This window comes from Dermacentor silvarum, chromosome 3 (genome assembly GCF_013339745.2).
Source record: "Dermacentor silvarum isolate Dsil-2018 chromosome 3, BIME_Dsil_1.4, whole genome shotgun sequence".
Classification (NCBI taxonomy): domain Eukaryota; kingdom Metazoa; phylum Arthropoda; class Arachnida; order Ixodida; family Ixodidae; genus Dermacentor; species Dermacentor silvarum.
Window position 1 is genome coordinate 77,473,699 of NC_051156.1, and position 72,089 is coordinate 77,545,787.

The following is a 72,089-nucleotide window of genomic DNA, read 5'->3' on the forward strand; positions in this document are numbered from 1 at the left end:
TGTCAGACTTGAGCAAAAAAGTTCTGCTCGAAACACGAGGCCAACAAGTACCTAGACCCACGCCTGGAGGCTAGTCAATTAGCTTTCCTTCCGCTTAAAAACCGGCTTGTGGAATTTCGCTATGCCTTGGGTTGGTCGGTTCAAGCCGTAACCTTGGATAAGGCTGTGCGCAAGAATTCCGAAGAAGAAAGGAATACCAGGAAAAACACCGGCGCGGTACGTGTTCCTTCGCCCGCGTTTTTCGTCCAACCATTTCCAGAAGTGTAATTGCTAAATATTTGTTTAGATTTGCCGGCTTGTCACTTCCATTAATCAATGAATAAATCACTCAACAAATAACACGCCGATGAATTTATTCAACAAAAGAGGCCACACAAAAATGTTTACAACATTTGTCCAGTAGGCTACGGGTACAAATGAGTTATAATTATGGTTTGCTTATACCAGGCGTTGACGTTTAAACAGACTCTGTATTCCATGTATTCACTATGAACGGAAACGAAACAGCCCAACCTGCAGTACTTATGTAACTCAAAGGGAAAGCATGGGGAATTTTAACATCCCATCTATGCATACTCGACGATCCTGCGCATAGCTTCGACAACTAATCAGCTTGCAGTGCTCATTGTGGCAAGCGCAGCTGAAATTTCTCCTGGTGGCGGCAGGCATGTCGGTTTACCGAGCTTCGGCGAAGCCAATGCGGTCGTTCCCTCTGTCGAATATCGTGTAGAAGCGGCCGATGAACGTGTCGCCTAGAACCCACGGTGCTCCCTCATCGGATTCTATGAAGCCGCTCAGGCACACGATGCGGCCGTTCCGCTGCGGGACCTGCGCCAGCAAACGAGAGAGAGAGAGAGAATAAACATCTTTAATGTCTAAATGCAGCTTTGGAGAGGCGTCCTCATTCCAGAATGCCTTGAGCTCGGGCCGTGTCCTGGGCTCTCGCAATCAGCCGTTGCTGATCTTCGAGGTCGGAGCTGGCCAAGGCTCTCTCCCAAAGCTCGTTGGTGTGGTAAGGGTTCGGAGGATTGAGTGGTGCCTCTCTGCAGCCCCCTACTATGTGCCTGAGGGACCCGGGCTCTGCGCAGAAGCGGCATTGCGGAGAGAATTGTGTAGGGGCTATGAGCTGGTTTCTGGTTGGGTGGGGGAATGTGTTAACCTGTAGAGCTCGGAGGAATCGCTCCTGCTCTCTAGGTAGTGACTTGTGTGGGGGGCATATGTTCTGCGGGTTAGCTTGTAGTGTTGTGTGATGTCTTGGTATGAGACTAGAGGGTGCATACGCTCCGGTTCAGATTCCTCGGCGTCGGCTCGGTGGGTCAAATCTCGAGCCACGTGGTTGGCGACCTCGTTGCCAGGAATGCCGTGATGAGCTGGCGCCCAGATGGCTTTTGATTTATTATCTTGAGCGTAGTGGCATGAATTCTACTGCTAGCGAAGTTGCGGCACGCCTGTTGGGAGTCGGTAACTATGACTTCAACCTGTGTTTGGGAAGCACAACAACACCGGTAAGGAATTCGTCAAGTGATGAGCAGAAAGAGCAGATAATCACGTTTTATGGCGATAGTCATTATGCGGACATCCGAGGCGCGATCACACCGCCATGCCGTCTTGGTGCATGCGCGACCCGCTCGTGCTAGCCGTTACAAGGTTTGCAGAGATTCGAAGTGGCGTTTCGCTGTAAAAACTAGAGCAGCGTCTAGCCTTCCGCTGCTGGCAGGAGCGTTGTGCGCGAAAAGACTAGCATTCATGCGTTGCAGCTACGTGTGCGCACCGCCCGCAGTGGTACATGCAGCGTTGTGAGCGTGCAGTAAACTTGCAACTACGAACGACGGAGATTTTTTTGATCAAATGCATATCGTGCACCGTCGATGGGCGTCACTTCCAACGTCACACTGGCGGCTCTGCTCATCACACTAGCTTTGCGAGAGGCCTGGTAGCTGTCAGGGCGCCATTACTGCCGCTGAGGCAGCGGTTACCTCGGGTACTGCGTCTCGCCAAAATGTCGCCCGGGGTATCGTTGCCAACCAGTTGGACCGCACCGCTAAAAGCTGCTATCGCTCTCAAGCGACGCTGGCAATTTCATTCGAGGATCTTGGTTGTACCGTCGTTTTAATGTTTTAGCATTATGTACGTCAAAGTGGCAAAAACGTATGCATCTGAAGTGTGGGAAGCCGATCACCTGGTAGAGGTAGATTCATATAGATAGTGCAACTGACGGTGGTGTGCACCGGAACAGCGTCTGTTGCACTTCGCTCCTCGAAGACTCAGGTCTGTCGAGTGTGCTCTGGAACAACATTTTCCAATGTGGTGAACGCGGTTTAAATCCTAGATCCAAGACCTCCATGAGATGCGAGGTAATGGTAACGCATTTCTCTCGCACTTGCGGCTAAATCGCAACTGATTTTTTATACATTGTTGTAATGCATCCTGAAACAGTCACGGTCGCAGGTTCTATCTAAACAACAGGCCTTGAATGTCTGCTCGGCAAGCTTCAGCTTCTAGCGAAAGCTTCCAGCCGTTTGTCGAAAGCGGGGCTTGGGCACATGTATGGTTAGTGGTTACCTATTTTGTGACCAGTGAGTACAAGCATCCGCATGGATAATAATAATTTGTTCTCGCATCCAGCGTCTGGACTCTTGCGCCAACGCTCTGCCATAACAATGGCAAGAACAGCGGTGAAACTGCGAGATTTTCTAAAATACATATACAGCAGCTAAAGAAAGCGAGATGGCTTTAAATACAAGGACCTTTTTTTTGGCGTCTTCCACTGGTATATTTTTGAGAACTCCGGTTACTTTCAGCCTAACGATATTTCGAGTAACAGGAAAGTAAAAAATATGGCTATGGTAGTTCGCCGTGGCGTTGAAGGTCTACAAGCACCGACTTCGATAGAACATGCATTGATGACATTGCACATGACCTCAACATAATATTGTTCAGACCTTCAAGATAAGACGTATTTGGAGCTACCTTTTGTTTTTCGCCTTCTTCTGGCGAAGAAATTTGGCCAGAGACGTAAATATCCAAATGAAACTTAATTCTAACATACGGGATGCTGAAACCCAGCGCGTAATATTTTTCTGCAGTTTCCTATTTTAACCAAGTATTCCTCTATGTTCTCGCCGTTTCCGCATGCATAATGCCATTATGCAGAATGAAAAAAACTGCTATTTTTAATTATTGAAACAAACTTGCTACTTGATCCTGCTCCAAAAAAGCCAGCATGAATCTTACCTAAATTTGATTTCGACGTAGGCGCGTTCCGCTATTCCGCTGCGTTCAGTGACGTGCGTCTCGACATAATGAAAAGTGCGTAAACAGAAATTTGACATGCATATCATACGCCAGAGTTAGGGGCCCCAGCAAGAAACAAATGTGCAGAATATTTGACCTGCGGACTCATGAACTGGGACGCTCAAACACTATGAATTAGTTTGCGGAGCAGATTCGCAAAGTATACCTCTTTTTTGTCCGTTGTCCTTTTGTTTATATGACAGTTGACGCTTATATGACCGTTGCCTATGACAGCTGAAGGTACGAGCCACCGAAGAAAAAGCGCAGAGTAAAAAAGTGCTGCGATTGTCCGTAATTGTGATAGCTAACGTGATATTGTGATAGGTGCATTGGGAAAAGGGACACATATGTTATCAATGACGTTCAGCTTAGACGATGTAGTGAAGGCCTTGTTATCTTACACGGGTATCATGAATCTTACCGAGAAATGGCAACCTCACTGCAACTTTAGCCTTTTGATTCAGCAGGCCATTTTTGTGGGCAGGGCGCATATCGGTACACGTGGCGCATTTGTGGCACGCCGTGTACAACCTACGTTTTGCATTGTTTGTGGCGCTCCATTGCGGACAGCATAACAAACAAAATGACTAACACGTGGTCTCCGAGATCGCAAAGGCGCAAGATGCGCCGTTGAGATCTTGAAAGCCATCACCGGCGGGCAGACCTGCAGTGTTGCATGAAGGGAGCTGGAATGTGTTTGTGTGCCTATCAGCCCTTTTAGGCATCTTGGTTTAATATTCAAGGACGTTTCCTAGGAAACGCACCGACGAGGAAAACTATGCCGGTGCGGTATACGACCACACAATTCATCGTATTGTGGTTGGCAAATGATGTCAAAGACTCCGACAAAACCGGACTATCGACCGTCATTCGACCAGTGTCCTTGCGATCGCACCCTGAGCGAAAGCATCACTCCGGTGACGTAGTTGTCGCGAAACCTGTACTTCTGTTTAATAGTTGTGATCAAAATTCATTGAAAGAGGTTGTGAAAGCACAAGTGGGGGCGTGAACTTCAGGGCTCGATAACTACCCGATTAAAGTTAGAGCCGATGTCTATCACGTTCAAGGGAGCATGAGCTTCGCGCAGCCGTCAAATGCGTGCATCTATCTACCCCCGATGAACCTCAAGTTAAGGCTCAGTAATCAGGACGAATAAAACAGTTTTTTTACCAAACGTCAAGTTTGGCGATTTGAAATAACCTATTCTTTACCATGTTGTCCTAGCCTGACCGCGCCTTAAATGCCGTTTTAGCAGCCATGATTTGTCCCGACACGCTAGCGCAACTGGCGCGCTGTCCACGTCACTTTGAGTATACTATACGGCTGGTTACCCGAGTGTAACCTTTTCAGCGACCCCCTGACAAAAAAACGACGGAAGCATTCGCTGCTAATATACGGCGCATGCGCACTCCGGTCATGTGAAATACGTATTGGCGTGGCTATGCACTACCTCCGGGATCGGCCCAGGAACGAGGTTCGAAACCTACCGGATACGGAAAAGTGGTAGTGAAGTTGGTAAGAAAGACGTTGGCTTTAATTATAAACATGAATGAAATTATTCCATGACAGGATTCAGACAGAGGACCCCTAGCACAACAGCTCGTTTTTACTTAGTCACCTTAAGTTAACTTCAATTCATACTGCCACACGAGCTGCGATTCTTACGGTTCGTGTAATATTCTAACATGCTGCTATCGTATTCATTGCTTCGCCCTTCTGGCGAAAGTGTGATTTTTTTATTCTGTGCGAAAAATTCCGCGGAACGCCATCGCAGCGCGATGCGCGCTGTCTCCATCAATATACACCTTTGTAGCATACCCCACCGACTACTTCCCGATTTTTGATCTGCAATCGTGCATTACCTGACGGCACAGTTGCCGCCATAATCTAGTTCCACGTCAAAGTCAAACTATATAAGGGTGATGTCAGCTTCTCTTGCTGAGGCAAAAATAGCTCGAAAGTACGGTAGCAAATCCGCTTACTTCGATAGGCCTGCACAGCATTTTCTCGACTACTGGAGTTTCATTGTTCCGTACGTGAACTTGAGTTCTATTTCATCCACATGCATTTTGTGGCCCTACCCACGTTTCAATTCCTTTTTGTCCAATAAGATGAATTTCATTCATTTGAAATTATGAGCGTCAAACAATAGCGTCAGCAGCCAACAAACAATTGCTGGCAGCTGTGGCGTTTGAACCGCAGTGTTCAAAAAATGGGTGGTGGGTTTATAGCATTGCATGGTGTATCCGTCTGTATGGTTTGACAATGCTCCGTTCATGACAAAAGTGGCATATCTGTTATTCTTACAGGGGCACGTGACTTATTCAGGTCAATTTATTTTTGCGCTTTCAGCTAGCTTTTAATAAATGCATCTCCGAGTTAGCGGGAAGGAACCGGTGTGCAAAATTGTACGTACCCTCATGATGTAGTCTTTAGCTTCCAGCACGAAATCACGCTTGCCTATGCTGAAAGTAACCTTCGGCAAGGTTTCCAGAGTGTCGCAACTCACAGAATACTGAAATAAACGAAGGGGGGTGGGGGAGCAGAGGAGAAGAGATGAGGAGAGAGAGTTATATTTTCTAGTCACAATCACGTTGATATCATCACTTATAACGGGCTTGTTAGCCGAAGTTGATAGACCACCATTGGATGAATAGAATGCCAGAATACGTAAAAAAACTGCAACAAAAAATATTTGGCTACTGCAATGTTAGTTACAGCAATAGGTCTGCACACGGGAGTCAAGTCACAATCAAAGGGTGAGTTAATAGATGTTGCTTAGTAGCTGTAAACTATTAGATATAATTAAAAAGTGTAGGGCATGCTAGAAACTTGAAGACATGTATGTAAGCTGCAGTTCAAAAGAATATATACGCGGGCCTAATAAGGCGTTTGGGAATGAGTTGGTTCATTATACGTAATAGAGCGCGGAAAAAAGCCACGCCCAAAGCAGGCAATAACGCAGGCGTTCAGCACATGAAGCAGCAGTCCAGTGACCTCTCCGGGCCTCTTATCGCGATTTTTTGGAATGCCTCCGTGAGCTTATGTGACGTGCTTGAATAAAAATTGGGAATTATTGTCGAGAGGAATCTATACCCTTCGATCGTGGCGTATCGGAAATGAAAGAGCGAAAGTCACAACTAATTGAATCTGGCTGACAACTTTCTTCTAGAACAAAAATGCGGTTCCACTCAACGTGAAAGCTGGGGAAATGCGGAACAGGGATTCGCCGGTATTTCCCTTGTGTTTATCTTGCTTATCTTGTGTTTAGCAATCCATCATCCGTTTTTATACCTGTGCTAAGGCACAACTGGTTGGAAATCGCCACGCACATGGAGCCATAGCCTTTGCTGATGATAAAAGCGATTTTGTCCAATTTCTGTTAATTAATGCGCTTAATGCTTGAATAATCATGTCTTTTAAATTATTCCCAATTACGTTAGTTTATTTTCAAGTAGTTTTGATCAATTCTCCACGTTTTGACTCTGTTTTGCGCACTTGTTCTTGAGCGTGATCACGCGACAGATGCCGACAGCCCGGTCCCCTAAAATGCTTCGCACTTAAAAGGCACCGGCAACTGAAGTCATGCGTGCGTCTTGACGCCCGCCCGCTTGTTCATTTGTTAATGTCTTTTTTCTCCATGCACACCACTTTGTGCACTTCTGTGACGCATATCCTTTCGAACTCTAGCCAACAGTTCTACTGCTTCCGCCTGCGTTTCTGCGAACACTAACCCTCGTATTCTCAAACTATTCTCGGCTCGAAACACTTCCTCCATTCCGTCGAGTCAACTGCAGCGCCGCCCATCGGCGGAAGAAGACGCTACGCTTCTCAAGAATTCCCCTGAATTGTCGATGTAGCGCAGTCACCGTTTATGCCAAGCGGCCGCGCTGTCATCACATTTCTTCAGTCGAGGTGTATTGTTGAGTGGAAGAACGTTCTAGAGTATGGGACTACCAAATTTGATTTCAGGAGGCCACACTCTGATGTAGCCGGGACGCAAAAATGGTCGGTTGCCGTACTTTGGGTTCACAAGAAAGAACCCCAGCCAAGTGGGCAAAAATTATTCTGGAGCTCTCCACCACAGGTACTTCTTCGTTGTCTAGTTTGGAGACGCTAAGCCCCAGAATTTAAAAACGTGTCTGTGATGGCTGTTCTGATGTACACTAACGATCCTGCTTGCAGACGTCTTTGGAAAGCTTTTCAAGCTAGGTTTTCTTTATATTGGGTAAGTACGAGTGTGGGGATTCGCGCCTTGAACATATTTTTAATGACCGCTCATCACTTTAACTTGTACGTAGAAAATGAGAGAACGACAATGCTATGCAACAAGAAGCGAACCTGAGCAATTTCTCTATTGATTCTACATGCGTGTAATTTTTAATAGATCTTCTAATTCCACCTAATAGTGTTGTCCCCTGCAGCGTGATAGACTCTACGGTCGATTATGGCAGGTCATATTCTCTTCTAGCTTTATTGTTGGCTTGTTTCTATTGTACTGATGTTAGTCAGCAGAAGAAAAAAATGCCACACAGTAGATTTCAAAGAAAATGTGTCCTCAATCTTCCATGTCTAGAATAGGTCTTTTATTGCGATAACAATTATATGGACACTCCAAAGCGGATTTCTGCTTTCGGCGTCGCCGTCGCCGTGAGGTTCCGTATGACGTCAACGGCGATGAAATCGTCACCGCCCTCGGGACGCTGTATGTGCGAGAGAAATGGAGCGAGGGACGCGCGCTTTCACGGGGAGCGAACGCACGTCGGAGAGCAAACGCGTGTTCTGCGCCGTGCTCCTCGAAGGGCTGCAGAATTAAGCGTCTGTTTCCTCCTTTACAATCACCATATATAGAGAGCAAACGCGACTTCTCCCGTCGCGCGAAAGGCCGTGGGGGGGACGGGAGGGAGGGAGGGGAGGCGACGTTTAGCTGCGGCACCAAATGCGTATTTATATAAAAACGTTGCGAGGCGAGAAGGTGGGTAAGATTTCCGACGCTGCTCGACGAGTATCCCATTCTGATCTCGTCGAAAACCTCCTAGTCGCCCCCAGAGGCACCGGTAACAGTCACCAAAGCCGCGCGCGTTCGGTGCGAACTCGGGCAAAACGCCGACGGCGTCGACAACAGGTGTGCGCGTTGCTGGTGCTGCGGCATGTCCAAGTTTATACAGCTGATAAAACTACTATCCTTACTCCGTACAGCTCTTTACTAATTTGCTATCGCAATTGATGCTTCGCCTTTCGGGTGAAACTGCGACAATTTTTTCATATGCCGCGGTTCATAAACGTTTCATGCCGACTCTATATATTCTTATGAAAGGCTTCACATAAAGGAACCAGGGAGTGTTTACTGGTTTACGTGCAGAAGAGAACCGTTATGAAGAAGTCCCGAAACCAAAGTGACTTAAGTTGACGTGAGTTCTCGAAAAATTAAAAAAAAATATTTGTCACCTGTCCAGGCGCCACCTGATCGGCTCCAATGGCAAAGTTTAGGATTTTGATCTCGGCAGGTGGGCCGGAGATAACGGATGTGCCGGTGTCAACGAGAGCTTCACAGCCGCCGTTGCAGAATACGTACCCGTTTGGTAATTTGATCCTGTTGAAAAAAAAGTTAATAAGTGCGGTGACAAATTAAGGTGTTAGATTATCTTGAAACAGGCACTGAAATCGTTGGAGCAATATAATCAGACTTGTTATGAGATGACATTAAGGGTCCTGGTCATTGGCTAAACAGTAAAACCTAATTGACAAATACCGAAACCTTATTGCGGCATCTTTTGAGTATCTGTGAAACACAACTTTGGTAGCATGCACGTACTACATAGGATCACGTAACAGTTAACCACTACATTAGATGCGTTCATAAACAATGCTACCATGATTCTTGTTAATGTAATCAAAGTAGCCTATAATAACACAAGTCAACGGACATCAACAACATAAAAAAGACAAATTTCCCACTGGAGATTTCCTTACCACCGCGAGAAATGCGTCGAGCAATGCTCACGTGATTCTACATAGAACAACACGTCGCCGTCATCGCCGGCCTCTCTAGCGGTGGAGCCTAAGACCAATAACGGCGAAGCACAAGCCTGCAGCATCAGAGAGTGGTGATTAATAGTGCCAGTGAGCTGATGTGGTTGCCCCATTGACGCCTACATTTTAGTGAACCACCGCCGAAGGTCAGCTTCGAAAACTATGTCTCTTGGTACGTGGTGCGACATTGTTTATAACGCACACTGCATATCACGTGACTATAGTCGTTTCTTTCATACATGCTTAATATGAGCTTGCGTATCATAAGCATTCCTGCCAGCTACTGCAGTTTTTTTACAGAATAAGTGACGCTGGAAGAGTCGGTAGAGTAACTTGAAAATAAATTGGCTATGGAAACTAAAAAAAAGTAACTCGATGACTGGGAAAACGTGGATAGGAGCCCAATTAAACGAATACGCGTATTACATCAACATTATTTTTGATGCATAGAGACGGAACTTGTAAAAGCCTAAGCAATGGTTCTTGTTTGACATCTTACTTATCATTTTCGCTTAGTTGTTCATCTTACAAGATTTCTGGCTGCAGAGACCCTTCAACGCGTTTATCCTATCTGTTAAGCAGAATTTACGCTACTCGATAGGGGAACAGCGCAACAAAACATGACAAGAAGACAAGAAGGGAGACACACACCAGCGCTGGTGTGTGTCTCCCTTCTTGTCTTCTTCTAGTGTTTTTTTTTTTTGCGCTGTTCCCCTATCGAGTATGTACCGACTATCCCAAGCCTCTACGTACTCACAATTTACCCTATCTTCCTAACTATAACAAACGCAGTAGATGCCAGTTCTGCACCATATCGTAATCAACGAACGGAATATTGCACTTCAAAATTTCACTTTTCCTAATCGCATTGCGGACAATTATATTTAATGCAGAATAGATAGGAAATGTACTTGCATAAAATTGGTCTCACCCATGAAGGAATAATATAAGCTCTTTGAATATGTGCGCACGCGTGTCATGATTTTGTAATGCGACGCTTATGGATAGCAGGTTTATATAGTCAGTCGTGCCGACAGAACTAGCTAAGCGATAACATTTAATAGACTACAAAATATGAGGCGTGTGATGCTTGAGCGCCAACAAAGTAGTACCACGGCCGCTGGATAAAAAAAAATGTCACAGTTTCGCCCTAAGGGCGAAGCAATGAATGCGATAGCGACACAGCAATGCCATACGAAGTAAGGTGAGCGGCTTTGGTAGCAATATGAATTGTAGTAAACATGAGCTGATTAAGTAAGCAGGTGTGCTGCGGCGTAAGTAGACCGACATGAAGAGAGACTCGATGACCACGAGAAGGCGCGTGTGAAACGGTGGTGTTGATGAGAAGCGCTTCCCGTGGGCAGCGCGTGCGAAGGGACACACCTGTAGCGCTGCACTGCCGACCCGGGCAGCATTGCATGTGTAGCGTGCGTTGGAAAATGTGGCCCGACTATTACTAACTGATTGAACAAGCGTGGTGTGAGCGCGCACAAACAAACACGAAGAGATCACACTGAATGACTGCAGACAGCGACTCTCAAAACGCTGGCAGCAAGAATACGCCGCAGCGGGCGAAGGCACGTGCGGTCTATCGCTTCAACGGAAACTGAGCGGCGAATGCACGGCGCATAAAGGTCAGAGCCGTGTGGAGATAAGCGACGGTGCGAGCGAGCGACGAGCGCGGTTGCTGGCAGAGTAGAAGTGCGCCCCCCCCCCCCCCCCCCCAGATCCCTCCGGCGCTGGCTTCCCGCTTCCTTGCTTGCGCGTGGGAGATTGAGTGCGTTCGCTCTCCGTGATAGCGCGCATCCCCGCACGCTTCCGCTCAGGCATATGGCGCGCGGCGAAGATTTAATCTATAGGGAACCTGACGGCGACGCCGACGGCAGAAATCCGGTTGAAGTGTCCATATAATTGCTATCGCAAAAAAAAAGGTGCGGCCTGCCGCGTCGGGCGCGTTGCTATGGGAACGAACGTGACGGCCGTAGTTGCATTGTCGGCCGCTTGGCTGTGCCGAACGGCGCTATCTGAGGGGGATGGAACGCTTCAGCTTGCACGCGCGACGGCGTTCCAAGCGCGGTCCTGACGCATTTGCTATGCCGATGCCAGACAACAGACCCCGGCGTGTGGCGCCGCGGCGGATCACACCGTGTTCGATGCACGCGGCAGGCCGCACCTTTTTTTTATCCAGCGGCTACTATCAAGCCAAATTGTTTTACTATACAGCTCTGACTACATCAGTAACCAGCGATGAGTGTCAGCTTTGTTGGAAAGACATACTTAGGTGCAGTTAGGCGCAGTCACAGACGGGGACTAGTAACAATTGCTTGTGCGTGTCTGCCTGCTTATGACTGCCTGTCACTGCGCTAGATTAGTAAGTCTAAGAAAATTGGGCTACATTCCACACTGTGAAGGTGGTTGGACAGCGGAACTATAAACGACAACTAGAACAATTACCCATTGCGACGTGGCTTGAAATTAGTCACATGGCGACATTCACATGCACTTTACCTAATAATTAACCAAAGACGTTTCAACGGCCTGCGACTTGGTTTGCGCCGCTACTTCGTGACGAAGAGTGGACCAGAGACAAGCGAAATGCACTTAACCTGGAACCACAGCTGATCACACACGGAGCAACTAAATAGAAACTAGGCGTCGAGAAATTTCTTCTTAAACTTAAAATTCGCAGGCTTGGACTTTCCGTCCCAACGACCCGCAGTCTTGCCCCTATAAAAACGGGGTGAAGATTCTTCCGGACCTGAATAAATTTTACTACCTGCCTACCCTTGAAACGCTTGATTGCATTGTACCTGCGTCGCTTGGCCGCGTTTTCGGTTTCACGACTTTCATCATCATCCTGCCGTGCTTGGCGCTTGCGCTGAGCGTCGCTTCAATTTTAGCACACGATTGCACTACCTCCGGGATCGGCCCACGATAGAGGTTATTTTTTTGTCCACGGTCACGATAAATGCATTTGGGGGTAGACGTACACAGCTTCGCTGTATAACAAAGTCATATTTTTAGGTTTGAATAAAGTCAATATTAGTATAAAAGCGCTCACCCGTCCATTCGGAACTGCCAAAACAGCTTCTTGGTTACTGGCACGTAAGTGATGTCTCCTGTGTAGCGGTCCTTGTTGATGCCTCCGAAGAGCACTTCGCCGCCGTTAGCGTCGCTGGCATTGCGGTTCAGGTGCACGGCGAATATGGGCTTTTCGAGAACGCCCTGCGCTATCATATTGTCGAAGACCGGCGTAACGTTGAGCACCGCGTTCTGCGGGTAGCCGAGGCCCAAGACACCGTCGAACTTTTCCACACCCACGGGATTGCCGTCTTTCTCGGTGATCTCGGCGAAAGTTTGGCGTTGGACGCGCACATCACTGATGGCGAACGTGTCGGTGCTCAGTTCGCCCCTGACGGTGGCGCTTTCGTACGCAATCTCGAAGCCGGTGCCGTTTTTGAAGTAAGTGGTCGACTTGGTCCGGTCGTACTTGCGGTTTGCGCCTGCGCGTTGAAGCACTGAGTGAGTAATTGAACAGTATCAGGGATAATTTACCAGTAATTTCTCCATGAGGTATGGTCGGAAAGCTGCTTGCACAGACAAGCGCGGAAACGCACGCAAATGTAGGGTAAACACCAGATAAGCAAATAAGTTCTGCGGAAATACGCAAGTTGCCGGAAATGTAATGAATGAAACAAAAAGTTATCGACCCGGACATAAGATGCAGCTACAAAGGAAACCCATACGGTTTCCTCCGGAGGAAAGCTTCACAGTCGAAGAAAAATACACCCTGGCCAGGGGATCGAGCCCGACAACATCGCTATCACCTGGCGCTGGTGCTGGGGTTAATCGAAGGACAAGGACAGTTTTTTTTTAGCCTAGTACGACGCTTTCTTTCTAAAGAACCCGTATGGTTTTACTTTGTACTTTCGAGCCACGTCCTTGTGGATGAAAATAGTACCCTTTTCTTAACACCTGACTTATTCCCCACCTGGGTATCTAGGCGTATACCACCCCAGTGGTAGCTGTCCATACTGCGTGAGGCCGCACCTTTCCTCCCCTGATGAATGTTCCGCGATGTTACCTGTTGAAACCATGCTGTTTAATAAACATCAATAGAATGTGGGCGAAATCTATAAGTGCTTCCGTTCCAGCACTTGCCACGGAGAAACAAATTTGGGAGGAGTTGAATGAATGATATCTGCAAAGGCGAAGAGCCGCCTTTGTATTGCCACTGCTGGAAACCTGTTTATTCGGTGATTCTTAACTCTATTAGATGTTCTACGTAAAGTAGTAATTACGCAAGAGCTAGGAAAATAAAGAGCTGTTGCACTGTACTCAACAACTGATTGGTACATATACAGGACTTTTAAATCACGATGTCGCTTACAAACTTCGGGACCGGACGCGGTGGCTTAGTGGCTATGGCAGCGCACAGCTAAACTCGGGCCACGAGATCAAATGCCGGTCGCGGCTGCTGCATTTCGATGGCGGCGAAATGCAAAAACGCCGTGTATCCTGTATTGGGTTAAAGAACCCCACGTTAAAGAACCCCACGTGGTCAAAACTAATCCGCAGTCCCCCATTAGGCGTGCCTCACTTTGAAATTGTGGTTTTCGCACGTCGAACCCAAGAATAAATATATAATAAATAAATAAATAAATAAATAAATAAATAAATAAAAGGAAAAAGTTCTGATTGCATAATTAACACTGAGCATGGCTTCTGCTGAAAATGAAAGACCATCATTTGTCTGACGTATGGGTGCCAGCCAATTGCCACAGCCAGGCCTACCTCTTAAACAACCCCATCTCCCTACCTTCCATTTGCGCCCTGCCTCACTCCTCCACTGTGTTAAACACTGCATACCCACCAGCTACAACGCTTTCGTTTCACCGGGGACATCATCACACTTCCTGTCTAACGGTGCCGTAACGTCACCTTTTATCTCGGCATCACGCCGACCAATTGGCGGCTATCAAAAAAGAAGGTTTGGCTAGATTGTGGCGAATGTTATGCAACGTGATTTAATGACGCTTTGCTGGGCAGATACGCAGCTCTACCACGTACGCTAGGCCAGTCCGATTTTGGAGATCCGAATCTGGACGCACGTGGAGAGCTTTGCATATGAGGCGCCCTTCAATGAGGCGCATAGTTTACCAGACGCATAACACGTGAACCGCAGACGGTTCACGTGTTATTTAGTTGTTCCGTGCTGGGACTGGGACACGTGGAGCTTACACTTCACTTACATGGTATACATACCTACACACACACGCTGAATGTTTCGACGTGAGAAATATGTCCGCACATCTCAAGGATCATACGTAATGCAAAGAGTTCAATGCTTAGATAATGGATGAGTGACTAGCGTGCTTCATGCGGGGAGCAGTGCAAACTGCCGCGTCACAGGTGGGAGTATTACTCCTGAAAAAGGATCTTATTTTTGTAGCTCGGCTTACCTGTCCATTTACTCATCACGTCCTGTTCTGTACGCTCTCGGAACTATCCACACGAGAAATCTTAAGATGTACGACAAATGCTGCAAAACTTCAGCTGGTGCGAACTTATCACGCTGCCCAGGAGACAGCATCCTCAGGTGCTAAGGGCACATTTGTGGCAGAAAAATCACGCGCTTGCCATACCAGTTCAGCAGTAAGCTCTTAAGGTCTATGCTCGAAAAGGTTCTTCGGGAGATCTTCACCTTCGCATACCATTTTCGCTCATTGGAGCAAGTCTCAGCCCCCCCCCCCCCCAAAAAAAAAAAAAAAAAAACAGCAAGAACATCTATAGCTCAAGTGGTTTTCGATATAAGAAAGCGAGAAGCCCCCAGGGAGCAGGACATCAGAACTTTGCTGGATCTGTTTGCAGGTGTTCAAGAATGGTGATCAGCCAAGTGCTGATGGGATTTTTCCACAGTTGAGGAGCGGGAATACAGCGAGAGAAAAAATTTATTATAAGAGCAGCTCCACGAATGATTAACTGAAACCTTCGAAACACTTAGTGTCTTCTGTCATTATATACAATATGCGCACCAACGGTCAAAGTTTTGCTTCTGTAAACGACACTGATAGATTGTTTCTTATATGCTTCAGTACAGATAGATTGTTCCTTCAGGGCTTCATTAGTTAATAAATTTTGCACTTCTGGAGACTGCAGTAACCAATGTGTCCTTAGCTCCTAGCAAGTATCTCAAACGTTATTTTATGTTCTGTAATGCATTTCTCTCTTCGGCTCCATTTTCCTGTTCGGCAGTGTAATAAAATAAAAATTCATCAAAATTTATTTGGAAATAGATTAACAAGTGCCTCCCGGACGGGCAGAATGCCATATTGTCTGGAAAGGGGTGAGAGAGAAAGGGTATACGCATAAGAAACACAGCGATAACAAAGCGCAGGCATGATGGAAGACATATAAATCATAATCACTTTAAAATACGCTCTCCATCCAATGTATCTCGCATGCTTAGGATTACTGATCACTAAAAAACGATGACTGCTAGAACGTTTGCAGTAACTGCTGGCGCGTTTGTCTCCATAGGATACCAGTTTTCCCAGACTGGGTTATACTGCGTGCTTAGTTATGGGAAGGGAAATGAGGAACGTCACTCACGACACGCAGGTCCAGTCCCTGAGCATCTCTTCGAAGGCACCCAAAGATTGGAGGAGCCTGTGTCGAACATGACCACGAAGGGCTGTGGAGGGGTCCCCAGTGTGATGTTCCCATAGTACTGCGCCTGCAAACGTTCCGTGTAAAGGGATAATGTTGCATGGTCTGCTGCACTTTAGAAAACATGTTGGTTCCGCTATATACATTTACTGTCACTGAGTCGAGTCTGTTGCGGACGGAAACAAATTTCTGTTTATTGTCAGTCTTGTTATCGCTTTGATAAAATTGTCATACAACTCTCACATATGAACAGCCACGAATCATAGTTATTGATGCTGATTAAGCTCTGATAGACGTTCTATTTGTAAATACACGTTCCCGAATTGAGGCTCAGTTTTCGGATAATCAGTTAGACTTGGAGCCACGTCGTAATGTATGAAATGTACCGTATTTTGTTGTTTAAACAGTATGCGTTGAAATGTTTGGAGTGATCACTTCGGTGCTGCGATGCGCCAGCGTAATGTTAGTTGTTGCGTACGTTCTGCAATTATGTTTAAGCTTTGATGAAAGAGAGGGAGATAAGAAAACTTGGTGCATCGGAAATCAGAAATATAATCAGCATAAGTGCATTTGGTTGAGCATAAACGAAGGGTGTACTTGACAGCCATATTATTTACTCGCTCAAGTCAGTGGAATTTCGTGTTTCATCTTCGGCGCCAGGACATTCACATCGCCAGAATATGTGCACATCTTGTAAAATTTGTGCACTTTGAATTTTCTCTTTCAATTAAAAATATATAAAGAGATTTTACTAAGACCCAGCTTTCTCATCTTTATACTACTTATAAAATTGTCCCTTTCAAATACCATTCTTTATGAAAGAGAGGACGTTAGACGAATTAGTTAACGTGTATGATACTGTATTAGACAGCAGGAATGAATATAGAATGGAGTCCAAGGGTGATTATTCTGAAAAAATAGACAAGAAGATACGTGACACAGATGGAAAGAAGGCGACACAACCAAGCTTTCCGTCGTGTCTGCTTCTTCCTGCCGTCTCTACCCCTTCCCCGCTCTGTTTTTCGACAATACGCCATGTACCAAACAACCCAAGTGAACACAATCCTGAACGACAGTGGTACTCGCCACTGAAATACTTGATTAAACCTACGCAAACAACTCGCTCTAGCTAAAAAAATATTAGACAAGCATGCGCCGAAACAAAGCTATAAGTGACTAAGTGACATTGCTTGGAGCCTGACATATTACAGGGAAACTACGCCAACTAGTCGAAATTTCATTTTATTTAGCATCTTAAAGTGCTGGTAACCTAACTTATGCTGAATTATATCACCCGCCCCACCACGAGTATTCGGTTCAAGTTACCTTGCCTTTTTTTTCGGAGAATCGAGAACTACTCTCATGACAATGAGTCACACAGCCTTCAGCAGACTGCCAAAGGTTACATTTTATCTTATTTGTTAAGGGTGCGAAAGTTACAGCGATGGCTATGGGCGAATAATTTAAGTATTTAATGATATTCAGAATAAATGTATTTTCCCTCAAGGTATGTACACATATGCACCAAAGAAAGAGGCATCTAGGCAAAAAAACAATGAGCAGTACAACATTCAGAAATGCATACCATGACAAGAAATAGACTGAACGGTAAATATACAGATGTCGATACAAATATACTTGAAAATATAATATAGACTAAGAGGCGGAAATGAACCAACACTGTAAATGCACTGAACAAGGACAATTGAAGCAAGTTGCTTATCCCTGGCTTAAAAAAAGAAAACAAATTATACCATCTTCGCGTAGGGGAACGCTGAGTAGTATGCGAAGCAGCCATGTGGTCGACTCAAGTTCCCATTAGTTTTCAGTTCGTCGTTTCCGTTAGGTTGAGGAACGTAGCTACCGGCTTCGCGAGCCCGAAGTTCGGGATCGGCCTGTCGCTGCTGCCGTTTCTTGTTTTCTCCGCGACGCTGTCCACGGCGCTGACACTGGCGTTGACGCTGGCGCTGTCCGCGGCACTCATCGCGGCGTTGCGGGAGGAGAATGAGAGGAGCGGAGCGCGCGCGCGCGTCATTACACCGCGGGCTACAGTGGCGCCCCCCAGCGGAGTATGCAGCGCCTACCGTCGCGCCTCTAACCTAAGCTGCTTCGCATTATCGCGCGTGGAGCCGCAGGTGTTATGATTCGTTGCGCAATCTGGAGAGGGGAGGAGCGTCGGTAAGGAGAGGACGAATGCCGAGAGGAGAGGAGATGAGACAAGGAGAGGAGAGAGAGGAGGATGCGCATGCGCAGTAGGGGTGTGGACGCCGCACGGTGGATGGATCGATGGAGGGAGGGAGTGACATAGCCCCGACCATAAGCTGCTTCGCATCTGAAAAAAACTTGAAAAAAAAAACCATTTGTGATAATTGCGCATGAAGATGGTAGATTATTCCAATCAGAACTGGTTCTAGGGAGAAATGAATGTCGCAAGTGATTGTGTTACATTGTGGAAACGAAGGCTACATTTCATTTCGCCATCGCGTGTCTGTTTGCGTTTAACACGTACAGGCGAAAACGGAGCACACGAGAAAACGCTGAGCACCCGCCGCGTGGGGCCTCAAGCAGCGGAAATAATACAGTAATCTGCTCATGAGCACGAGGTCGCAGTTTCGATTCCCGGCCGCATTCAGATGAGGGGGGGGGGGGGGGCGAAATGCAAGAATGATCGTGTACGTAGATATGGGTGCCAGTTAACGAATGCCAGGTGGTCAAAATTAAGCCGGAGCGCTCCACCACGGCATCCCTCATAACCAACTGCTCATTTGAGGGATGTTACAACCTATAATTAAAACAAAATACGCCTAGTGGGCACTGTGGTATCTTGGTCTCTTGACCTCTTTTCTCTATTGTAAGAGAATTATACTTTCCTATCAACTGCTGCCCATATCAGCCATACAGCCACAATGAGCGATGGCTTTATGCCATGCCCCATGATAAGTCGCAGAGTTTTTACGTGACTTGAAGTTGTCGGCAGTGTTTCGCTGTTCTTTCATTCTTACTTATCATCGCCGGGCATGCCCATAGTGAAGCGAGAGCTTATTGAAAAAGACCCTGTAGCAGCATCCAAGAGACGTTTATGATATCGACGATGCTACAATGACAATGAAGAAGCGGAATGACTGTTATGGGTGCACTTTTTGCTGCAAATTAAATGTATTGCTGTAATCCGTCGGTTTTAATCCGCTTAATGGGCATTATTCTCGTATCTGTAGTTTAATTGGAAAAATAATTACCTATGTTGAGCGCATCGAAATGACACGCGTTACCAGGCATAAATAACCAGTGAGCAAAAAAGACGCCATCGAATCAGTGTATTGATTGATGAGGTTAAGCCAATTCAGTCGTACAATAAATATACCTGCAGTTGCCTTTGTGGAAATTTAGCTAGAAAGCATGCTCCGTACACACGATGGAAAAGGAAACACAAGTATATAAAAATATAAATTGCGGTTAGGAATGTCGAGTCGGATGATGTTATCAGACATTTTGAAGAGGTATCTAGTTACGTATTCAAAGAAAAGCACTTCTCTTTCAAGTGATGCAGGCAAAAAAAAAAAACACAGAAGAAAAGTTCGGAATATTATCTTGTAGTAGAATTCTTGCTTTGCTAACAATTTAAAAAAAAGAACGCGCGACCAGTAAAAAGCTTACTACCACACACGCTGAAGCCTTTTCTGCTCTGATTGATAAAGTGTGTTACGCAATATTGTTATAAACTAGATTTACTGGAAAGAACATGCGGAACTTATTTTCACGACTCGAATGCGCTGTGGTAATGAAATCTGCATCATTATCAATGATAAACCTTTGCACATAATTTCAGAAAACCTGAAGACACTCAACTTTCTGTTATCAGGTTGAACAATAAATACCTAAGATAGCATAAATGCAGCACGAAATATAGCAATAAATGTATTTCTACATGTAGTAGCTTTTAGTGATTCACGTTCTTCTAAAACGGAGAAAAAATGAAGGAAGCTGAAAATGCACAAAATTCTCGCGGAGAACGCCTCGCGAAAGCGAAATGTATGCATGAAAACCAAATAAATGTACGACGTGACTGATCAGAATCGTGTTAGCAATCATCGAGACCTAGATAACCCCAATTCTCACATTTTTAAGTGTAGGTTTCACAGCTTTTAGGACGGGGGACTCATTTGGTAATTACCTACGGTTTCATTACTAGTGAGCGTATTTCTAGCTCAATCAAGTCATCAAACATCCGCGCTCTAAGGTTCTGTGATAACACGGTCCTAACTGGAAGCCATAAGCGCTGCGGCTATGTTTATTATTTAGATTAACTTCTTTGTACGCTTCACTCCTAGTGGCATTAAAGTGTTTCTTGTGGCGTGTGCATTGAAACTTTCGTAGCTTCAAGTTATAAAAATAATTTATAGGTTTATTTGAGTGTGACCACATTAGTAATGGCGTCAATTGACGCCATTACTGATACGCCAGGACCACAGGGACCCTCTTCTACATCAACGCCTCATATCAAGAAAGCCATTTATCGCGGAACTTACACATAAATAACATCTGCTCTGCTGCTTTCCGGAAACTATGCCTTCTACGCCACAAACTAAAAACTACCCCGCCTAGTGTTAAACTACTCTCTTACTTTTCCTCAGTTAGGACAAAACTTGAGTACGCTTGTATACTTTGGGACCCTCACACAAAAATTAACAATAAGAACCTTGAAAGAATTCAAAGAAAAGTAGTCCGATTTATTTGCAATAAATTTAGGACTACTGACTCCCCCACTGCATTACTAACCGCATACGGCATTGAACTATTACAACTTCGAAGAAAGAAAAGTAGACTAGAGTTTCTATCAAACTTAATTAATCATAGGCTGCCCTTAGACACCGCAACATACATATCCCTCTTGATAAGCAGACCCACTCGACACCACTACTCTCATTCGCTAACACCAGTTTTCGCAAGGACTGACACTTTTCGGTACTCTTTTTTTTCCACAACAATAGCTGACTGAAATAAACTAACTGAGGCGTTCCCCCTGCTCCCTTGATCTGCATACCATTTGTGTAATTAGTGGTGTTATTTCGTGTTAGAGCTTTATTATAACCAAGTTGATTAAATTTTATTATTCGTCTACCTTATGACGGCACACATATTGTGAAAAGCTTGTTACAATCTTGTTTCATCCTGTTTCTTTGTGATTATTCTTGTGTATCCTGCTCACCCTGCTTGGACTTCTTGTCCGCACTATTTTTAAATAAAATAAATAAAGTACATTACCCACCATACCTAATAATCCAATATAAACACTTCTCACATACGTCAAAAGCCACTATCAATGAGATGGTTATGGGGCGCCATCTGTTTTCTTTTTGTTTTCTTTTTATAGAGCTGTGCTTTGAGAAACGCTATACTGCCCGGCTTAACGTTAAGACAGAGGAAGAGAGCGGTGTGAATCAGAGAGCAAACGGCGATAGCCGATATTCTAATTGACATTAAGAGAAAGAAACGGAGCTGGGCAGATCATGTAGTGCGTAGGATGGATAACCGGTGGAACGTTAAAGTTACAGAATGGATACCAATAGAAGGAAAGCGCAGTCGGAGACGGCAGAAAACTAGGTGGACGGATGAAATTAGGCAATTTGCAGGTGCAAGTTGGAATCAGCTAGCACAAGACAGGGGTAAGTGGAGATCGCAAGGAGAGGCCTTCGTCCTGCAGTGGTAATAAATTTGGCTGATAATAATAATGATGATACGCACGGATCCAGTTGTGGAAACTGCATTCCGGAGAACGCTGCCAGTAATCAAAAGCACGACCTTATTTTCTGCAGCAGAATGCGATCTTATTCAGTGACAGCGACGACTTGTTGCAAGCGTCGCTGGAAAAACAACCCCTTCCCAGCTATCGCCTCCGTCCAACTACGGACTCAACGGTGCCTCGTGCGTGCGCTGATTTGTTGATAATGTGAAACCAAGAACCTGTGAAAATGTTTCTTAACCTCCGTGGGTCAACAAGATCGGAATGCTTCAGAATATATATCTTAGCACATAGCAGTCCTCTTCCGCTTACATCGCAACAGGGCACAGCAGTGCAGCGGCGATTACTATCGGACTCCTAGTGCCGTCAGTACCAATGCTCAGCTGCCTTGGTGGCGTAATGTCATCTAAAGTTTTGCGGTTCAGCAGAAGGTTGAGGGTGGTTTGAGTGCCGGCTGATGTTTCAGCATTCCGATGGCGGCGGAGTGCAAATGATCGAGCACTTCAATATAGGCGCAAGTGAAACAGTTCCACGGGGTATTAATAAATCTCGTCCACCACATTACAACGTCGACGTTTCAATGACACCCTTATTACCGACAGTACGTTTCCGTAAACGTTGGATATTGTAAATTACGTTCTTTCCTGTTTAATCATTTGTTTACATCTGCTCGCGCCTTTTCCCCCACACGAAGACAATCTTAGGACTAAAAGCTCGCATGTCAGCCGACTTCTTGTTGAAGTGTCTTTGTGATACGCACATTCATGTAGTTGTTCAGCGGCTCCACCAAGGGTTTTCTCACGAACTGCATGATGAAGCCACCGTCCACCTTTGGTTGCCTGCCATGCTTGTACAGGGGCACCCTGGCGATAGAGAACGGCGAGTGTAATACCAATGCGCATAGTGAAGTAGCGATTAAGGCCAGCTGGTTGTTATTCATGCTCAGGCAAGCAATGAAGCACTGCCAAAGAAAACACCAAGTGGAAGTTTTCGCACAGCGATAAAGGCCGATGTAAGTGCATTGTCGGAAACTACATACAGGTGCGCGCACGCGCGAAACAATAAAAATAAAATAAAACAATAAAACAATAAAAATAAAACAATAAAAAGAAAAAAATAGCAAAATCCAAAATATGTGGGAAGTCTCTAATACCGGGTTCATAGGCATGAAAAAGCGACCGATTGGACGAAATTTTGTTCTAATATGGAGGAAGATCAAAACAATACAATATGCCGTGCCCCATGTAGTTCGTGAGGACATCTCAATAATTCAACATGTTTAATCACGTATAAGCGTGTAGCCGCTACTTTGGGTATTTGCGCCGCACTCTGGCCTGGATTCCATCCTCATGAGGTACAATCGACCAACAACGTTTACGGACCAAGGCATCTGACAAAAAGTTGAATAACTCCGCAGCCTCAAACCGCAGCATGGTATTCCCATTTCCAGCCTCTACTGGAATATGCGAACAACATTTTACTGGCTACTTTTAAAAGCTGCTCGGATATTTAGCGTTTTCTGAGATCCCGTGGTCCGTCAACTTTCTTGGTGGATAGTACGTTCGCGTGTTTGCTAAAATACTCTTTGCACATAGCAAAGGACAAAGAGTATCTTAGTTCCGTTGAAGTGGTTTAAAGCACCGGCCCTATCTTACTGCAAGCTATCTCAGGAATGTTAAAAAGAACGGGCAATAAAGTAATCCTGTTCAGTTCCGGTGTTACACGCGTTTACGCCAGTGTCATTCTGTGCATAATCTGACGGCAGAAAATCTCGCTGCAGTGTCATGACATTCTGAGTAATCAGCGTGAACCTGTGCAGTAGTGATGTTTGCGAGGACAGTCTCTAGGTGGTGGCAAAGCCGATAGCGAAACTTTAAGTTTGTGACATAGTTCAAACACACTGCCTACTGGACTGAAACACATTGCGCCGATCTACGCTGCTTACATATACACTCGTGTGCAATATAAGTTGCAACATGGTGGCCATGGTTGCTGAAGACGGCAAGCCAGCGCGGCCATACGAAAAGTGCATGGTGAACTGAACCCCAATCTGATTACTGGCATTTGTGAAACCATTCTTCGTATTTCGCCGCCACCATGCTGTCTTCGGCTGCGTTCTACCTCGGGCACTGTGTTGCAGCTCATATTGCACGTGACTGTTCGTGCACGGGGAGCGTCTTTCAGGAGATGCCGCTTTACCACAGGTTGTTTCCGCAGCAGCTGTCTCGATTGGTTGTCAGGATACCTAGAATGGCCATCACGCAGCGCTTGAAGATACGCATAGGACCGTCTCTTCTCTACTGCAGCTGAATTTATCAGACAGCAAGAAACTGTCCGCTGCAAATCAGAAGAAAGCCTCACGCAATATACAATATTTAGTGACTCCATGCCAGTATTCCCACTGATAGGTAATTAAACGAAGGAAGGAAAAGCGGATGGTTCTAAGTTTTTTATGATAGCATGATTCTGCTTACTGACACTTGCCAGACTGGTGTCATCGGGCTACATTGGGTTTCTAGACATTTAGATTAACTGGAACTGAGCAGGTTGCCACAACGGCAACCATGGCGAACACTCATAGACATATTACACCTACAAATGTCGTTTTGCGGGACGACAGCAATGCCTTGGTTTCAAGTTTTATCTATACCTACGGCCCGACAGTGAGATGACCCCGAACATCTGCAGGAGTACTTCGATAGATTTGACGCCGGACTGCGCTTTCTGCTTCCACTTCGGCTGTGGAGATGACAGGAAACACTGCTCCATTGATTTCGGCTCACTGTTGCGTGCACGCGCCGTTATCTTCACAGGACCGGACAGGAACAAAGCTCTCACTGAAGCGTCGGTCACATATCATAGACAATACCCCGGATACTGTACGCGTGACTTCAAGATGCGGCAGGCCGAATGCCACTCAAGGTCCTCAAGACACCCGTCCCTTTTCGGATAAGAAGATTTTGGGGGCATGCCTATGCATCGCGGCATAAAAACACTGTTTGATTTTTTATTTGATACAGGCTTAAACGCTCCATTTTATACCATGTGTGGTTGGAATGCGAATATGCGAAATGTGTTTCCGCGATAACGCTCTGCTCCGACACACAACTTCGGTGTGTAGTAAGCCTACAGTGTACATACCGCGTATTAAACGATGTGTATATAGTTCATCGTAGCCTCTCCTCCTCATCGTAGTATGCCTTATCATCTGCCATCTCCTGTCACTTATCGCCTTGATGAGTAGCAGGCTAGAGTCACGATATGCCCACCGACGTCTCCTCCTTTCTCTTTAATAAAACATTCGCCCTCCTCTACGCCACAGTGCAAAAATTTGCGTCACTGGTAATTAAAGTCATCATTGGCCATGTTGCCGACCGAAAAGGAGGGTGCTGGCACAATCCGCGCTTTCTTACTGGCCATGATGTTCTACTGCTTAGGACGAAGTTGAGGGATCCATTGACAGTGATGGCGTCCACATTTTGCAAAACCGCGCGCGGTTTATATGCTTTAGATGTATGGTCTCAATTTGCAATAATCTTTTCAGGAGCCACAAGCAATGCCACACCTTCTGCGATACGGAGAAACAAAGATCTCGAGTGTAACGCACCCGTTTTTCATTTTTTTATCGAAATATAACTGGCTATTTTTCTTAAGTTGGCATATCCCATTGGGCTCAAAGTAGAATTTTGAAAATCCTGAAGGGATTTATACAAGTTGTCAATGACTGGGGGCCATGGGGGATATGGATATTTATTATTAACTAAGCACTTTACGTAGACATTGTTGTAGCGGAGCTTCAGTGATGTAAACGACGCGAGACAAAGGCTAGAGTCAGTTCTTAATACCGCTGAAATAAAGACAGGACCGGACACAACTAGTAGCTTCTCACCTCAGCAAAGCTGAAGCTGTTCCTAGGAGCGCCACACCGACGACGAAAACGGACAGTCTCCCCACCATTCTCTTCAGTGATGGTATGGACTGAACTGAGAGCTGTGGTAGGGCAGTGAGTAACGTTTCCTCGCGCCTTAAAATAACACCCTTCTTTGATAAGCGTATGACGTCGGTTCTGATGCCGCTATATAATCAAGGCGTCACACGTGTGCCTTGTTTCGCAATCAGAGTCGAGCTCAAAACGCGAAGTGGGCGCGTAGCTGTGCTATTGAGGTGATATTGCTGCGCTATACAGCGTTACCCCACTGTAGAGATGATACTAACATATCGGCTAATGCACCAGGGTCGCGATTGTAAAAGCTTTGTTTTTGAAGCGAAAGAAAGACAGAGTCAAGAACGTTTGTATTACTATTACAGAAAAAAGAAGGTCATAGAAGAAACTTACGCCACGAAAGGAAGTGCACGGCAAAAAAATCGAAAACCCAATACGTTCAGGTGTGTTCATGAATGAAACAGCGCGGGAGCAAGAATATAGCCTAGTAAATAGGTGCGGGGTACCCAGCACCTCCACCGAATGTTACGAGGCTTATTGGATTCGTCGAGCGACAGCCAGAAAGACAGCGGCAGCAACGATAGCTCAGCTGGATCGGTGAAATGGGCGCGCGATAGGAGATCGCGACGGTGCTTTCGGGCGGGCGGATCTTCTCCTGGCTCCGAGACATGCGATGGCCCCTTTGAGTATTTCCAGTGCCATTCTTCTTCCTTACACTGTCATATTTAGCTAGGCAACGGTCACATTACTAGTCCCCTTGGCAGCGGTCACACACAACAATTTTAGCCGAATGGAAAGCAAATTGATGAAAAAGGAAGCACGCGTGTCGTATGACAGATAATGTTTTTGATGCGCAAGAGCTGACCCAATGAAAATGATCAGGGAAGTGCAACGGTAGACATGACAGCGGTCGATAGGACATGCAGCGCTGTCTTGTCTGGTGTTCTATTCTGAACGTTTGCCGTTGCTCTTTAAAACGCTCTGTAATGAACATTGACCATATAAAGGGTGATCAAAGTTGACAGACAGACAAGCAGCCATGAACTTTATTTGGTCCTTAGGAACTACGTGGGGACCCCCTGTGGGAAGTCCGTAGTAGTCGCTGGCCGCGTCCACGTAGGGGCAGGAATACCGTGGTCCTCCGCCCTTTCGCAGGCCCTCTGGACAGCCTGGAGTTGGACTGAGAGTACGCTGCATTTAAGGGCATTGTCCCAGTTTTCTCCTTTGTTTAACGGTGCGTTACTTAACGCAGGGCCTTGCCAGAGCCTGTGACCTAATGTACAGAAATGCATACCACAATCTGGACAGTGTGGTTCTATATTTGGGGCGATGCGACTTAGCCCCTCGAAGGAAAGTACCCCGTTTAGAGCACTCTAAAAGACGACGATTGAGACCTGTTAAGCTTAGGCTGAGGTAGTGGAAAACTCCTCCGCTCTAACTGGTAGTGAGAAACTATTTCGTGGAAAGTAAGTAATGGGTAGCTGTGCTTAATTTCGTCCGGCCCCCCAAAAGCTTTGATACCACCGCGGCGGGTAAGATCTCGCGCACAGGTTATGAGCAAGCTCATTGGGGTTTGGGAGATTTATAAGAATGTTCGCACCAATGTGAGCTGAGAACCACGTAATGGAGTGAAAACCAGTAACCACCCTATTTCTGAGGATGGCCGCCGCCTCTCGGGAGATGGAACCCGATGCAAAGGCACGTATGGCCGCACGAGAGTCTGTGTATATATTGGGACGCACAGGGTCACTCATTTCCAAAGCTATGGCTATCTGTTCTGCAACATCGATGGAGATATGACGGAAAGAAGCCGCGTTGATCAGTGCACCGTTTGGATAAACTACTGCCGAAACAAAGTTGCAGGTCTGTCCATATTGGCGGGGACGGCTGAAGCAGTCCCCACCAATAATACGGCTATTAAAGCCGTATTGCAAGAATTCTTAGCCTCTTTGCTTAATCGGGAACTTAATTCTTTGCAGCAATGAAGAAAGCTCTCTTTGACTGTAACGCACAGAAAACAGTCGGCGGGGACGGCTGAAGCAACGAGGTGAACAGAGCTACGAAGGCCCTAATAACCGGCTGTTTTCTGTGCGTTACAGTCAAAGAGAGCTTTCTTCATTGCCGCAAAGAATTAAGTTCCCGATTAAGCAAAGAGGCTCAGAATTCTTGAAATACGGCTTTATTACAGTGCACGTTTTGCTCTCGTCGTGTTTCTGTTGGAACTCTTTTGCTTTCATGCAATCATTGTGGCAGCGTTGTTAAGTACTGTATTTTTGTATACCGCACAGTTATCTCACCTTAACACACTGCATCGTTTTATTTCAAAAGCACTACATTGATCCCGTGTCTAACAATAGGCATACACGAAGCTAAAATTAGTCGTCACCTTGTAGCGAATGAAATAAGTGCTAAACTAGCATGAGTGAACCGATGCCTGGACAAACAGTAGACACGCGTTCAGCTGAAGTGAGGCAACGACAATAGCACTTGGTAGGGCGATACAACACAATGACTTGATAGGCGAGGTCAGGTAGGTTATTGAGGCATTGAGCTTTCACAGGGTGGCGTCGGCGCAAATAACTCCATTGAAAGACTATGGAATTATAATTCCTAGATAGCTGCCGTATAGTGCCCGGGAAGTTTTCGACAGACTTGTAAACACCTGCTAGATTTCATCGAATGGCTAGATAAGGGAGGGCAGTTCATTTATGGAGACACACACGCACACACACACTGCCGTTCTTAGGAGCTGCGTCAGCACAGATAGCTTTCTTTAAAGGTTTTGTAAGTTAATAGTCTCATCGGGAGGCCGCCGTCTGCTGGCAGAGAAGTTTTACCAAGTCCAGAAAATGGCAGCAAGGTCTGCACAAAGTCAAGTTTTATCCAAAAGCTGTCTTTGAACAGGACTCCTGTAGCAGCATCCGTGGTGATACGCAACTCATCAAAGTTTTCAAATCTTGGTGTTCCACCAGTATTTTCATTTTTTTTGTTTTTCTGAAACGTCGCACACGTGTAATGAAAGAACGTTTTCAGAAACTCTAATACTCATGAACACAAGGACTCCCTCTTGGTTCCAACAACTCAGACAGCACTTCGAAGCGCTTGGTAGCTGAAGACGGAAGTACACGAATAAGAACAGAAGAAATAGAGTCCACTTTCTTAGCACATGAGAGAGGACTGCACCTTGAAAGCACCAAATGCTAGAAAAAGAACAAACTTAGCGTTATTGGATTGGCGAACTAAAGCATAGACGACTGCAGAAGCCGAGGCTGGGAGCGCTGCCGGAAGAATGTAAGTAAAAACCAAAAGGTGTGCAAGTACCACGTGATGTGCAATAACCACAACCACAATGACCCAGACTGCATGCTTAAGACGGTCACAACGTATCCTGCTCGTTTCAAAGACACCTGGCGCTTTCTATGGCTTCGTTATCTAACTCGGCTCATTGAACTCTTTGCCGCTGATGCAGCGCTTTTTCACGCCGGATCTATGGCGTTTTGTCGTGAGAAACGTTGACTAAGTGCCCCTCTACAGCTTAGAAATCTGAAATTGGAACTGAAGCTGTAAGGTTTTTCCAACCTCGTTGTGATGAGGATCAATCTCCGGAATACAGTGAACTAGATCCAAGGACATACCTTATTTATTTATTTATTTACAGTGCACCCTGCAGCGCCGAAGCATTACAGCAGGGGAGCGGGTACAACAGTGAAGTGACGTGCAGTAACATAACATCACAAGGAGGGAGGAGTAGGGAGCAGTGTATCAAGACCAGTAAAACAGAAACGTAAACAATAGATATGTATAAGAATACATTCAATCTATAGCAACTTGTTTGAAAGAACAGTAGCATCCCAAATCATTAATCAATCATCGGTTATGCAACAACTGTGCAATCACAAGTTATTAATTAACCTTGAAAACTCTTCACAATGAGCACCCAAAATTTCAACCGGCACCTTATTACAGTCAGAGATACTATGGGGAAAATGAATACTGCATGTAGTTCTTTTTGCAAGCAATTTCACGTATTTTAAAACTGTCGTCTATCCTGTTTGAAATATATTGGGGTACTTTGAGGTATTTGTTCTTATCAATGCCTGTCGAGTCGGTGTATATTGAGTGTAGAAGTTTAAGTCTTTTGCTTCCGACGCCTTATCAGTAGTGCTTCTAAACCGACGTGTTTCTTTATCTCAGTTATCCTGACATGTCTGGAGTACTGCTTTGATAGAAATATGTCTGGGCAGTTTTTATTGCTTCTAGCTTTTCAATCAGGCACTGCTGGTGCGGATCCCACACCATCGTCGCATATTCTAATTGAGGCCTTACAAGCGACCCATATGCTGTATGTTTAAGAATCTGAGGGACAGTCTCAAGGGTGCGTATAAGTAGGTTAATTATTTTCCCAGCTTTTCTTAGTCATGTCGAGAAGGCTTGAAAAGGACAGATCAGCAGTTAGTAGGACACCTAAATATTTAAATTCATTAGCTTGGTATTGTCTAGTTTGTAATTGGATTCGCTAGTGATGTTTGATTTAGTAAATGTTACGTGATAACATTTATTGTTATTCAGGCGAAGTTCCCAGGTTTGGCACAAGGAGGCTATGCTGTTCAGGTCCTGCAGCAGGGCATCTACATCACGCTGATAACGAATTAGTCTATAAACAAAGCAGTCCTCTGCGAAGAGTCTCATTTGTGAGGAATTTTTTGAAGCAATATCATTTAGATAAATTAAAAAGAAGAGGCCCTAGCACCGAGCCTTGCGGCACTCCCGAAGTGACCTCAACCAAACTAGAATTTATGCCTCCAATCACTACACATTGAATTCTGTCGCTCAGGTAGTCTTCAGTTACCTTCATGACTTTATTGTCCAAATTAAGAGTTCTCTGTTTATGTTACATCGGTACGCTGTATCAATAGTTCATGTGAGATGGAGTCAAACGCTTTACGGTAGTACAAAAAAAAAAATACGCGGCATCGGTACGCATCCTTTTCGCAGTATTATCCGCAAGGTCATGAAATAGTTCAATCAACTGGGTGGTACAGGAGACGGCCTTCGCAGAAACCATGTTGCTTTGGAAAGAAAAAAAAATGCTTCCTTCAATGGACCTAATTATATTGCTATAGAGTATGTGTTAAAACACTTTACATCCTATGGAACACAGTGAGATTGGCCTATAGTTAGTTAAAGAGGATTTGTAACCCCTTTTAAGAACTAGTACTAGATATGCTTTCTTCTAATCTTTAGGAAGCTTGCCAGTTTCGAGTGTTTTGCAAATTATTATTTGTAAGTACTGAGATAAAATGAAAGAACATGCTTTCAGTATCTTGGGAGAGATTTCATGTGGACCAGTTGCTTTGAATTCATTATTGAAGTTGAGAGTTCCTGATACTATCAAGTGTTATAGTAATTGGAGGTCTTACGTTTTAAAACGTACGCTGCAAATATAGTTGGGAAAAGTATGCATTTTTTCTTTTTTAACAAAACTGATTGAAAGTCGTTATTAAAACAGTCAACTTTGGCGTTATTTTCAGATATCTGGATTCCTTCTTGAAGGATACCCGGAATACCTGTTTTTTCTTTACGTGTCTTTCTTAGGTAGGTAAAAACGCTTTGAGGTTAGCATTCACATATGCAGCTAGTCTGGAAAAGTATATATCTTTGGCAGTAGCGATAGTTGCGGTATAGGCTGTGTGCAGCTCTTCCAGGCGGTGCGCTAGTTTACTCGAAGGATTCCTTTTATATTTTTGATAAGCACGAGACCTTTGATTTATCTTTCATTTAACTTCATACGTCATCCAGGGTTTGTCTACCTTTAAAAGAATTGCAGTGGCAGTCCGCGCTCTCATATGAATGTTGGGTATAAGCCTGAAACACTGCGTCCATACCCAGGCTGATTTCATTATAATTTGCCCTGGATAAGTCATAAACCTTTCGGGTTTCGTTGGTAGCAGGAAATAGTTGTGGGAGAATAAGCGTTGCGGTTACATTTTTATGGTCACTAACACTAGGTGAAACATAGACGTCATGACCAACATTCGCGTAATTGCAAAATAATAAGTCAAGGGTCAATCTTGTCAATATTGAATAATTATCAATAAGTCAATCTTGAATAATAAGTCAAGATCAGTAATTTCCACATGTAGTGTTCACAGCATATTGTTCAAACCCATATTTGCAGACCACAGTTTATTTATTTTTTATTTATTCAAAACTGCAGACCTTGTACAGGTCCAAGCCGGGTGAGTAAAAAGGTAAAATAAGCAAATACAACAGAGCTAATAACGTTTCCAAAACATAAAATTGAGAAGACATCAAATTCAGGCGAAAGGCAATAAACAATCATTCCAATCGCTTACAGTGCGAGGAAAAAAATGAGAACTTGAATAAATCTGTTCGTGCAAAACAGGGTGTCACAGAAGTAGGATGGTGGTGGCGAGTATGCCTTGATGTAGGAGATGATAGATAGGTGATGGATTGATTACTAGGTCCCGATTCCACAGCAAGAAAAGAAATTGTAAACGTAAAGCTTTCCTTCTTAATTCGAGACATTGAATGCCATTAGCCTGCATTATTTCAGAGGATGAGTCATACGGAGAAAATTTCGAGTAAATAAACCGTACAGCTAGAGTGCACTAGATTTAGGGAGTGGGCCGAGCGGACGCCTTGGTAAGCGCCGAGGGTGAAGCAAAAACATGGAAACTGTGGCGGCGCTGCCGTCGCCTAATTCTGAATCTTCGGCCAATAAACATTGGCTCCGGCTCTTTCGGCAGCGCTCATTGGCTGAACCGAGCTCACGGGCTGAGTAGCTGCCGTCTGCTCGACGCACCGTCGCTGTGGCGTTGTTTGCGTTCTTTCCGCCGCTCTTTTTCCATTTTATTTACAATAGATCGGTGGGGAATAATCTTAGTGTTACCACCACCGAGTATCCGCCTGTCAAAGCTCCATGCAGCTGCGGTAGGGTCTCCGACGCGACAAACGTCCGGTCGGCGAGTCCAGGTGGCGCCACCATCACTTTCTCCCGAATGAGCGGCCCGCTCATTCGGGAGAAAGTGATGGTGGCGCCACCTGGATTTTCAATAAAAAATGCCTCAGCGCAGAGGCCTCGTTGGACCCACTCCCCAAATCTAGTACACTCTAGTACAGCCTTCCTCTACCTTTTCGAGGCGGGAAATATTGTGTTTAGTAAACGGGTCCCAAACCACGCATGCATATTCAAGTTTCGGTCTAATTATTGAATTGTACGCAAGTAATTTTACACTCGGGGGTGCGTTTTAAACTTATGTCTTAAAAATATAATTTACAGAACGCAGAAGAAGCAAATTGCATCTATATGTAAATTCCAAGATAAAGTATTAGTTAGTGTAACGCCTAAGTACTTATATTAAGTGTCTTCCCGCAACGGTGCCGTGCCTAGCGTGTACGCAATAGAGTGGAGCATTTTGCCGAGAGAAGCGAAGAAAGACGGTTTTATCAGTATTAAGTTTCATATCCACCATTCCTGGTTCATATCAAGAAAGGCTGAACGTGTTCCGTCCAAACGCATACTCTCGTCCCAGGTCAAGTTTGAAAAATTAAAGTCTCCTGCAAACACAATGCGATTATCAGTAAGCAAGGCCAGCTTGTCATCAAGTGATGTGACAGCTTGTGGTCGTGTGCTGGGTGGGCGGTAAACTGCGCCTAGTGCTATCGTTCCTTTTTCAGGAGTGGTGAGCCTACACCAAACTGATTCGCGATCAATGATTTCCGCGTCAATTGTGGCACAGCGGAATAATTATTTAGCTAAAATAAATACTCCGCCGCCTTTCCAGTTCCTGCCTTTTCTAAAAACTTGATATGACGAAGGAAATACTTCACTGTCCTCCTACTAAGACATCCAGCCAAGATTCAGTGGCAAAAACAATGTCTGGATTGTCTATGTGGAGCAGGGCATAGAACTCATCAACTTTGTTCTTAATGCTTTGGCAGCTTATTAAGAGGACGGAGCACTCGAACGTTTTTGGTTTTGTATTGCTTAAGACTTGTCATTTCTTATTTAGTTTAGTTACTGACTGGGTGCCATCATTCCGCACGAACCCTTCATCATTTATAATTAGTTTGTCATATGCCGGGGACAGTTTAAATAAAATTTAAAGTGTGGTTTTACTGTGCCAGAACCGCGATCTGATTATGAGGCACCCCGTAGTGGTGGACTGCTGGAATAATTTCGACCACCTGAGGTTCTTTAACGTGCCACTTAAATCTAAGTACACGGGTGTTTTCGCATTTCGCCCCCTACGAAATGCGGCCGCCGTGGCCAGGATTCGATCCCACGACCTTGTGCTTAGCAGCCCAACACTAGCCACTAAGCCGCCGCGGTAGGTTCAGGGACGTTTTGCCTTTATTGTTAAGTTTTCTTGGCTTGCCAACAGCCCAGAGCTTCTGACGAATTTCTCAGACCCGCTGAGAGTAGTCCAGTGCGATTACAGTTAGTAATCATAGTAACCTTTTAGTTTATTGTCGTTGCTTAGAACCAGTTCAATATCCTTATATGATGCAAAATTTCCGATATTAGGTTGATTGCGCTCAGGACTATATTTTCCAGTCCTATGGGCCTTCTGAATCTACCCTACTGATACTTTTAGCGTGTCCTGACAAAGTGTCCTAACAAGTTTTTGAGAAGTTTCCCAATTTTCACGAGGTTCTTTGTCTTCAAAGCCGTGCAGAACTAAGTTCATGTTTCTACTGTTCTTTTCCAAGTGATCTATTTTTTATACTGTGATATCGACTTTTCCAGAACATATTTTCATTGGGCTTTTTACTAGAACAGTTTCATGTTCTTTACTTTCAAGCGCTGCTATCCTTGACTCTAGTGATTCTATCCTTGTCCTGAAGTCCCCCATTAGGTTTCCCAGCTTAGTTTGTCTTTCCATGATATCACTTTGTCGGGTAAGAATTGTTGTCTGACCCTCTTGCCGACTTAAAAGGATAGTAGCCGTTTCACGACCCGTACCGGGGTTTTGTTCAATGTGGCCCGACACTAACAACAATTTGGCGAAGTATGCCGTCAATGACAGAAATACATTGCACATCCTTTATGGGAAAGGCAGCAGCATCAAAAAGCGATCATCGCTTCTAAAGCACGGAACCTGAAGCCTTACCTGAAGTATGCAAAAATGCCTGGTTCAGAGCATGTTCACGCTCTTGCCGCTGCCTTTCCCACTGAAGCCGAAATGGTACAGATGAGGCCTTTTATGCTGAACGTCCTGAAGGTCATGTGATGTTCTGGAGTGCAGATATCGGTAATCATGCCAGGATTCCTGGAAGCTCTAGCGAAGATCTCGTAGGCGGTAGTTCTGGTGAATCCCATGGCCGCTATCTTGAAGGGCGTGCGTCCTTGTCTCCACGAATGTGCTGTTGTCGCAGCCACCGATGGCGGAAAGCAGCCACTGCAGTCTGCAAAAATGCCTGGTTAAGAGCATGTTCGCGTTGTTGCCGCTGTCTTTCCCACTGCCTTTCCCAGTGATTATGAAGGGTGCATTGGAAAGTTCACAAAGGTGGATAAAAGTGTTTGATGCATTCGTGAGTTTGTGAACAAGAATTAGCATTTCACGCGTCTCGAGACGCGAGTTTTCACCAGAAAACAAGAGCTGAAAGGTTCGGAATTGTTCATGGTGTTTAATGTCAGCAGGAGGTCGCAGGATCACATCCCGGCAGCGGCGGCCACATTTTCGGTAGGTAAAAATTTCCTGGTGATCAAAAATAAATTCGGAGTCCTCCACTAAAGCGTGCTTCTTTATCAAATCAGGGTTTTGGCACGTAAAACCCCAGAATTCAATTCAGCCTTAAACAACGTCAATCTAAGCGAGTGACATGGCGAGCCGCCTGTTTACTTGCCAGCAGAGGCCTTCATCTTTGAATATCGGAAAGCAATCTGAAGAAGACCGCCGTGGTAAAGCCAAAACTTTGTTGAGAGTCCACGAAGTAAGGCACAAAGGAGAGCCGATTCCGGAACTACTACTACGGGTGTTTGTTATGAGTAAGGAAGAGACGCTTAATTCTGCAGCCCATCAGGGAGCACGACTCAGCGTCGTAGGGCAGGAGGAGTAGAAGGAAAAGAGGAAAGAAGAGAGATAGTTCAGGCGCCTCGTCCGCACATGCGTAGGCAGCAGAGGCGGCAGGGACCGGCAAGGGCAGGTACGCTCAACGGTATGCTGCTATCCCACTCGTCTCCACGAACTCCGCGAGGCTGTGTAGTGCGGGGAGATGGGAGCGCTATGGGAACAGCAGGTTGGTGAGTGAGTCAGCAGGAAGTCCTTGCAGTCTATAGACTCGGATGACCTTCGAACGTTCCTGTGCTAGGGCCGGACAGGCGCAGAGGAGGTGTTCGAGTGTCTCGGGGTCGCCGCATCGTCGGCACGAGGGGGAGGCACTAGCCCATGCTCCTGCTTTGTTCCGTGCAGCGAAGGCGCTCGCCCACAGCGCGTGCAGCACTCCGCCGTGCTCTGTACCTCAGGTGCTCACTTTCACCACAAAAGGCCTTCTCCAGTGGTTCTCTCCTTCTTATATGATCCAAGCTAGCACAAATATAGCGCGTCATGAGGCTTCGAAGTTGGATATGAAACAACAAGCACGAGAAGAGGCTTTTACGCGGGCGAAGGGATGCACATAGCAGACAAGTCCGATGTTCTCAGACTTCTCTTTGGGTACGCGTCAAGAAAGAAGCTGCGTGTCAGTCTGATTGCAAATACGAGCTCTGCGTTGCTCGGTTGTTGGAAAAGAGTAGCAAACCTATAATCGATTGATATCATTTCATATACGGACTTTTCTCAAGTGGTTATCATGCTACGCAGTTGCCGTGGTACGCTGTATTGTTTCAGTTGCGGTTTGAGCATATACAGAGAAATACATTCAACAAGCTGCAGTTGCCAGGAAGCGTGAGAAGAAGTCAGAGAGCCTTTAATGCGGTCGCTTCAGGCGTTTTGAGCCTATCTATCTATCTATCTATCTATCTATCTATCTATCTATCTATCTATCTATCTATCTAAACTACCTCTCCATCCTCTTAAGCTGACACAGCGACCCAAGTTGTCTACCAGCTTAGGCTAGTAGTATGTTCTCGTGGTCGTGAAGGCGTCGTGTTCTTTACATCACCGTTGGGCCAAATTTGTGATTGGACTCCTCATGCCGGCGTCGTCACGCCTTCTACGCCGACCCAGTGGCTCTAGTTGCCAAGTAACTGCTTGGGTGACTAGGTAAGCGCTTGCGGTCATGATGCAATCATGGTCGTTGCATCGTCGTCATTCTGCCTTTGTCACTCGACTTTCCTCGTCAAGCCATTTTCGTGTCGCCATCGACGTCATATTATTGTCGTAAATGCCATCGTCATCGCTTCAGTAGCGTCCCCCCATTGTTGTCATAGACACATCGTCGATCGATAGACGTCATTCTTTCTCGGAATCATGTTGCCTTCACTAAATTATGATTATGCCAACGTTGTCTTTCAAAAATCACTATTCGCACACCCCTATAATTGTATGTTTGCACTTTCAGGGACACTTCACTTTGGGTATTTGCCTTGGAACTCGCACGCTATGTTCTGCGAGTTAGGCTTGTTCGTTCGCTGACAAAAGCAGCACTAGATACGGGGATCACAAGGTCGATGAAAGGGGCTATAGTTGGTGGCTCTTCCTACTTTCTCCCGTATCATGACGAGCTGTTACACAGATATACCACTTCTACGTACCCAGGTGAATGTAGTGGGGAGTATCCTCATCATCATCATCATCAGCCTATATTTAAGTGCACTGCAGGACGAAGGCCTCTCCCTGCGATCTCCAATTACCCCTGTCTTGCGCTAGCATATTCGAACCTGCGCCTGCAAATTGGTGGCGTGGAGCAAAGGTAGAACACCCGACTTCAAATCTGAAGGTCGTAAGTTCAAATCCTACTCCAGTCCACTACATTTTCAGGCATGGAGTGGTGCCTGACACCGGCCAAAAAAAAAAAACATATTGCCGAGAGCTAGTGGGGCTATACTAGTTCAGGTACAACCAAACTAGGCAGGCCCACAAAGCTTCATCAAAGTCACTCCCTCACCAGAACAGGAATTGGCCTCCCTGGTGCAGTATTCGGCCACTACCTCCCTCATGTAGAGAGTATATGTGTGTACAAAACATTTACGCGTTTCAGAATATATAGCCGCTAGCACGTACTTTGCCCATCGTACACCTCCAGCCATCATCTCCTAATTTGTAAGGGTTCATAAAGAAGTGCAAAATCCGGTCTTTCTCGCCTCATCCAAGCCGCAGCAGCAGGACAGGAGCGTGGGAAAGCCTCCTCGGCGCATGGAAAGCCCTGCGAGCGCCGCGGTACGGAGAACGAACCGGCCACGCCCACCTCTGAAATTACGCTCTTTCCGTACGAATGGGACGGCAGAAGCAAAACCTGCCAGCGCGCCAATCTCGAAGGCTATGCTCGACGCATCTAGGAGAGAACACTGCTATGAGATCAGTCGGCTCCTCTGTATGTATTACTCCGTGAACCAGGCGATGTGAAGAGTAGTGCATGTCTGCAACACCATTCACTTTCCGCGAAGGGGGCAAATGAGGCGGCAATGGCTACCCCTTTGGCCTGAAGCGGACAAACTTGGCGTCATCCCGTCGGGCGATGACATAGTTTCTGCAGTAAATAAAAATCTCAGTTTTACTCGAAAGTCAAAACATCGATGGCGATAGCAATTTAGTAGAACGCAATACGCAGTAAGGATAGTAGTTTTATCGGCCGTATAAACTACTACATTACTAAATTAACAAGCATGGCGTCATGCGTGCACAAGCGAACATGAACAGCGCACCTCGCGGAACGCTTTCAAGATACGGCCCACGCGGCCGCACCATACGCAGCAGCCACCGAAGTGCAATTCCAAGTGATACGCGCTACCCATTGCGCCATCGGGCATTACTCGCACTTTATAATTTTTGAAAGCTGCTGACACTCCACACAGACTTAAACAGCGGTGCGCCTATGCATATTTCAAAGGCCGAACAGGCAACAATTTGGCGTATTTGTTGACACCTGGACGAACGCTAAATCAAACAAACAAGCAAGCAAGCAAGCAAACCAACATGTGTCAGCAAATGCGTGGCCTTTAGAACGATAAGGCCCAACATGTATGTCATCAGCACTATGGCGGACGAGAACGACGTTACGTGCATCGAAAAGTAGTAGCGGCTCTTCAGATGTGTGCACGAGGAACATGCCAAATCATCTGTTTTAAGTAAAACTGATTAGCACAGCAAGTAATGTTTTACTAGAAAATTTGAAGTTTTGCTTGCCAGAATGCGTTGCCGAAAACCAGTGTGTAATTTTTAATCCCAGAGGTCTGGTTTGGCTCCTTCGCCTCAATCATATTATTGGGAAGAAGCCTAAAACAATGGTATTTTTTTTCGTAAAATGGCGTCGGTTTAAGATGCAAAGGAAACTATTTCTGAAAGGTTCCCTTCGCGAGCTAAGACTGGGCATTACACTTCCTGTTATACGCTCTCTTGGGGCGTCGGCACCAGGATACTGCAATAGGAACGTTTGTGATGTCATATTTAATCTTGTTTGCGAAAGAAAGAGTCTACCATGTTAATTTTCGGAGAGTTTATTTTTCCTCACCACGAATACCACAAATAATCATAGATCCTACTTATAACAAAGCCCTAAAATTGATAATAATAATTATTGCCCATTTATTATCTGTTTACTAATTTGGGAATTTCTCTCTACACGTTCTTCCCTGTTTTCCTTACTACCACCTGATTCATGGCCGATCCCCCATCGCGACTTGAGCCATGCCAATAGGCAACATATTAAACCAATTTAAATCAATGTCCACTGCGAAACCCGCTGATATCGCAGTAAACTAGTGCACTCTGCTTTTTTTTTACACAACATGCAAGGCCGCCGCGATGTTCTCATTAAAGAAAGGACGTTCTGGAATTTAGTTGCTGAGAGGCGCCGTATTGCGTAGATATTTGCACGGTTTTAAATATGCACAGTATAATTATGTTCATTACGCTACGTGAAAAAAAAGCACCCACGCGCTCTCTCGGAATGAGGAAAGAGGTAGAAGAAGAAGCCCTTGCAGGCGCACTGCACGCATCACGGGCCACGGTCTGCGCGGACCAGGATTCCAACCTCTGGAAGCACCGATGTGCGGCCAGGCTGTCCCCGGCACTACCCTGCTGCACGAAGGATCAGCGACGCCAGAAGTCTGTCTCGTGAGCCGTTGCCACAGGTAGGTTCGCGTATCGGTTAACAGTGAGCTATGCAGAGCCGCAACTCTCGTGTCCTCTTTGAGCTGGTTCATGGCCTAATAGACAACGTAAACTGCTAGTGATGGAGTGATAACGTGCAATATTAAAAGCTATATAAGCTTTTAAGGTCATGAAGACGTATGGGAATGCCAGCAAGCGCAAAGCATCACTAGTAAATATCATGAGGGACAGAAAGGGACCGGAAGAGTTCCGGTCTAACAAAATACTATAGTTTAGAACCGACGTCCCCCAAGAGTAAATGGCAACATGCGTGACCGCATGCAAGATAAAGATTGTCGCATTTAGTTAGGGAAATTACCTTGGAATGACTTGCAGCACCGTCACCCGTGCTCTTCTGGTTTCTGGTTGTCCATCTGTGTTTGCTGGCATTCGCCCTCATAATACCATGTACCAACTCGCCCAACAAGCCACTCGTATGAATCTGCAAGGCAAATAAGTTATTGGTGCTACAGTCCGGTGGAATGCAATTATCCGTTACACAGAAGCTTGTAATTTAGGCGCCGAATTATATTCAGTTATATCCACAGTTATTAGTTTTTGTACGGGGGCAATTAAAGCGATGAGTAAAGTAAACGTTGATTTTCGTTAGGGCGATGCTTCTGTGACATAGCCGGTACAAAAGCCTGAAATTTATGTATTTGAGTAGGTTCGCTAGATGTATTTATATTTACGCAGTATTGTATTCTTTCGTTGAATAGCCTCTCACACCGCCTTCTCGTGACAGAGCTACATTTTACAAGCGACATGCCCCATGAGCGTTTTATTGGCGACCGCTAATACCGCGTTTACTGAGATATGATTTAGATTCCAACGGTGCGTTGTATCTGCGAGATTTTTTCTCTAGATAGGTTTACTCGCGCACACGAGTAACGCCGTTTTGAATTCCTAAATATTCGTTGCTAAAGCAGTAAGAATTGGGGAAGTTTCGCACTAGTGGTGCGAAAGCTGGGCAAACAGCGAAGCTGGCGGCCCCACCTAGCTTATTCTTGGTTCGGCTAAGTTCCTGCGTGGTCATGCTTCGAGGCTCGGCCAAGTTTTCTGCCAGGTTATGCTTCAAGACTCGGCCAAGTTATGCATGGTGCTGGGAATCGTCGGTAGCCCCCGACGCTAGAAATTATCATGGACTCGCAGGCCCGGATCGTTTTGGCGGCGCTTCTGGTTGCTCAAACGGGTTTTCTCCTCATTGCGGGCTCGATTCTCTGGATCTTCTGCAATTCGCTGTTGTTTAGTCACCGCTTCACCGGCGCGATACACTGGATCGGCCCGAAGTCGTCTCATCCGCTCTCGAGGAGCGGCGCGCTGTCTTTCGCACCGCGCTTCCTCTTCCTCGGGAGTGACGATCTTCTTCGGTCGCCCCATTCCCATCCGGAGCGATGTCGACGCGACAGTGACGCGGAGCTATATATACCCCGGGGGACCGTGACGTCACGGCTTAGCCACGCCTCTGCATAGCTGCGGTGACCAATCCGCACAGCATGGTGACGTCATGGCTAGGCAGAGCTAAGCCGAAGCGATGCGGCGCGCGCGATGACGTCATGGCTCGGCTCCCGCAGCTGTTGCGAGGCTTCGGCGCAGCTGGGCCAGGCGTTGCTAGGCGACGTATGTAACGTTATCGCCAGCAGACGGTCCTTCTCCGCACACCTATCAGCGCATCTACTCGCTTAAACAGCTTCACTGTTAAAATTTTAACTGCAACGATTTTGGTACAACTACAGCACGCGCTTCATTTCAAGATTGACCTGCATTTGCAACAGCGGCCTAATTCATAATTACAAAGGTGCACGTGGGAATACTATATCGTCAGAAAGCGGCTAATGAGCGATTGCGCGTCGCGCTTTTGAGTTATTACGCGTAATTTACCTGATTTACTGTTTTTAGCCACAAAAAATCGCAACTCGCCATAAGGGCGAAACGATGGATGCGATAGCACATGTAAGAATATTATACGAAGTAAAGCTTGTAGCTTTACTGGTAGCGTGTTTTGCCGTAAAAATAAGCTGGCTCAGTAAACACGCTTGGCGTGACGTGCGCAGACACGCATGTACAGTAAGAGCTCGATGACTACCAGCGCCATCGGCTAGAACTACAGGGTGTTGTCGGCGTCTTGTGTCGACGTGTGGTTCCTGTACTGCGGCATTCTGACGGTGGACACCATGTGCGCCAGCTTCAGGCTTTTGAACTGCATGGATCTGTCGACGTTGTCGCTCAGCCTCTGCATCTTGTTCCAGCAGGACCGCGTCTGGGCGCCTCTGGCGTTGAGCTGCAGCGTGCGCCGGACACGCAGTAGCACGTTGCTCCTGCGTCTGGACCACGGAGTGGTCTTGGCGCGTGTGCGTGCCCTAGCTCCTTGCTTCAGTGCGATTAGCGTCCCGCAGGGGCATCTCGGATGGTGTTATGACAATTAACACGCAGATGCATGTTTGCGCGGCGTAAGCGACGCGCTGCTGCGCTGCAGAAGCCCCGCACCGACAGGTACTACCATTGCCACTATACGTCGGGGAAAAAGATGGCACATGCTGGCAGGTTCTGCATAGCTAACTGTGCGCCCGTCTATGAGCACAAACACGCCTAGACATATTTCGCCACCTGGCGTTCCAATTCGGATGGAAAGGGAAAGCGTGCAGCTGATGTAAAGTATTTTTCAAAAGAATATAATTCATAATTCAGTATTTTTATGTGTAATTATCGATGATGGTGAAACATCGTATCGATTGTTGTTCAAATATTACAATAACACATCCCAAGAGCCTCAATGCGGCGGCTTACATGCGGGAAATGCTTAAGGATGTTCTATTCTTCCTTCCGGGAGAGGCGCCCGTTATGTATTGGTTACAGCATTTGGCTGCTGTGCTTGTACGTTTCTAGCCTTTCTAACACAGGTAGGAGGCCTGTGTTACAGAGGCTAGAAACGTAATCAATGCTGAAAAGTAGTGGTAACTCGGTAGTTTGACATAAAAAAAAGTCTGACTGTCTTCGTGCACATTCACGCAAACAGTGACACGATAAAGTGCGGAGCGCAGTTACGCCGCCCCTTTCTCACCCCCAACTCGCTCAGGAAATCTTTCGACGTCAAGTGGAGCTTGAATCGCCTTCAACTTATAACAGTGGAGCTGCCTAATCTTTTGGTTAGGCCACATAGTGCGAAGAAAGAACTGCGCCTGGCGGTGACGTCACCGCGTGTTGCCTACTAAGTGGTTTGTTTGAGAAAGGAAAGGTTGGCGCTATCTTCTGCAGCCCTTGAGGGAGCACGGCTCAGAGCCAACATGTTGCCTAGCAACCACCTCGCCGAGCAGCCTGTGCTTCGCCTCCTCTCCATACCGTACACATGTTGCCTTGGAATGGGACGTTAATGAGAGGGAAGGAGAGTTTGCGCGCGGCGCGCGCTATGCTCGGGAGAGAGAAAGAGAAAATTAGAGCGAGAGAGAGAGAGAAAGAAATTGTAGCAGCACCAACGAGGCAACGCGCAGCGCTGCTGCCGACGGCGTCCGCGTTTCCCCGCGTTCACGCCGAACGCGCGCGGTGTCCGTGAATGCAGCCGGCGCCTCTGGCGGCGGTTCGGCAGGTTTCGACCAGCCACGCCCCGGCAAAGTGTGAAGGCGCACCTTGGCCGTGACGTCACCGGGGAGATAAAGCTCATAACCACCGCGATGGCGGCAGAACTCTCTGTGGCGAGTACATGTAGCTTTGATATGAGACGACCAAAAAAGCTCCGTCGCATGCCCCCGCGCGAGGGACAAGTGTAAATGCAGAGCATAGTGGGGTTCCGTGGTGTTGGTGTTGTTGGTGTGGGGGTGATGGTGTGGTGGCGGTGGTCTGGGTTGAGAGAGAAGAGAGAATCGTAAGTAGGTAACGTAAAGTTATTATTTTATTGGCATCACTGCGATTCTTACTATTATATTACCCGACCGTGGTTAAGTTGTTGTCGAACCACAGGCGGTCAGCACACGTCGCAGCTGTGCCCCAAGCTCCGGTCCAGGAACTCGCGTTTGAAGCGCGCGTCGGCACCCCCAAAGTCCCGTTGACGTTGCCCGACGGCTTCCGCGCCAGCGCTCTCCGGGGCGACGGGCTCCGCGGCGGCGGCGGCCTCCATACGACGACGCTTGCTTGCCGCCGCCTCTCGTTCCCGTACGCCGGGGTCCGCGGCCCGACGCTGATGTGTCGCAGCCGCGTGTCGTTCTCGACTCGAAGGGTCCGCGGCCCGACGCTGACGCCTGCCCGTGGCTTCTCGTGCACGCTGCTCGGGATCCGCTTGTCGACGTTGACGCCTGGCCGCGGTTTCTCGTTCACTGAGTTCGGCGTCGGCAGCACGCCGCCTCGCCACCTTGTCTTCTGCCGCCGTCGACGAAGACGATGGTACGATGTCTTGAACTGGCTGCTTCGGCGCTGATGTTGGATTGCGTCGAGGTACTAGTTGAAGGTATTGCTTCCATCGCTTATCAACTGCGACCGCCGACGAACGCAAGAGGAGAGAGCGCAGGAGTTGACGAGTGGAGCCCGCGCCAACCCGCTTTATATTCCTAGCGTGCGCGTTAGAGGGAGATGGGGTGGAGAGAGGGCGCGCTATCACGACAGCACCTGCTGTTGCTACGGTGCTTGCAGCACCGGAGCGTGACTCAACTACGACGCTTCGCGCGCTGCACATATGCTGCAAGCGTTATACGGGAGAGGAGGAGTGGGGGAGAAGGCGCACCTGTGCTCGAGCTGTTGTGGACGGACGGCGCACGCTACAAGTGAGTTAAAGAAATGCTCTGCATTTAAAAGATCTGAACACCCGAAGAAGAAGCCGCTCATCTTGAAGCGCCTCGCGCGGCGAAGCGAGTATCTGCGCGCCGGCGGCGAGCCGTTTCGGAATACCGTGCCTAGCAGCACTTAGCATTTCCTAGCAAAACTTAGCCAAGCCTAGTAGAATCTGGAAGAATCTAGGTCGATCACCAACTTTGCAGTTTTCTCCTGCCTTGCACCACTAGTGCGAGCTGTGTACAGAAAAAACCCCGCGGAGCGATGACGTCACCTCGCGTTGCCTAGTAACCACCGGCGCAGGTGCGCTCTCGCTTCGCCCGACACAGACACGGCGCCACCGAGCTTCCGCCGGCTGTGCGCTACTGTCCATGCGCCGTGACGTCATCCCGGCGCGTCTGCGCTCGCCGCCCACGTACACTGTGCATAGCTTTCGCCCCACTTCGCCTACGACTTCGCCACCAGCAGTGCACCACTGCGCATGCGCCGTGAGTCAGACGTGACATCACGACCAACTGTGCATGCGCTCCTTCGTTTCGTATGAAAGCCGGTGCGCGGCGGCGGCACGCCAGACGTAGACCTGGGGAGACCAACATAGAGTTAATATAAGCAACTGTAGAGGAAAAGCTCCATATAGCGGCCATGTATTAAAATAGGGAACCGCCAGGGCGCTGACATATTGCTACGCTATCCGGGCGCGTAGGCGCAGACGACGAGATCCGATTCAGACCAGGCGCGCAATCAACCCGATCCCGAACCTCCGTCAGTATGGTATTGCCTTCTAGTTAAGGCAGCTGCAAACGTAGTCTTTTAGACACCGTAAATTTCTCAAGATTTTCTAAATAGCCATCTGATCTTTATGAAAAATATGCGGAATGAACTTCAAACGTTGTCCATGCCTACGTGCTACGTGTAAGTGCTTGCTTTTGCATAATATTTCCAATATTTTAGTGCTACAAATCTGAGTCGTAGCAACATGGCGGCGCCCTATGGGGTTCCCACTTTTTTCACCCAGCTTGTCCTCTAGAGTCAGTATACTAACTCTATCGAGAAGGAAGGTTCGCACTGCCGAGGAAGAAGCCGCTTACCAAGAATCGCGGCGCGCTGCTAAACGAGACTGCCAGCGAGGCTGCCAGCGTTGACGCCGATGGGACCCAGCATGGTTAGACGAAGAAGCCGCTGCAAACGACGACGGCGAGCCGGAGACCCCGAGTACGTCCACTGGGTGCATGGCTACGAGTGTGCCACGCCTTGTGTGAATAATTTGCAGGTACCGCCTCGCCAGGCCAGTGCGAAGAGCTGGTCGAAGTCTACAATGGCGAGGACGGACTTGCCTGCCCCGCGTGGCGGGTACAACGAGAACGACGAGAAGGGCGACTGTGGAGACGATTTCTACTACTAGCTTGTACCTATTCAAGTGTGGCTGTGTCATCGACACAACTATGTGATTACTGTGGTGGTGCGACTCGGCATTTGCCTTGCACCGCTTTGCATCACTACATAAAACTTGGCATTATTTCGTATGCCTTAGCATCTCCTTGTAAAGCTTACCATCACTTGGCATTATTTGGTACAACTTAGCATCACTTCGTATAGCCAGGACCAGCTAGGAATCGATCGGCTCCGCTGTGTCTTTAGCCTTGCGCCAATAGTGCAAGCTACCCCGTATTGTTTTATATATGCACCATCGGCGCGCCTGACCAGTGTGTGAATTGTAGGTGCTCGTGAAGCAATCGGTTTTGGCAGGGAGCCTAAGGTGAGCCAGGCAAAATTTAATGCATTAGCATTAGTAGCGTCGAAGTGAAAAAAGTGTACGTGTGTGATGCGTAGGAAGCTGGTCACATGTTATATATATATATATATATATATATATATATATAACCACCGTCAGTTGCATTTCGCTCTCCTGGCAGAGGCAGGACGCGTCGTCGATTTGAGCGCATGAACAATTTGCAATGTTGTGCACGCGGTTTAAGTCATGGATCCAAGACCTCGAAGAGGTGTGACGTAATGCTAAAGCGTTTCGCTCGTTTTTACCGCTGAATCTCTACTGAATTTTTTTCTTCGTATTATGGTCAAAAGGCGGGGTCGACATTCTGCTAGAACATTTATCCCGCGCGCCTCACCGAAAGTATTTTTCGTGAGTACCGGTGGTATCAGCAATGTAGAAGTAAAGCTAGCTCGCTCACAAGCTTAGTTGTATTCCGTAGGAGTGTGGCGTCGGGAAGTTGCCGTAGTTATTTTTTCTCATGAACACCTTGGACCTCCTGGCTGCCGTGCCTTACTCGTCCCGTCGGTGGCGTCGAATGAACGAGGGGACGTCCCTTTAGCCAAACACGCCGAGGTCCGCTCGAGCGCCTTCGCGCCTGATTAACTTAGTTTCCCCTTGGGGTGTCAACGGTTGCCTCATTGGCTGTCATCGGTTCCGCGACCAACCTGCTTAGTGAAAGAGATCTCTTGCTGAAGTGTTCATATATAAATAACAACTAACAGCTAGCCTAAGAACTACGCATAGGCAACTTTTCTTAACTGTAGCACTCATTGTGATCACAGTTACACGTTGACAATATCCAGTACGAGCACAGTACCGTTCGTACGCTACAAGTTTTTCATTGTAACTTCGCACTTTTATTGTCGTACTAAGCCTAGGAGGCTGAAGCCCGCCAGATCCGTTTATCTGAGTGAGCGTTCTCGCGGAGCGGGGCGAAGCCTCGAGCCGCGGCTGCGAAGTGGGGGAGCGTGACGTCAGCGGCCAACGCCAGCGCGCGGGCCTAGGATGGCGTCGCGTGGTTAGAGAAGCGGGAGCAGATGCGCGCTTTGTGTAAAAGGATGACGTCGCGTGGGAAACAAAACATGAAGACGCTAGCTCGCGCTCTCGCCTACTACGCCACATCGTTATTCTTGTAGGTGGCGTCGTGAGTCTTCATACGCGGTGATTCGCATATCGTAAACAACCAGCGTAGTGGTTGCTGCGTTGGAGCGGAGCGTTACGCCCGTATTCAAGAACATTCCTCTAGTCAACACACCACCACGACTCAAGAAAGAAGATGGCACCGCCATCCCTCCACAGAAGTGGTCACTGAGCTTCATTCATGATCATTCACGGGAATTCATGAGAATTGTCATTCTCCATTATTCTTCGCAGTGCGACAATTGAAATTTGGAGTCAGATATCTCGGAGCACGGACACGCTACAATAATTCTTCCGACGGATACTGTGTAGAAACTCGACTGTCGTTTTCAATACAAACAAACCCACTTACTGCAATCAACAAAAAATAATTGTTCAATTTTAGTTAATTAGGCTGCTCACAGCGATAATTGTCATCTCACTTTGTGCCCCACTGGCCACATAACTTATTTGTACAGGTGGTCTTCGCGTGCCTCCCAGTGCCTAATTTTAAGAAAACCATAAAGCTTAGTTTTGAACACCCTGTATTATCAGGCACAGCCGCCAAGCACATGGCTGTATTGGGTAACGTCCTTTTCCTATACGCTCGGAGAGACCGATGCCTGGCTTCGCTACAGGTCTTCTTCCTTTTTCTGGGGTTTTACGTTCCAAAACCAGTTCTGATTATGAGGCACGCCGTAGTGGGAGGCTCCGGATTAATTTTGACCACCTGGAGTTCTTTAACCTGCACTACAACGCAAGAACACGGGTGTTTTTGCATTTCGCATCCATCGAAATGTGGCCACCGCGGCCGGAATTGGATCCCGTGATCTCGTGCTCAACGCATGAGCTGACTGAGCCACCACGGAGGGCTACAGGTGTTGCTATAGCCGTATAAAACGCGGGTTTATCGTGAGGAAAAGCGGTAAATTTCGGCAAATAAGAAAGGCAACTATCATCATCATCATCATTGACAGAAGCTGACCCCCTCTCAGAAAAAACCCTGGATCCGCCCCTGGTTGTACGACGAAGAAACGCTTGCTTTCACGTAATTTGCGGGTTACGTCACTTTAAAGCGCTGGCGTTCCGCTAGAGACGTCACTCTTACGTAGCATTTCAGTACCCACAAAACATTCTTCCTCAGCTGCAAGCGACAATTTAATACTCTCGTCCATCTCGCTTGACTCTTGACTTGCGCAGGGAAGCCCTGACTGGGAAGAAAAAGCTGCAAGGTCGTCACCATGGCCGCCGCGCCACCGACCAGGGCGACCACCACACAGATGGTCCGGTTCCCCATGTCCATGACAAGTTCCTCCAGCGAAACCATCAGCCCCAGCGCATACATGTGAGTGCTCTTAGAACCTGTCCTCTTCGGCTTCCCTTTCTCCTTGATCATGTATTGCCGATGCACAATGAACACCTGTAATATGCCGCGTTAACACGAGAAGGGTGAACTGGCTGAGAAAAGTTACATATCCGAGTCGTTTTGGCGCGAGAACGTCGCGCGTGAGCTGACGAATTGCTGTTTTTCAAGCAACATTCGAAGGTGCCACTCTATATTTGATCCTTGACGTTTCAATTTTAGGGGGCGCTCTTGCGGTCTTTTTTCTTTTAAGTTATTTTCGTGTATGTTTTGTACTGCAACAACGTAGGAGCGTCACGTAGATTTTGTGCATTGTGAAACGCGGCTACTCGGACGGTGTAGACTGCAAAGTGGATAAACATGAAACCAGGCTGGAACATGTATGTGCACCTTCGCCCTTTGGGTCCAAAAATTTACATAACACGGCATCGACGAAAGTTCGAACTTTTCTTATGAAAGTTATTTTGTTGGAACACGCCGGCTATGCTGTACCACTTTATTTCTGGCCTAATAGGCTGGGGAATTGTATTACGATAGAAATTATACGGACTCTCGAGGCACATTCGCCCCGTTGTGCTATCACAATATCGACATAATCGCCGCCCACACGTGGAGGCTTAGAAGGTCTTCAGACAACACGTACTACCTGTGGCGACAAAGGCGAGCAAACCCAAGTGGAAGTACCCTCGTGGTCCACTCAGTTGACCATGCAGGGAAGCCATTCGGCGGGGTCATATTCTGTAATACCCTTCTCATTCGGATAGTCGAACCGCAGTTAAGTTTGACGGCAGTTAAGGCTAGCCGCAGTTACACCCCGTCACACGATAAGCCTAACCATAGTTATTCCGCTAACCATAGTTATTCCGCTAACCATGGTTATCGCAAACTGAGGCTCGCTACCACAGTCAAAGCCGCAAGTGACATAATGGCGGCCCCCAGCTCCGACGCATGCAGCTCGGCTCGCAGCGAAGCATCCTCCAAAAAGTGTGTCATCTGGCCTGTCGTGACTATGGAGGCTTTGATACGCATTTGGGAGTAGAAACTGACCACTCTGCATTCAAACACACGAACTCGCGCATATATAACGTCATGGTGGAGACTCTGAACTCCGGCCTGCTGGCGTTTGAAGGTCCTTATAATGTCAAGCAAGTTCGCTAGAAGCTTGAGAATCTGAGCAAACAATACCGACGAGTGATAATCCTCTTTACTGGTAACGAAACGATGAACTCTGTCGGAAATCTGTGTGACGTGTAAGCACTGGCGCGGAACCGTATAATTAGGCATAAGCCTTCTCATTACTGCGGCGCATGTTGCAAACGACTGAAGATACGCGGGGTGTGGCAGGGCCACAGCCCGGTTTACGGTAACTGTGGTTACGTCAGGTTGGGTATAACTGCGGTTAAGGCTGTTAAGGCTAGTGAACTGTTCATTTCGGCCGCAGCCGATTGCGAGGTGACATTCTTGGCGCGCTTGTCTCCTACCGGCATCGTACAGCTCCAGTGAATGAGCATTTCAGCAGCGGGCCAAAGGAACAGTCCACTAGGTGGACCCTTAAAGAATATAGTAAGCGCCTACTTGAAACCTCTTACGCATCGTCCCGCTTATCTTTTTTTAATTCAAAAAATGTTGGCGAAGCTTCGTGCAAATCCGTCATTGGAATCGTTTACCCAGAGAAGTAATCGAGTGCTCATGTGTTTCCGCTTTGACTGTCGCATTTCAAAATATGAAATAATAGCGTCTTATAGCCAGTGATCCAGCAGCGTGCCATGCAACGTGCATGCAATGGTCTAGCAACGTGGTCCTAGCGGAACGGACAGTAAGTACGTTTCGAGGTACAAACGCTCACGGTTATCTTTCGGTCTGACGTCTTGCACCCTGGAGGTTGGACGACGGCAACGCTGGTGGCTGCACCGCTCATGTCGTCCTTCTTGCGACAAGCCTAATAGCAGTGTTGGGACTCGGGGTAGCGTTTAGGCCGGTGATCTTCCAGCCATAGGAATGGGTACGTCTGAGAGTAGGAGTGAGAGAAAAAGGGTTTTCTACATACATACACTGGCTCCAGATCTGGAAGCCCACTTCATGTAGGAGCATTTTGAGTGTCTGAATCACTACATATCTCAGCACACATGAGAACGTCAGGACACTAAATGTGCGCTCTTATAAAGAAGTCGTCTTCCCTAGGTGACCAGAGTAGGAAATCTGATCACTGTCTCTCAGCCAGTCACAATCGTCGGCCGTTCACAATATCCCGCCCATGATGTCACACCGTTCCGCTGGCCTCCGCCTCCATTGTTGCATCCTCGCTCTCGCATTTGCCGCAACTGCGTGACCATCTGGGAGACCGAGATCGTCGCCGTTCCCACGGTAGTGATTCCACGACGTTGGCCCCTCGCATCAATCAGTGGCGTCTCCGTGACGACCTGCCTGTCGTGGTGGGTGTCGGGCACTGTCGCCGTCTGGACGGCACTGATGAAAGGGACTGCCTCGGGGGCAACACCAAAAGAATGCGCGTTGCTGTCTTGAGACGTAACAGCTAGACTCCCCCGCAGCCGGGAGATCCGATCTGGAGGTGACCAGCTACCAGTTTGCCCGAAGCGTCGGTGTTCAGTCGCGACCTCGGAATTTGTTCTTCAAACGATGGCCGACGGCACACTCGAGCTTGAGGTCCCAGCATTCGCTTCGTTGTGGCTTTCTCCCCTTAGGACGCACAAGAACACACATGACCACAGGGCACAGAAAATTGCCGTGGTCTCACCAATATTCATCGGGTCTAGCGAACAAATCAACGCACCTGCCTTATCTAATAAGAGCACGAAAACAGCCATCAAATCACTGAACCTTCGCTGAAGCCCATAATTTTGAAATTACATCAGGATTTCCCAACCTTTTCGCTACATACGATACAAAAGTTATTTCCAATAACAAAGCATCACATGGCGCTCCATAGCGAACCAAGCACCACCTGCATGGAAAACCAAGCACCACGTGGTTCGCAAAGCATGCTTCGCTTCAAAACGTCCGCTGGTCGGTTTTGAACTCCCGCTAAATTCATCAGCGAGCACTGAATGTTGACCAGTGAAAATTTATTAGTGCACTAACCTTGGTAGTCGCACCTATTAACGAGTCAGAAAAGACAGAATGCATGTGACACTTCCAAGACGAACAGGCTTGTGGCTTTGACGTCATCAGACTTAGCTGACAATGGCATTGAAAGCAAGGTTCGAAAAAAGATGTGTGTACCCGCCGTACTAAATATCGACCTTCGCGCCTAGGCCTAAAATAAACTGACCAAATATGGGTTTCCATTTAAAGTTATTTCGTAGAGCAGAACAAAAGATAAATAACGGTGTTCACAGAAAACACAGTATGTGCGAGAGGAGCTTACGTGGCACAACTAACGATATAAAGTACAGAATTAGCGTAGTAAGAAACCTGTACTTTGGAAAACTACATTGTGTCCAGCTGGCATCTGCACTAAGTCGTGCAATTTACTTCTTTTTTATGTATTTCAGGAGGACCCTTGCTGTCATTTCGCGGGAGACCACGTGAGTAGATGGCGTGATTGTTTGTGTATAAACCGCTTCTTTGCGGGGTTTCTCTGATAGTGAAGCCAGACCACGTCAAAGCTTTCGAGGATAACTGAGAGAAACGGTGAGGTAAAAAGTTATTTGCATCAAAAAATACTCTAGCATTTTGGCATAAGAAAGGTCCCATAGTGGTCCCATAGTGAAGCCAGACTTCCCTTCGAAGCTTGGGAGGATAACCGAGAAACTTTGAAATAATAAAGTGCATTCTAGAGAGTCATTTTCGAAGCAACCTTTCCAACCGGGAAAGCATCTTTTGGCCTGCATCATCGTGTCCTCCTAGCAACTGTGCACTGAATTGCAAGCAACAAATCTTCGACGCATCTTCCGCTATATGGCATCCAGAACAATGTGCCACAGGGTCACGTTGCAAATGCGGTGAAGTCGGTCTCTGTGCGATATAAGCGCTGACGCCGCAAGTGGCTCGTGAGGCATGAAGCAGTGATTACGACATGTTCTAATATGTACGCCGTGTTGTATAACAATAAATACCGGAATCTGATAATTGTAACACGGGCATTTCCCGGAGGCATTGTAATCACATAACTGCGCAGACACGTGTGTCCTGACAAGAGCTTTGGCGCGGTTGGCATTGTGGGCCGAATCCGAATGTAATGTAATCAAAGGCGTGGCGGGGTCGATCCTAATACTATGAAGGATGTGTCCTCGCAAGGACAATTTGTGTTCACATCTGTTCTATAAACCCAAATACGTATGCCTTGTTCTCCAGAATAAGTGTCTATGAACGGGTGTTAATGCGTTAGCTATATTCAGATTTTAACGTTTTCCGTTAGAGCTGGTTCCCAGCCGACTGAGCGGGGAAAGGTCAGCGGCACATTGGCATTTCAGCAATTTTCTCGCTAAAGTTAGCGACTTTAATGCCTGTTTAGTGACAAATCTTTCTCTTTGGCGACCGGCGATTTGTTTTAGCTACGTGACGGAACAATTGGCGACATTATAGCGAATTGGAAGTTGGGAAAGTTTCTTGGAAATGAACCCTCTATATGCACATTATTATTCTAATTCTACATATAGGCGGCGAAAGTTGGCTGTGCGATGCGTAGGCTCGATCACCAAGGGGGAAGATTGGTCGCCTTCCCATCGGTGTTCTGCACAAGATTCACAGTACGGTGGCCTTCACAGGATTCAGAGCGTACTCGCAAAATGCACGCTTTTTAAAAATTATTTACGAAACCAAAATCAATGGGTTTTAACAAACCGGTTTCGCACTTACACTAAGTACGCTCGACTGGTGGACACTTTCAAGAGTAACAGCAAATTACTATAATCCATTGCACTGAAGTTTATGGTGAGATTAGAATGCAGCTGGTGATTAATACGACAAATAAACTGCAGAAAAGTGTAGATATTGGAGCAGCTGCGCTCGTTCGCACGAATCTCATGGCTTTTGTAGAAACCAAAATATTGCGTGGAATCTTCAGGTTGATCAAGGGGTGGAATCATTGCATATGACCTCCACAAGGGTCACGTGCTTTTCATCGCAGGGTTAACATGCTACCAAATGTGTGTCGCAGGACGTAGTTCTCTGTTGAAGATTGCTGAGACGTGGAAGATATGCGCAGATAATGTGAACCATGTGGCTTTTCTGTACTTGGAAGATCAGATTATTCCTGTTATTTTGAATCTTGCTGCCTTTATGACCTGACAATCATGGCCTATTATGTAAAGAGATTAGCAAAGTGACTGCCCACCATACACTGATTCATACACATTCCTACACATTCCCTGTTCATTCCTAACCGACATGAATCCTGGAGAAACGTGAGACATTTCAGTGGACGATTTCCGCAACGTTAGTTTACATCGTTGTATTTAAACGTGCCTACTTTAATTAAAATTTACTAAAAAGCTTTAGCAAGAATTTTAGCGACCCTGCAAGAAATTTGAGTGTAAGTTTAGCAACTTTTCTGTCTCACTTTAGCGACATGCTTGATGAAATAATGACAATTAGCGGTCGGAGAAGCATTGTGACATGGCAGAGGCATGGTGATCAATTGGATAGTTGGTTGACATTCAGTTCGTTTACCGCAAAGCTGTAGCCTGCCTTGGCAACGTTATGCCCCTACACATACTGAGCCCCATGAGAGCAGAGAGTAGGCGCGTGTCTGAGTGTCAAGCAAGTGGACTGGCGTCTGCGATGTTTTGCATTTACGTACATAGTAAAAGGAGGTAGATATTGTTGCGTTGCGGAAGTGACAAATAAAAGTGTATGTACACTATTGTTCCGTTGCGGAAGTGACAAATAAAAGTGTATTTACACTATTTACAAGAAAGGCAACGATATTACAACCAAGATGGCTGTCGAGACCGATTACACCTCGACACGTCAAATCGTCGTCTTCTGACTTTTGCGCCAGTCTTGGTTGCGTCGTAACGTAAGCCCCGCCTGTAAAGGCGCCCTCTCGGCGACAGCTATAATGAAGCTGAACTCACGGCAAAGTAAGGCTTCAGCCAAGACACATGCACAGTGTCAGTGTGGACAGGCGAGTCCAGCGGAACGATCTCGTAGTTAACATGGCCAAACTGCCGCAATATCGTGTAGGGACTTGTGTAGTGCGGCAGCAGCCTTTCAGACCGGTGAGGCGACATGTCGTCCATAGAAGGACAACGGAGCCAGGGCGAAAGTGAACGTCCCGATGTCGGCTGTCGTACAGGATCTTCTTAACCTGTGCCTTAACAATATGTTAAGGTACAGGTTAAGCAAAGATAAGTCAAATAATATGAATGAGTTAGAAGGAAGAACTACATGCCGAGAAAAACAATAGTAAAATATCGACAATAACTGTACATTGTATAAGCGCTTCTATGGTAGACTTCGCCACACGAATATCGCATAATTAGGAGCCACCAATCATAACCCATTACCTCCGCTGTTGTTTAGGATAAACATCTGTCAGCCTGATTCTAAACGCCGAACCATTGTGTCATTCTCGATATGATCAATGGAGTTCAGGTGAGAAGTGATTCCTAGTATGGAATATGAATGCATGTAAACAGAACACGCCAATTCTCCTAAATCACTTTTGGGTAATACACTATGGTGCATTTGCCTGTATACAATATGATATGTATGTGCTTGTTTCTCCTAGCATATGCTATACATAGAAGCTTCTGTGTACCTCTTATTCCCCTTTAACTAGATGTTGCACAAACTGTATTCGCTGCTTAAAGAGATTCTTAGAGGCACAATAAACACTGGAGCAGTTTGAAGCGATAATGTATGGTTTCAAAGCTCGATTTCCATTAAGCTCTTGGTGATACCTTGAATACTTAATGAGAAAATAAAGGAAAGCTTCAATTTGTTTTAATTTGACGCCTTCACTTCAGCGCCAATACGTCGGTTTGACGTCATGAACTTCAAATTGTGGGCTTGTGTTTGGGAAGCTGGGGCTCACCAAAAGTTCTTTTAAGCTTGCTAAATTCAGTCCTTGGCTCTTTTGAAACACAATGCCGTCCATATCTGCAGATTAAAAATTAACTAAGCTCAGGCAGGTGCCTTCAAAGTGTATGACGTCATAGCGAGCTGGTCCGGGAAATTCAAGCCTGTGGCGGCACCGGTCTCGTTGTGGCTACCCAAGCCTCTTGCCACGGTGTCAATGAACTGTCTGGCCTCGTAGATTTGCGAATGCAGCTTAGATTGTTCTGATCTTTTGTGTCCCTTTAACACGCTATAGTCTTAATGTTGCGGCTCTAATCACGTCATTGCCATATATAAAGGGGAACATGCAAGCCGATGAACTGAAGACACAGCGCTCACGCCATACAATACCATGGTAATCAGGTAATTGTGATCACTTCGCCTCTGCCTCCGTGCTTCGCGTAATAGTCTGCAGGCTCACTGGAAATGGTGCTGCCCTATTTTGAATGCCGCGCATGAATTAGTCACCGTTTGAGCAACCGCTTGTGTTAGACAGGGCCTTTATTGAGCTCTCTGCGACAAAGAGCGCACCCGTCAATATCTGTTTGCTGAAATATAGTCCTAACGCTGCGAGCGATAGTGTTTCGCCGACTTGAGCGATGCGTGTTTGTAATTAATTTCTTTCGCAGCGTAATCGACCGGAGCCGGGAGCGCTTCATTGTGCTCGCGATGAGCACCTTGCTCCTGCTCATCAGCGTCACACTGTTCGGCATACTCTTCACGCTGCTGTCGCACGACTGTGAGTGAAACATCCACGCGTGTATTTTTTTTTGTGTAGTGTTACAAAGGAAAGAGGGAGGTAGGGGGGGGGGGGGCGTGTTACCGTTGTTGTCTTAGTGTGAGATGATATTGGGCCGTTTTCGCCTCGGCATCGCTGGCGGACGCGGATTTCACTAGAAAAAGTTAAATCCTAGAGTAACTAAAATTATTTGCTGGCGTGAATTCCTCGAGTGAAAAGGGCATAAGATTTTGTCGGGTTGTGTTCGCGTAGCAGGCACCAGCTTTATTTGCAACACTTCGAACAGGTTCGCTGAAACGCCTTGTGCACACCGCGGCTTTCACAAACAACAGCAACTAAATTTTTGGTACATGGTTCGGACATATGCGTATCAAGTTATTCTTTTTTACACTCCTCATGACGTACTTCCTTTGAAATTGCGGATCGTTATCGCAAATTGTGTTTTCACGCTGGCTACTGATCAAGTGACCTCTGTCTACAACTCTGGCATGGTAAACGAAACATTGTGCGTGTACTTTGACGACCTGCCTGCTTATAGTTTTACTATTGTGACTTCCGACCGGCAATTCATGAATAACTGGTACATATTCACCACAATAATGTCATCGCCAGTTATCCAGAACTAACTCGCATCTAGTTGGCCTCTCATGTTTCTTCAAGGATCCCTGTTGTGCACGGCTTACCGGCCCAATCTTAGAGTTTTGGGAGGGCAGTCATGGAACAATAAAAATAGGCTCACTCCACTGCGCGGAACAGATTGCAGTTCGTGCCACGCCCCCAAAGTTATAAATCGTTACGAGTTCAGAAATCACTGCCGAATATCGAACAGCTTAAGACGGCCACTTGAGGCCGCCAAAAAATAAGCAAAGCTGTGTCCCTGCGCCGAGTGCCTTAGAATTCACTACGACCGAGCGCAGTTGAACAACGGCATAGCAGGTTGTTGTAGAGTGCTGTGACGTCAGTCAGATATCGTGACAAGTAACTCAGACGGATGTCTTGGACGCCGACGTTGTTCGTGTAACGGTTGTTGTTCATAAGTTGAAATGCAGTCTATCCTATGCGCCTGACAGTTATTTCTGTAAATTTCTTACTTTTCGTTGACTATAGTAGCTCACCTAAGTGAGAAGCAATTTGTCTTTAATAAATGTTTCATAGCGTACTGTTTTCTCTACCCAACAGTCGCGCTGTACACGACGGTAGGTAAGTAAGCAGAAGCATGGTTTCTTGCCTTCATTCGGTATCCTCCACTGTGTGTCGCATCTGCTGTTTGTGCGTGACTTTTGCTCTGTTCTCGCGCCGAATGCAACTACGGAGTGCGTGGCATAGTTGCAAGAACAGCCGCAGGGGTTCGCTACGAGCGCTTGCCGTGTTCTTGCCGCGGCGCCTGCCGAAGATTTTCGGCAGATGCCCAGGAAATATTCTACTACGTAGAACGTCTCTACGCATTCCGCGTGCTCTGCCGCCTATTTGTTTTTATTTGAGTAGAGCGTCTGGTTGTATGTCGCCGCTGTTAACCATGTACTAATCATTTTCCAAAAATATGCGGCCCACTCAGCGCGCAGCGATAGCGGACTCCAGGACGTTTATAGCAAGGCTTTACACGGCATTATACAGTGCCCCGAAGCTCTGGAGAATGATTAGAAACTTCCAGAGTTTTGGAACTCGGAGGGCGCTCATTTCACGTCCTGGAGCCACACTTCTCTGCACGCTGAGTGGGCCGCATATTTTTGACAATGGGTTGCTTGACTCTCGTTCCAGGAATCTTCGCAGGCGAATTCCAGGGTACATTACTGGCTGCCTTGTTGTCATGGGCCGTGAAGACGATCAGTTGTGCCTCAGGAGAATGGGGACGTCATTCCCAAATAAATACATGAACTTAAAGAAATGGTTCATGGCAACGACGTGTGATTAAATGCGCATAGTAATCAAGTATTCTCATTGTCTTCCTTCTGTCGGCGCACTACTGGCCGTGATGCCGTGTGCAATTTATGGCGGGCGCATTGGTGAAATTAGACAAGTGCTAGCGGTTTCTCCTTCACGCGTGTTTATATCCGCAATTTATGGTCAAATAGTTTTCCCAGGAAAACTGATACCATGGCACAGATTGCATTGGCGCTTGTATGGGAAGTGGTGTGCGTGGCGTCACCCTGTCCTTCCCAATCACGCTGTATTGAAGAACTAGACCGTGGGCGATGTCTTTGCGGCCAGCTCAGCAAAATCTTGCTACTTCAAGCACGTTGTCTTGCACGAAAAAATAACGCTACACCTTAATCTACGTGGCATTTTATAGAATAGGCGTGGTATAGACATAACCAGAGCAGGAAGGGCCCCACATTTTATTCATAGACCTGAGGTACTCCCATAATGATTCATACAGATTATTTACCATGCGTTTGACAAAGGTTGTAATGAACTTGCCTTGTGTAGGACTCATTGGAAGTCCGCTTCACAGCTAAGACAAATGTCTAAACATGGCGACCATTTTGTGCTGTGACTGCCGAAATTCTCGTGTGACGACCAAATGAGAGTCGTTTGCACTTGTTACGTTATAGTAGGCACGCTACTTATGGCTAAAGTGGTTTTCTCATTAGGACAAACGTATTGCGACCGATCGACACAAGAAAAGGCGAAAAGCGTACATTGTTGGCATCCTCCAGCAGAAGTGCGATAATGACGCTCCCGACTACTGGGCGAGGTGACAGAAATCTGTGTTTCACGACGACACATAGCGTGGTACTGGCCTGGCAAACTCATCGTTGCGCTACGAATTCCATTGAATAGGAACGCTGCCCATTCAGTGCCGTAGAACACAAAACGAGGTAAGTAGCGAGCTTAGAAAAGTGGCCATAGGAGACGAAAATGAAAGTTTGAATGCCTGTTGCCAAGCATTCGCGATCAACATCAGAGCCTAATGTCCAGAGTAGTGTTCATCTCGGTCGCAGTATGGCACCTTCCAGTATAGGTGGAAAACACGCCCAAGAGAAGAGAACGCATATTTTAATGTTTAGACATTCTGGGAATTAACAGCAATCTAGCGCTGTTGTCGGAAGACGCGTGGTTTATATGGCTAAATATCTCATAGCTTTCGTCAACGATCACTCGCGCAGGCTGAAAAACAGCTTTGGAACCGCCCAAGCAGGAAATGCAGAGTATAACAAGTAGGCTCTACTTCCATAAGTTATCGTGAATTATCGTGGATCGCCGTTATTAAAACAATTGCACGTTCCCACGTAAGCGGACTGTCGATCTAAACCTTCGTCATAAAGTGGGCACGGAAACTGTAGCAAATCGGTTTCAACTGACGCTAGTCGCCTTTTGTCGCGTGGAAGCGCGAGTGCCCTAGATCGACTCCCAGAGCGGTGTGTAATTTTCACTCCGCATCACTAATATTCTGTCGTGACCCTACCGTTCAAGGGGATCCACGTTAAACTATAAAACACAGTGAAAGAAAATCCGAAGCCACCTAAGCCCTTCTTGTGAGTTATGAACGCGAAAGCATTAAGCCAAATGGAGCACCGCTGAGCATTCGTTCGAGTTTTGCACTGCGAAAATTTGCACTGCGGGCAGCACGCACCATAGCGGTACGTTCTGCCCGATCCAGCAAGCAGCAGCAGCCTGCGGTGCCAACGCCGCATGTCACAAACGTCCTGCGCGACGAGAGACCTGTCTGTCGGTTCTTCACTCTGTCCTTGTCTTGTATTGTGCGCTAGATGCGGAAATAGAATACCAACATGCCCAAACTTAGGTTATTTCCAGAGACCTAGGAAGCCGCAGCGCCCACCAAGGCCGGCACGCGCGCGCAGCAGCTTAGCCGGCATCCCGTCTCACCCCGCAGCGTCACGCTGCCGTGTCTGCTCCGTCGAGGCGCGATGGTGACGTGGCGTCGCTACGATACCCTCTCCCCTTACGCAACACCTGGCGCGCTATCACTAAAGCAGGTGTTCCGATTCACCCGCTCTGCTCCACCGACGCGTGTTAGTGACGTGGGCTCGCAGCCAATGGGAATTTAGGTGACGTTTTACTGCTCCACACGTCGGCTTTTTCGCTCAATGGGCCATTTGATGCTCTCGCATCAGAAATTACCACAACAAAAAATTTAAAAACATGGTCTAGTTCAAGACAACAACAGAGGCACTAACTTCCGAGTGAGTTTGTTTACTGATATTGAGCATATACGTGCAATTGTTTAAAACAACTGTTAGAAAAAGAAAAGTGTACTAACTTTTAGCCATAAGCATTTTCAAGATCCGAAGCTTGTTTTTCAGACAGCCCAATAGGGTGTCTACGGATTCAATTTCTGGCCCGATATTTATCCTTTCAGCTTGAATGATAACGCGGGTAGGAGAATTGGGATAGCGTTTTAAAACGATGCCTTCTTCGCACGGAGGACTGCATCAGTACACTTGACAGTAAATAAGCGCAGATGCCCATTATCGCCGCCATGCACATTGTCCTTACGCTCGCGCAAGCGATCGTTTAGGCAGCTGCCTGTCTGGTCTATGTGCTCTATTCTGCATGTCAGAGGAATTGTACAGATTACAGCACTGCAGCGGTCCAGAAAACATTTCTTAAGCTTTGTCGGGTAACCTTTGACCCCAAACTAAGCCTCTCCAAACTGCAGTCAGCGCTTGTAAATAGATCATGCATGTGGAATGTATACAATAGGTTTCATAGTAATCCTATTACCATGTCTATCTATCTATCTATCTATCTATCTATCTATCTATCTATCTATCTATCTTACGTCAACCTAGTGTGCAAAGCTGTCTCCCAGCTTGGACCACTAGGTATGCGCTCGTGGTTGCTCCATCGTCGTCCTTCCAGCTTCTTGATCTGAGTCTCGTCTTGCCGTCGTCTGTCATGCCTTCTACGCTGACCCAATGACAAAGCTGTCGAATAGCTTAGGCCACTAGGTATGTGTTTGTGGAGGTGATGCCGTCTTGGTCGTTGCATCGTCGTCATTCTGGTTTCATCGTCCTTCTCTCGTCATGACGTCGTCGGCACGCCATCCTCTTCATACCTTCGCGATGCATTCGTCGTCACACTGCCGTCGTGATGCCATCATGGTTGTTTCATCGTCGTCACTACAGCTTCGTCATCCGGATTTCGTCATGCCGTCGTATTCTTACCAACGTCGTCAAACAGGCTTCGTAATACAGCGGTTGTCCCACCGTTGTCATCATCATACGCTCGAGGTCATCCAAGTGTCCTCATATCGTTGTCCAGCCATCGTCGTCATTGTGTCGTCGGCATACAATTTTCGCGATGCATTCTTTGTCATACCATGGCCATGATGCCTGTGTGGCCGTTTCATCGCCATTATTATAACTTTATCATCAAACTGTCGCGATGCTGTCGTCGCCACCCCATCACCGTCACGCCATTGTCGTCGCACTGCCGTTTCACCATCGTAAGTTCAGTAACGCCACCTTCAGTAACGTCATCCCAGTTTCACTATGCCGTCATCGTCATATCGTCTTCGCCATGCCATCGACGTCAGTCCTTCGTTATTCTATTGGAATTCGGCTGTCGTCATTATAGAGTCGTCATGCATCTGTTGTTATAACGTCGTCGTCATACCGTAGTTGTCACGCCATTATTGTCATGCACTCGTCGTTATTAAATTCTCCTCATGTCTTTGGCGTACCGATGTCATTGCTGTATTATCATTATCATTTAGGAATCGTAATCTCATTTCCAACATGACATCGTTGCCATAACGCTATTGTCTGTCTATACTAACGTCATTCCTCCTTATCGCTCCGTCGTCGTTGCTGCGTCAGCGTCATACAGCCGTCGTTCTGCCACCATGCTCATGGGCGAACTTGGCAAGCGAATGCTATAGTAAAGTGGGACGATACCGGAGTATATCGCATATAACCGGTGCAATGATAGTCTCGTAATGACCACTACTAAGGTTAAATAAACGTGACCAGAAATACAGTGTGTCGATCACCACATTGTTCGAATAATAATCGGGTTAGCATCGATAGTCATCGTGGAATGAGTTCTGCCGAAATTTTTCTATTACTTTGCCAGTTCGGCATGATACCCAAACCAGGGAAGAAATTGGCTATAGAAAACCTTGTCTAGGATCGGTAATGGAGAGATTAATGAACACCAGACTTCAACATCTTGAAAAAAAACAACTTAATGCCAAACACCATGTTTGGCTGCCGACCAAATCTTTCAAAAAAAGACATCCTCCTACATATAAAGGACGAAGTAGTAACAAACGTGCCAAAAGCAGGGGAACACATTGTCATAACCACCGACATAAAAGGGGCCTTTGATAACGTAAGCCATAAGGGCATTCTGGATGGGCTCGCAGAGACAAACTGCGGTCGAAGAACGTACCAGTATGTCCAGAGCTTCATCAGTCAAAGAACAACAGCAGTCAAAGCAGAAGAGGACGAATCCAAAATCCTCCATTCAACTAGCAAAGGATTACTTCACCAAATTACGTTGCCGTATACCCTCCCTAAATTTCTACTTACACAGGTCGGGTTTGGTTCCCTCCCCCCTCTGCCCGTTTTGTAATGAGGAAGAGACGATACACCACTTTCTTCTATCTTGTCGCCGCTTTACTGCAGCGAGAAAACGATTGTTGGAAATACCTTTTCGAAGGCTTGGCCTGGACTTAACAGAACCTAATATTCTTTCGTTCGGGGCGTCCACTTTGGGATTCAGCCACAGGGATGCTTGCTTCGCCGTCCAAACGTTCCTTACAGACTCCAAACGAATACCCTGCTAAATTCTATCCTTTTCTTTCTTTTTTTTGTACTTTCAAATTACTGATTACTCATTCGATATGACTTTCTTGATTTACTTTAACATATAACTCTACGCTGTTGAATACTAATTTCATAGATATTCGGAAATGTATCCTCAATATTAATTTGGAATAATCCACCCATTTCTTGGCCAATCCCCCTCCGTGGGTAGGAGCCACAGGCGTGATAGGCTACAACAACAACAACAACTACTTCAAGGAGCTCTAATCTCGCCTACACTTTTCCACATAGCCATGATTGGTCTAGCCAAGAAGCTCCAAGGTATCCTAGACATGCGACATTTTTGCTATGCGGTTGACATAACAATATGGACAGCCAAGGGTAAGCTGGAAGAAAAAGAAGAGAGCCTCCAACAAGCAGCTAACATAATACAAGAATACACACGACAAAGAGGACTTAAGTGCTCAGCAGAAAAATCGGAACTCATTTGATTCTCAAAAAGTAAAAAACGAAGGACGGGCCTGAGTCTTCGACTTGAGGTCAAGACAAATGGAAATATAAGTCCAGGGAATAGCACCTTTCGAGTCTTAGGGATGTGGCTACAATCGATTCAACGGTGCCTTCACACAGTAAACATGATTAAAGGAACAGCTCAGCAAATTGTTCGCATGATAGCCCTAGTAACGAACAATCGAACCGGAATGAAAGAGCAAGACACGCTCCATTTGGTAACAAGCCTGTCCATCAGCCGATTAAAATACTCTCTACCCTACCACAACATGAATAGGGAGGAGAAAGAAAAGGCAGAAGATAAGGATGGCGTATAAGCAGCTCTACGACTACCACGAAATACTTCAAATGAGAAGTTGGCCTGCCTAACACATTTGAAGAATCGGCTGAAGCGCAACTCACTACACAAAGGAACCGCCTGCTACAAACACCAACACGCAGAGTTCTCCACAGGATCGGCTTCGGTGAACAAGTACAGGCATATCAAAGAACCAAGGAACTATCTTGCCTTATCAGAGACCCGTCAATTAAATGCACCCAGACTATAATGTGGGCCCCAGTGCATGAGAGAGAGAGAAACATTTATTTAAACCATCGAGTTGATCTTGATGACGAGTAGGTGGTGTCCTCATTCCAGGACTCCACTGGCCATGGGTGCTCGACGTACTTGCTGGACGAGAGCTTCTTGTCCCGCCAGGGTATCGCCGGTCAGCTGTACCTCCCACCGCTCAAATGACGTGTTAGGCGTCTTTAAATGTTCAGGTTTGCCCCCGCACCCCCACGAGTTGTGAAAGAGCGTAGGGCGTGTGTCGCCGCACCAGGGGTAGATGCCACGATATGTTTGTGGGTACATTTTGCTGTATCAGTGTAGGTTTGGGAATGTGTTTGTTTGGATAAGTCTGACGGCTATTGCCTCTTCAGTGCTGAGCTTTTTGTGAGGGGGAGGATAAATCCTGCCCGTGAGTCGCTGGATCTCCAATCGGTCGCAGTAATTTGATGGCAGGGGCACAAAGGTAAAGGGTGGGGATTGATCAGACGATTGGCTTTGGCCCGCTCGGTTAATTAGCGCTCGAGCTAAGGCGTTCGACCTTTCGTTCCCCTTCAGTCCCGCGTGACCCGGCGTCCACGTGATTTGATGGGATTCTTGCAGCCTCCGGCCTAGAATCTGAGCCGCCAGCACCGGTGTTCGTCCGTTGGTAAAGTTGCGGCAGGCCTGTTGCGAGTCGGTAACGACATGAACTTCCCTGCCCACCCTGTCATGTTGCTTTATTACTAGCGCCGCGGCTATGGTCTCAGGCGCAGCTGGGGTCTCTGACCTGACGGAGGCCGCGATGGTTAAGGAGTTGTCTCTCCCGTTCACGGCAGCTACTGCGAGGAGGCCCCCTGCAGGGTACGCTGCCACGTCCACGTACGTTACGTACGGGTCACCCATGAATTGTCGGCGCTGTCTGTCGACCCGCGCCTTGCGTCGTCCTTCGTAGAGTTCATGACTCATGTGCTTTGGTATGGGGTTCGCCGTAATCTTGCTTCTGACCTCGGGCGGGAGTGATCGTTGCCCATCGAGGGCACGAAGCTCCATAGCCGTGCCGGTCCGGTAGAGGATGGCTCTGCCCGCCGCCGTGTTATGTAGTCTGGCTTCTTGCGAAGTCATAACCGCGTCCGACAGCTCAGCGAAGGTGTTGTGGATCCCGAGAGCCGCTAACTTCTCGCTTGAGGTGGTAACCGGGAGACCCAGGGCCGTTTTGTACGCGCCTCTGATGATGGCATCGATTTGCTCTTGGTCGCGTTTGTTTAGCGAGTCGTAGTGATACGGCATGCTAAACGTTACTCTGCTTATAACCAGAGCCTGGACGAGGTGGAGCGTGTCCCCTTCTCGCATGCCCTTGCGGTTTCTTGTTATTCGTTTGATAATTCGCGAGATCTGGTTGGTGGTGGACCTTAGGGTTTGGATGGTGTGGATGGCTTTCAAGTTGCTCTGGATCCAAAAACCCAGTATCCTAGTCTTTTTGCTTTCCGTGATCTTGTGGTCCTCTAGATAGAGTTCGATAGGGCCGGGTGACTTGTAGATTCCTCCTCCGTGCACCCGGATCACCTCGGCCTTCTCGGGCGCGCAACGCATCCCGCTCGCTGCCGCAAATCTCTCCACGGCCGTCGCGGCCTTCTGAAGGGTCGCCTCCTTTGGCGCGAGGGAGCCCTTGGTGGCCCAGAGCGTGATGTCGTCTGCGTATAAGGCGTAACCTAGGTCTGGGATCTTCCGCAGCTCTTTGGTCAGTGCTAGCATCGCGGGTATAATCGGGTAGACTATCGCCCCTTGCGGCGTTCCTTTGTTCGGCACGTCGATATTATCCAATTGAGTCTGGCCTATTCCGATGGTTGCCGTCCGGCCCGTCAGGAACGATTTGACGTAATTAAAGATGCGCTCTCCGCAGCTGATGTCGTTCAATCCCTTGAGAATGGCCTCGTGAGAGATGTTATCGAAGGCCCCTTTCAGGTCGAGTGCGAGCAGGAGGTGTTCTTCTCCCTTCGGGATGCCCTTGAGAACTTCTTGCCTCAGGATTAGGAAAGCATCTTGGGCAGATAGTCCCGGCCTGAAGCCAAGCATGAGAATATCACCGGGAACCAATTTGCGTAGAAGGCGGCTCGAGGCTTCACAAATCACCGAGCGGCCACGGACACTTCTGAATTATTACAGGGAGAATGGAAAGAAAAAGCTGTACTCCACCACATAAGAAGACAGACGTATGCGCTAACTTACACAGGCTACATGTATTCCACCCCACATCATACAGAGATATATGCCCGTCGTGTGGGACCACACCCACTCTGTTACCCATCGCATGGGAGTGCACATTAGACAATGAAGAACGTCACAACATGAACAATACAAAGGAACATTGGGAGGCACTGCTGTCCAGCCCTGCCCTTGAAGAACAGCTTAGGCTGGTCCAAAGGGCAGAGAGGATGACAAGGGCCAGCGGGGCCCTGGACTAGGAGCCCCGACCGTTCGCGCATCCCCGCCTTCAAGAACACAATTTCTATGAGTACAAATAAAGTTTATTCTCTCTCTCTCTCTTGCCAGGTACTGAATACTGAATCATCATCATAATCAGCCTATATTTATGTCCACTGCAGGACGAAGGCCTCTCCCGGCGATCTCCAATTACCCCTGTCTTGCGCTAGAGTATTCCAACTTGCGCATGCGAATTTCCTAACTTCATCATCCCACCTGACTTTCTGCCGTCCTCGACTGCGCTTCCATTCTCTTGGTATCCATTCTGTAACCCTAATGGTCCACCGGTTATCCATCCTTCGCATTACATGGCCTGCCCAGCTCCATTTCTTCCGCTTAATGTCAACTAGAATATCGTCTACCCCCGTTTGTTCTCTGATCCACACCGCTCTCTTCCTGTCTCTTAACGTTAGTCCTAAGATTTTTCGTTCCGTCGCTCTTTGTGCGGTCCTTAACTTGTTCTCAAGCTTCTTTGTTAACCTCCAAGTTTCTGCCCCATATGTTAGCACCGGTAGAATGCAATGATTGTACACTTTTCTTTTCAACGACAGTGGTAAGCTCCCAGTCAGGTTTTGGCAATGCCTGCCGTATGCACTCCAACCCAATTTTATTCTTCTGTAGATTTCTTTCTCATGATGAGGGTCCCCTGTGAGTAATTGACCTAGATAAACATACTCCTTTACAGACTCTAGAGGCTGACTAGCGATCCTGAATTCTTGTTCCCTTGCCAGGCTATTGAACATTATCTTTGTCTTCTGCATATTCATCTTCAACCCAATTCTTACACTTTCTCGATTAAGGTCCTCAATCATTTGTTGTAATTCGTCTCCATTTTTGCTCAATAGGACAATGTCATCTGCAAACCGAAGGTTGCTGAGATATTCGCCGTCGATCCTTACTGCTAATCCTTCTCAGTCTAAGAGCTTGAATACTTCTTCTGAGCATGCAGTGAATAGCATTGGAGAGATTGTGTCTCCTTGCCTGACCCCTTTCTTGATAGGTATCTTTCTACTTTTCTTGCGGAGAACCAAGGTAGCTGTGGAATCCCTGTAGATATTTGCCAAGATATTCACGTATGCCTCCTCTACTCCTTGATTACGCAATGCCTCTATGACTGTTGGTATCTCTACTGAATCGAATGCCTTTTCATAATCTATGAAAGCCATATAGAGAGGTTGATTGTACTCCGCAGATTTCTCGATTACCTGGTTGATAACATGGATATGGTCCATCGTAGAATATCCCTTCCTGAAGCCAGCCTGTTCTCTTGGTTGGCTGAAGTCAAGTGTTGTCCTCATTCTATTGGAAATTATCTTGGTGAATATTTTATACAATACTGAAAGCAAGCAAATGGGTCTGTAATTCTTCAATTCTTTAACGTCTCCCTTCTTATGGATAAGTATAATGTTGGCGTTCTGCCAGCGCTCTGGTACACTTGAAGTAGAGGTAGAACACCCGACTTCAAATCTGAAGGTCTTAAGTTCGAATCCTGCTCCATTCCACTACATTTTCAGGCATGGAGACATGCCTGACACCGGCAAAAAAATACATATTGCCGAGAGCTAGTGGGGCTATACTAGTTCAGGTGCAACCAAACTAGGCAGGCCCACTAAGCTTCATCAAAGTCACTCCCTCACCAGAACAGGAATTGGCCTCCCTGGTGCAGTATTCGGCCACTACCTCCCTGAAACGAAACAAAATACTGAATACTGCTTACTGAATAGAGCTTGTCATAAAATTTGATTGCTTCGCAATTTACCATGTCCACATTGCTATGGTATCCTTTTATTTCGATAGATTTATACGGATGCCCGATGCGTGTTTCCGTCATCGCTGTTGGCGTTGTCAAGCTGTCCCGCTATCGGTGGTGCATGCGCCGGTCGTGCGCGGACTGTTAGAGGGCCTCGAGAGACGTGAAGTGCGGTTGGCTGGCTGCAATAACAGCGAAGTGAAGCGGACACACCGTCAACCCTCCGCTTAGTCGGCTCAGTGGCACGGTGGTGTGCTTCCTGCTGCTGGCATAAGTGCGTGCGCCTAATATAAGCCCTCTAGCGTTCCGGCTGAGATGTTGTGTGTATGCACTGGTATGAGCCGAACAGAGGGTAAACGCCAAGCTGACGTTATAGAATATTTCACTCCGTGCTGAATACCACCGACGACTTACTCTTTCGACGGATCTCTTGCACCGTGGAGGTGCAACGTTTGATGAGGAGCGACACCACTGGCGACGCTGATAATCAGCCGGCGTAAAGGGATGTAGAGGGTGCCTAGAGTTACTCTATATGGCTCCCGCAGCGGGAGCCATATACAGTAACTCTAAGCGTGCCTTGACAGCATCACCACTAGCGCGACGTGATACTATCAAGCTGAGAGTTGCGAGACACCCGCTAGCTGTCAGACACCCGCTAGCTACACAGCAGGAGCTGTCTTGTTTGCTACATCGCGCCATGCCGCACCCTCGTGTAGTTTAAGCACCCTCGGAGGATTTCGTGCGCAACGCGAGCTAAGCTTTGCAGTCACTGTCAATGATTGGCTCTTCGAGCAAAACTGCCTAATTTTATTGGTACGTAAGCATAGTTTGGCGAGTACCTCAGCAAAATCTGTCTGTCATGTGAAAAGTGTAATGCCTTGTACCTGCACAAAAATACTAATTTGCGAAGTCAGGAAATTTAGTCACTATAATAGTGTAAATGTACATGATTGGTAGCTTTACAAGCGATAAGGAACAATTAATGCAAAAAATTGCTGGCTCTCCGGTAATCGAAGGTAGATGTAAGCGTGAAATGGCTACCGCCAAAGCAGCACACAGCGTGGCGCCATTACACGAGGCGACGCAAAACCAGCGCGGCGGAACCATGGCCTCCGAGATTTGCGCGCTCCGGCTAAACATCGGAGGCTATTCTGGTACTCACGGCCCACTGGCGTTCGAAAGAAAACAGGCAACCCTGTCTCAGTGCCAAACAATGACAATCAAGTGTGTGGTGCGCTGTATCTGCCTTTTGAATGTCGCTATTGGAAATTACAAATAAAATTTCAGCGTACTAGAAGTTTCAGCTTGAGTGATATTGTAAACAAACATTAGGAAGAACTCGAAAGCAATATATTTTTGTAAGTTGTTTGGGCAGTAACTAGCTTCATACCGCGTTTTCTCTACTTTTGACTGGTTGCACGGATAAGCTCGTTTTGCTGCCCGGATGTTCTCGCTTGAGTGCCCTAATCGCGGCTCTGACTGTTGGCTTAAGGTCACTTGAAGGTCGCCGACAACGGGAGGTATAAGCATTTCATGCTTAAAGACAAAGTTTATGAAAGAGGACACCTTTATGATAAGATGTATGCACACCCATAGGGTTACATAGTGCTCTTTAGAAAATGCATGTGGATGCACTGCAGGGGTGGGCCAACTGAAATTTTCAGGTATGCTTACGCGTACTTCGACAACTCCAGTGGAGTTTCTGCGTACCCTTTTTTCATTACTAACTCTATCGGGACAAAGGCGTGGATTCACATCTAACGGAGCACCCACGCGCTCTCTCTGAATGAGGAAAGAGGCAGAAGAAGAAGTTCGGGAACGCGCACAGCACGCATCACCGGCCACGGTCTGCGCAGACCAGGATTCTAACCTCGGGAAGCGCTGATGTGCGGCCAGGCTGCTCCCTGTACTACGCTGCTGCACGAAGAATCAGCGACGACGCCAGAAGATTGTCTCCTGAGCCGTTGCCGCAGGTAGGTTCGCTTATCGGTTAACAGTCAGCTATGCAGTGCCGCAACTGTCGTGTGTCCTCTCTGAATGAGCTGGTTCATGGCTATATATAGTACACAACGTACACGGCTAGTGATGGAGTGATGACGTGCCAGAATAAAAGCTAGATAAGTATTTAAGGCTATTATTACGTAAGGGAACGCTAGGGGCAAGCGCAACGCAAAACGAGTGAAAAATCATGACGGAGACAAACGCACTGGAAGAGTGTCGGACTAACAAGAGACTATTAGGTAGAAACCACGTCTCCCAAGACGAAATGGAGCATGCCTGTCAGCACTGCGAGTTAGAAATTGTCGCGTTTAGTTTGCGTTATTACGTTGAAATGATTTGCAGCGCTATCACCAGTGTTCCGTTTTGACTTTTCGGACGTCGTTTCAAAGAAACAGCAAGCAGCGATGCGAGCACCATTCCTGTTCTTTCGTCTCCTTCTTCCTCATGTTTTTTCTGGCTGTCCTTTCTGTTTGCTGGCGCCTGCGTACGTAATACCACGCACCAACTCGCCCAACAATCCACTCGTATGAACTTGTAGGGCAAAAGTCCGGCTGGATCGCAATTATTCTTTTCAGATAATCTTGTAAAAACGCTGAATTATTTTCAGTAATATCCGCAGTTATTAATTTTTGTGAGGGGTAATTGAAGTGATGAAAGAAGTGAAATTGGATTTTCCTTAGTGCACTGCTTCCTTTTGCGCCTGAAATTTATTTCTGTATGTATATGGTTAGTTAGGTATGGAACGTAGTTACATTTAGAGAGAATTCTTTCGTTGACTTGCATCCCAGAGCGCCTTCTTTCTCGTGGCAGAGTTCAATGCTACAAGCGACATATTCGTGCGCGCGTCATTTGATACCGATGCTACCGCGTTTACTCAAATATGATTTAGAGTCGAGCACTGTGCTTTATCTGCGAGATTTTGGTTTTTTTTCTAAATAGGTTTTCTTGAGCACTCTAGTGAGGTCACTTGAATTGTTAAGTATTCGGTGCTAAAGTAGTAAAACATCATGCCATTTATTCGCCAGCGCATCTGCGGTCTGAGAAAGCACTCGCTGCGAGAACTGCTGTACCAGATCGTCACTCACCGACCTCAGTAATACATGTAGCCCTATTCTGGCAACGTGATCTCTTGTAATACTAATGTAATCATTCCATTTGTAAATCTTGACCCAATAGATCACTGGAAGCTTTGTGACGAGTTATGCATACTAAACCATTTTTACAATAGTTCCCATGTGGCGTTCATTTTCATATCTCTACAAATGTCAGATGAATTTCATGGGTTCCTTATTACAGTCTACAGGTGCACATGTCCTTATTGTTGCATGTAGACGCGCTGTTTAATTTCCTTCA

At 46.9% G+C, this 72,089-nt stretch overlaps 1 protein-coding gene across 1 annotated transcript; it reads right to left on the reverse strand.

The window, feature by feature from the left end:
• Positions 1-373: 373 nt before the first annotated feature.
• Positions 374-25,725, reverse strand: LOC119444495 (lysosomal aspartic protease). The gene is made up of 7 exons (XM_049663365.1): positions 25,626-25,725; positions 22,497-22,599; positions 15,940-16,063; positions 12,389-12,830; positions 8,743-8,887; positions 5,711-5,809; positions 374-828 (listed from the first exon to the last, which is right to left on the reverse strand). Exons 1-7 carry the CDS (start codon positions 25,691-25,693, stop codon positions 676-678), a joined length of 1,134 nt encoding a protein of 377 aa, XP_049519322.1. The 5' UTR covers positions 25,694-25,725; the 3' UTR covers positions 374-675.
• Positions 25,726-72,089: the final 46,364 nt, after the last annotated feature.

Coding starts and splice junctions, on each gene's coding strand:
- LOC119444495 (XM_049663365.1), bottom strand. CDS start 25,693: ATGGTGGGGAGACTGTCCGTTTTCGTCGTCGGTGTGGCGCTCCTAGGA. Junction 5,810..8,742: donor ATCAGGTGGCGCCTGGACAG/GTGACAAATATT, acceptor CGTTTATTTCAG/TATTCTGTGAGTTGCGACAC. Junction 829..5,710: donor CTAAAGACTACATCATGAGG/GTACGTACAATT, acceptor TTGCTGGCGCAG/GTCCCGCAGCGGAACGGCCG.